Raw genomic sequence first — 61863 nt, forward strand, 5'->3', positions numbered from 1 at the left:
GTGGTTTTTAACTAATGTATTTGCGCTTTCATCTTTGCTAATATATTTATTTTTTTAATGTTTTTCAATCAGATTTTAAGTTGTTTATAGTAAATAGGATGATACTATTAATTTAAATACACTTCATTCATTTAATCTCTTAATTTTCGCGATAAATACAAAATCCTAATGTAATCAATTGAAAACTAAGAAATTATCTTTATTTTTTTCAATTATCTCTTCAATTACAAATTATCTTTATTCTTTGACATTAATCTCGTTAACACAAAGTGATAAACGTGTTCAACAATAAAGAAAATGGATCTGTGACACAAATACTCCCAGAATCTTTTAAATGGAATTCCACAATAAACAATGAGATATAATTGAATAAGGCTGAAAAATAGCTAACTTGTGTATACGTAGTATTTTTTTACGAAAAACTTAGAGTGCCTTTCCTTAAAGCGTGCCTTTTTGTATTTTATAAATTAAAAAGTAGATTTGTTACAGAATAACGGAATTTCCTTCGTTGTTTCCAAACATTTATATCAAAATGTCATAGTAAAGTTACTTTAATTTGTTTCTAAAACGTATAAACTTATTAGTTTAATTGAATTAGACTTTACCATCTCGATTTTACATTTCAAAGAAGTTCTTTTTTCTTTTAATGTGTTTTAAATTTATTTTAATCTATAACCAATCTATCCAAACTAGAAATTTAGAAAAAAAATATTCATTTACAGATTTCTTGTGAGATGGAGCTAGCGGCTTTAAATTTTCCAAGGTTTTCAAAACAGGTACACACATTATATATTTTTCAATTTTTAGTAAACTTTTTATAAGCTAGCCAAATACAAATTTTCACATAATGAATTAATAAAATTGAGTACAATAAATATATTATTTGATTTCAGATAAGCATTTCCGAGTATAATGTGCAAACAAATCATGAAAGAAATTCAAACAATTAACTCTTTGGAAACTATTAAGGGTGAATAACATTGGCGATAATGTGTTCTTCTGTTTGTGCTCTATCAAACATTTTGAATCGTAAAATAAATGGCATTTTTCAATAAGTTTCAGGAAGTTAAGCGTAACTTTCTCTGCAAAGTTCAGTGCGACGAGGTTATAAAAGAAATCTAACGTCGACCGAGACTATCAAACTAATTAGAGCTGTGGTTTTTTCACATACCAATGAGGTGAGTCAATTTGTAATTCCCGCGATGGCTGGCCAGTATTCTGCAGCCAGTTCGCCATGATCACACTGCTGCAAAATATCATCAACAGTAGAAGATAGAATTCAGTTCTCATTCAGATTTCCATGCTTTTTTCTCTCTACATGTAACGCGAATGCATGTTAGTTTCATCAAAACGTCCTCCTCGAAGGCTAATTTCTACCTATACTTACTTGGTCCAAAGTCGTGGTGGCTCAGGGAATAGAGCGTTGTTTCTTAATGAGGTGAACCGGGTTTGAATCCCAGAGATGGCTGGTCAATACGAATTCCACACCCGACTCGCACTAACCACAGTGCTGATGAGAAATATCCTTAGTGGTGGACTGATCATTTCTTGGAGTCTCCTTGCCGTCTGGCTAACCGTGGGAGGTCCTTTCCATGTAATGCAAGCGTTGGTTAGTTTCCTCAAAAAGTTCTTGACGAAAGCAAATTTTTCCCAAAACTTGATTCAGGAGTTCCCTTGTCTTCTGGATTTGGTTTAAAATTGCAAGGTTATTGAGTTGAATATTAGTAGTCGTAAGACCTCAATTGAGTCTGCTGTTCAACGACGGTTATAAAATAAAATAAAATACTTGATCCAGGAGTTTCTTTACTTTCAGGATTTGATAAAAATTACAAGGCTGCGGATTTATATATTGATAGTCCTATGCACAGAACCAGGCTGCCTGTTCAAAGCGGGATATAATATAAAGTATAAAACTCTTCTCAATGTCTTTACCTGGAACAGAATTTAATTTCTTGAATGATGAAGTATTAGGCAAATCTTTTTCCAAACACTTTAGAATGCTCCTATACTGTGTTTAGGGAAATTGTTCCTCAGTTGTTTAAGAAATATTTAATTAATTACTCAACAACGGTGAAAATCCTGGGATCCTCTCCTCTTTTTTCAGTAGCTGAAACCATATGATACACTTTTCAGTAAACAGTTTGTCTTTATCTAAGTTTTCTCTAAATGAGATCGAGCGTTCTCATAAATATTCTCGTGAGCATAACCTTTCATACAACAAAGGGGAGTTTTCGAAGAATAATGGCGAGCGTATATGTCAGATATTTACTTTCAATTCGCAACGCATGCGCGAAAATTTCTCCTCAAATCACAAAAATACTATGAGATAGGAAATGAAGTAACATTTTACGTTAGATAAGTGCAATGCAAGATCAATTTTATACGAGATAGGAAAAACCAAAAAATGAAAAAAACTATGACTGATGTTGCCAATTTTTGTGAAAACGAGAAAGAGATAATATTTAGAACTTAAAGCAATTTCTGTAAAATGTTTTTCTCCGACTATTTTTCAGTTAAAGAACTTGAACGATTAGGCATTTAAAGAGCTTTCTTCTTTTGCTTGCTTTTGTTTTAACTTTTTTTAAATATTTTTTTATGAGCAAACTTATAAAATTTTTTTAATCTTAATTTCCAACAAAAAGAATAATGAAACTAAGTTATAATAGAAATTTCTTATCAAAAAATAAAAAAGTTAAAAAAAATACAATTCTTATTGCTGTTTTTTTATACTTGCCACATGCAGAATAGATATTTAAATGATAATGGGCAAAAAACAGAATTAAATGACATAACTGATGAGAATAAGAAAACATAAAACTTGATTAATCAACCAAAATCCTCGTAAAGTTTAATTAATTACAGCAGTAAATGTTAGAAATACTTGTCCTCTTAATTAATACAGAGAAAACGCGTAACTTCGCCATACACTTTGCACACACTTTAAAGTTGATTGCACTTTGAATGAATTATTTTTTAATTAATGAATAATATTCTTCCTTTAATGAAGAATGTTAAAAAGAGAAAATGTCTGCCTTTGTTTTAAATGTCTTTAGAACTTTAAATAAAGAAATATAATGGAACAAGAAACAATAGAGCGAGTTTTTTTTTCAATTTGCAAAGAATATTTTTTTTTAATTTGTTGATAAAGACAATAAAAAAATACATTTTTGCAACACTTGACCACGCATTATGTATAATATTTTTTTTGGGCTGAATAAAAAAATTATAAAAAAGAGCTTTCATTGAATTGTTGAACATTTAATAACAAATATTCTAATATTAAAGGTCAATTTTTTAAAAATAAATTTTAAATATGTTTAATAAATATAAAAAAAAAAATTCCATTAATGTTTTCCAAACATTACATGCAGTAGAGTGCAAGTGTTTTGATACAAGTGCCTTGATGTTATAACTTTTTCTGTGATCAAAATGTTTTAATGTCAATTAGTAATTTGTAGCTTTAGTTACCAGAAATGAAGAGTAACTATAATAATTGTGGGGGGGTGTAGAAATCGACAGTGTCAACATTCCATAGAATCGAGTTAACCTGTCTTATATACTAGGAAATTGGAACTGCATTTTTGTAGTAGTAGATACACTACAGTACCTCACCAGAATTTAATCTGTGATAAAATGCGATGAACGGAAAGCACTAGTTGATTCATTGCTATTTGTGAGAAGCCGGGAAAGCTGTATTAAAATCCCCGTACTTTTTGAGTGCTGATTGTGAGAGGTGTATTAAGTTCACGATCGTGGTCGCTCCTATGTTGCCTTTAGCAGTTGAGTGAATACGTTGTGCGTGATCGAGATTGAGTAGCAACAGCGTGAGGATGTCAATGTCGCAGTCACATGTAGCAAGTCAACTGTTCAATGTGGACCATTCATCAAATTAGGCGAGTTCAAATCGTAATGGGAGTTTCTGTCAAGGTAGGTGTGTCCACATCACGTCCGGAGGTCACCAATGTGGGGAGCGAGTAATCGTCAATGTCAACCTTCATCTATAAAAAGGTACCCCACCAGAGAATCGAGTTAACTTGTCTTATATACTAGGAAATTGGAACTGCATTTTTGTAGTAGTAGATACACTACAGTACTACCTCACCAGAATTTAATCTGTGATGAAATGCGATGAACGGAAAGCACTAGTTGATTCATTGCTATTTGGGAGAAGCCGGGAAAGCTGCATTAAAATCACCGTACTTTTTGAGTGCTGATTGTGAGAGGTGTATTAAGTTCACGATCGTGGTCGCTCCTATGTTGCCTTTAGTAGTTGAGTGAATACGTTGTGCGTGATCGAGATTGAGTAGCAACAGCGTGAGGATGTCAATGTCGCAGTCACAAGTAGCAAGTCAACTGTTCAATGTGGACCATTCATCAAATTAGGCGAGTTTAAATCGTAATGGGAGTTTCTGTCAAGGTAGGTGTGTCCACATCACGTCCTGAGGTCACCAATGTGGGGAGCGAGTAATCGTCAATGTCAACCTTCATCTATAAAAAGGTACCCCACCATAGAAACGAGTTAACATGTCTTATATAATAGGAAATTGGAACTGTATTTTTGTAGTGGTAGATACACTACAATAATAGACTTTAAATTGTTTCTCAATTTAACAAACACTAAGCAAGAATTCGAAAAATTAAAAGTTTTGAAACCATTCCTTATTTTAAAAAAAAATCATATTAAGTTAAGAAAATATAGCACATTTTAATACTTCGTTGCGTATCCTTTTAACAAACACACAAATAACAGAAAAAAATGCGTTTGACTACTTGCTTTTTGATTATTAAAAAACAATTGAGAAAAGGTTTTCATTCTCTGCCAAGTCATCAAGTTTAGAATTTCAAAATCAACTGTTGCCCACATAGTAAAGAAATAAAACGATGGAAAACTGTTTGTAAGTAATTAGATCATCTCTGAATTAGATCAGAAGTACTGTTTATGAGAGTTACTGTTTCTAGAGAGCATTATAGGATATGATGTTTCTAAGTATTGTGCTGTCATCTAGTAAAGATTTCAGAAATTTTTGAAGCCTCTACCTTAAAACAATACCAAGGAACAATTCAATCTGAAATCGCATCGTAGAATCTCATTAACGCGATTTGACTTAATGTAAAATATCGCTTTACATGAAACACATGTCCCGCAGTGAACTGATCGTTAAGACACGGTTCCCAGCAGATCACCGAAGTCAAGCATCACTGGCTACGGTCAGTGTGCGGGNTTTATCATGATATCTAATATAAAGAACATTTATTTGGTTAAATTTAATTTTCAGTTTTGTATATTTTATTAAATATATGGTAGTAAGAACTATAATTTTGTAACGTAAAATTTTCGGTAAAACGCTAGCATGTGAACTGAAAACATATCAAATACAATAGTTTAACTGACCGTCGCCAATAGCCCATTGTGCAGCTCTAGTGCGACGTAAATGAACTACACACACACACATGAAACACATGTATGGTTCTGTGAATCAATAATTAATTAATATTGTATTTTAAACTTTTAAGATGAAAGTTTCAAGCTAATTACCGATAAACACGAAAGGAAATTGTAGGTGTACGCTCAGATAGTAAGCATGTGAATAAAATGATTGAAATATCAATCACAGACTATTTCAACTAAAAATTAAATTTGTAAATTGTTGATATTTACATTATATTTTTCATTCGTTATTTTCAATAAAATTTAGAAAACATTTTACAGCTTGTTTCAATTTGTTTGGTACACAATATTATTGTTAACTTACATAAATGTAGTACGTAATTGTTTTAATGAGCTACTAACAATAATTGTTAGTAGGCTAGTTGGTAAATTGTTTTCATGACGTATCGGATAAAATAGATAAGGATAAGACCGGATAATAGGTATGATAGTCCCGCCAATTTCCCGTTTTTGGAGAATTCACTGAGGTTTGAGTATTAGGAAAAGTGAACCTTTTCACTGAAATGGATAAATAGTTATGAAATAAGACAGTTAAAAGTATCTTTTTAATTTAATAACAAACAAATATAACATAAAGCAATAAACTCTGAAGAAGCCAGTTTGAAGTACTGATTATTTAATTTAACTTTTAAATTTTAAAAAAAATTGCTGAAGTAAGATATTATAAGAACCTTGCAAAAATACAAACTAAAACTTTAAATGCAATATTTCATGAGTTAAAAATACTGACAAGCGTAATATTTAATAATGAATGATAAAGTGTAAACTAGAACTCTAAACACAATATCTAATTTGATTAGTAAACTGATCTTATTTTAGAAAAAAACTAAAACAAACAACTCTTTAAACTATTCTATGAAACCTAATTATGCAGGAAAACATTTTTAACGTCCTCTTGCATATAAATGATGTAATTAACTGTAACTGTCTGATTTTTTTCCTTGTCTAACCGTACGTGTCTGAGAAAATGCAGCTTGAGTAATCATTTTAAAATGATATTGTTTGAACGCTTTTAGATGTTTTCTCTAATATTTTTAATTTAGGAAAGAGAGATTGAAATTCTGTTCATAAAGACTTTCAGAGTCCTATTTAAACATTTCGTTTTAATTTGTTTTTGAATATTCTATGTGGTGGCAAGTATTCTTGTTTTCTTTATGACATTTTAAAACATTCTAGTATAAATTTTAGTTAGATAATAAACTTTAAATATTTGTTCTTTCCAGTTAAAAAGAAAAAGATATTTTAAGAAAGTTTATCAAACTATATGATTGTTTTAGTTTATAATAATTTTTTAGGAAATATACGTAGTAAAATTAATTTTATGTTGTGCTTTTTTTTTGATAATCTTCAAATGAAAGTAAAAACTTAAATCATTAATAGTTTTAAAAATTAAACAAGAGAGTATATGCGACCCCATACTAATTGCGCTCTTCGGCATAAGTTAATATGTATCTTTCATGAATTTTTATGAATCATTAAAACAAAAATATAGCTCTAAATTATTATGTTGTTGCTGTCTTATTCCACTTGTCAATACTGAAAAGCAGCCTATTTTAAGACGGAGGGGTATGCTTCTTGTTTCCTGGAGGAGCCATTTATGATCAGGAATGCGACTTCTACCACACACACAGCCTATTTTAGAGAGAAGACACATTCACACACCATCCATCCACAGATAGTAATTTTGACCTGAACCACGGTACGATAAATCTCCAATCCAAAATCCATCTCCAAATCAATACCTCTAGAGGTATTGATTTGTTATGAGCACTTGGAGGACTTTTGACCCGACAGATTTAGCGTGCAGCAGTCACCATTGCTGTCAGTCTTCAGCCGGCTGAGATCAAACTCGCAATCTCTGGGACATAGGACAACGCCCTACCAGCAAGGCTCTTCCGGCCAAATTATTGTGTAAACTGTGTAAATCAACAACCAATCAATGACACAAAAATATAGGGCAGTTTGTTTTACTTTTGCGCTGGTCATAGCTCAGTTTGTTCTTGTCCTTCGCTGCTAACGCTTGAAACGAAATTAAATTTGTCTTGAGATCCTATACTTAAATATAGGCGTTTTTTATTTTATTTCCAATGGCTAAACGAAAGATTATGTCGAGCAGTAGAACAGAGAACAATCGAACAGTAAAACAATGGGTCATGAAAAATAGAACGAAGAGCAGAGGACAATAATCATTGCTATGATTCAAAAGCATATATATAATCAAAACAAACACGTAATTTCAAGTAGCTTCTTATTGGATGATGTCACTCTTACGTGATAACTTAGTTTATCAGGATAATAATAATATATAAATAGATAATGATGCATGAATAATGATAAATCCTAATGAATTATGATAAATGCTAAAAAGTCTAAATAAAATTTAAGAGTTTTTAGGATTTAGGACTAAAGTTTCTCCTTACATTCACGGTTTGAATTTCAAGACCTTAGCTTAAAAGGCCTGGAAGTTAAATGGAAACTTTACTATTATACGCGTAATTTAATAAATATATTTTTAGCAGCGGCGCTGTATATTAAAAATCTAGTTTACATCATTGAAAAAGTATATAGTCTTTATGAATAGAGTGAGGGGATAGAAACGAATGTAGAAATAATAGAGAATAATATTATATTACTATCATAGTTTTCTCTAGCGCAATATGTCTAGTATAAGACTTTAGATTGGCTCACAAAACTCAATATAACCTTCAACAGATTGTTGGTTGCCAAGCAACAAAGAAATGGATTACATATTCAGAATTCCGTGGCCTCAAACAGTGTTTGGGAAAATAAATATTTATCTTCTGCTTATTATACAAATCCATATACTAAGAAATTGATGATACATTGGTTTACGAGATTTCAACGTTAAAGGAAGCGGTTAAGCAGGCGGCATATTCAACACATTTTATGCAAATTTGTGAGTTTTAAGTTTTATCTAAAATGTAGCTATGTGAAGTTTGCTTTAAAATTTTTGGAAGAATTTACTCTAAGTTCAAAACCTCTGTTTTCCTTTCGTTTATATTATAAACCTTTTATAAAGCAATATGCTACACTATATTGAGGATGTCTTTCGACGCTTTTTCGCCAAGGAAAATAAAAACAGCCTTACAGTTTGAGTGTCTAAAATTCAAAGTGAATCTTTAATTTTAAAATGTATATAACCGATTTGCTTTTGATCTAATAATCGAATTTTCTCGTACTTAGATTTATTCTTAATGATACAAGAAGCTGACTGTAGGTATCTTAATTAAAGCAGATTATATTATTTATAAGTTACGAAATCAGGCACAAATCAGTACTTTCCCTGAATAAACATACTTTTTTTATACCTATTCAGATTCCTTATTTTCAAACTACGGGCAGTAGCCACAATCTGCGAAATATGGTGCAAATAGTTTAATCAGCTAAGCGATCGAAAGTTTGTAGCTCTTTACGTTAATTTTATTGCGTATTTCATCATATTTAGATGACTTTATAAGCAAATCGAAAAATGTTAACGCAAAATTATAAAATTCGTTCATTTAAAAATAATTGCATAAAAAAATAATATTCAATTATTATTGATTATTTAATTTTAATGCATAATAACATTATAAAAACGTTTTTTTATATGTTTTTTAACGTTTAAACGTTATTATTTTTTTTTAATAATTCTGAAGAATGCAATTTTCATTAAAGAATACAAATATCATTTGTCCCTTTTTCAAAGTAATCTAATATATGTATATTATTCCAAACAGTTGTCCTAATTTTAGTTGTGATACTTAAAAAGTTTGTGTTGATTTATCACGACTTATTATTTAGTTTTTCATTTGAATATTGTTTTATTTAGTTTTTTTAACTACTTCAATTTAGAGTATTATTTAATTGAATAACAGTAATAGTTTTAATAAAATTTTCAGCTATTGCTGAGTTATATTATTACTATACACAACAGATCATTAAGCAATTTAAGGAAAAATTACAGTTTTTCAGTTTTAAGAGTATATTTCCGACTAAAATATGATAATAAGAAATGATACTTTTTACAATTGCATATTATTTTATTTAAAAATTATTTTCCCAACTTTTATATTAGTCCAAAAAATATTATAATATTATAAAGTCCATGTATGTAGTCCAAAAAATTCTATAAAATAAAACTTTTAACGAAGTTATATCCTAAATTATACGATCAAAGGTCTGATTATTTGAAGTTGTGATAGAATTTGGGTTATACCAAAAAAACATGAAAAATGTATGATATAAATTTCTGCGAGAAAAGAGTTATTTTCTTCAAAAAGTTATATAAAAGCCTTTAAAATAGCTCTGCATCAAATGTCTTATCTTTTTTTAGAACTCATAATTTTTTCTATTTTATAAAAGCAGATTTGTTCGCTTTCTTTTACCTTTATTCTTCCCGAAGGAGGAACACAAAGTTTTACTCCTTTTTGGTAAAAGTAAAAGCTTAAATCATGAAAGTTATTTTAAGCAAATAAGCATTAAAATATATAGATCTAATTTAGTTTTAAAGCTCCCTATAGGAAATTTGGGATCAAATTACGATAAAAAGTACCAGCACTCAGGGTGCTAGTACAATTTACCGAAAATTTCATTTTTATCGTAAAATACTGAGGAACAAAATATCTGATCTACCATATATTTCTCTGCAATATTTACTGTAAAATTACAGAATCACAGTAATTAAATAAATATTACTGCAACAATTATGGTTTAAAGTTTAGCGGCAAAAATTTTTTCTGTGTCGAACTGTATTTTCGCGACAATTGCACTACAATATCATGTGGTGCAATTGCCGACATTGCACCACAACTTAAGAAGTACGATAATAGGGTTCAGGTTAGTACCATATTAATTATGTAGAAAACTTGAGTGATTATATGGTTCAACATACTCCAAACTTTAATGCAGTATATTATTATATTTTTTTACTGACCTGCTCATTAATTTTAATATGAGTAATATTAAAAATTATATGAAATTTGAAATATAAACGAATCAACTTGTCAGTTAAGAAATCATTCGAAAATTTATAAAAGAATAAGTGTGTTAGCTTAAAATTTTCAGAAATAATAATAATTACTTGTTCTTTGCAGCATTTTTACGAGTCCGAATTGCCCACTCTGTAGGAAATTCGAAGTAATGGATAGGAAGTACTTGATGGGATGTTCGGCTGTACACGGAGACTCCGAAGTGAAAAGATATTGGAGTGCTAGGCATCTGCTAATGAGTCATTGACTTTTTTCTCTTTTCTATTTCATTTACATATATTCTTCTTGTTTAGAGTTTGTCAATTTCTGCCATTGGAAATTAAAAAAAATCTTTGCAGAAAGTAACAAAGAAACAATTTTTTTCAATCTATTATAAAATAAATATTAGGAAATATATCAAGTTTGCTAATTAAACATTTACTAACATAATTGAACAAATAAAAACTATTAACTAACTCCTGCAGACTAATTATTTCAAAATAGCTAGAAAAATCAGAATAAAGACAATGTACTTAATTACTTATTTAACATCACTTGAACTTCTTATCTTTCGTGATACTGATAATATTTTTTTTCAGTGAAAGTTAACGGTTCAAATAAAGTTTTCCTATCACGCTATTTCAAAATTAAGCACAAGAAATAAGTTTATTTTCAACCTTTTTTTAAAATAATAATTGAAACAGAACAGTAAGTTTTAATTTTTAAAACAGATTAAACAACGAAAGTAAATCCAATTTTCTTAAAAGGTAAGAGAGAGAAAAAAGCTCCTTAACATTACTTGTCTTTTAAACATATTAACTGCAATCATAAATTTAAAATTCTTGCTTCGGGAATTTTTCAGTAGATCTGTAACATCATAAAATATATATTCACGTCTTTTAATTCAGTATGTTTGTTTAAGAGAATAAATTTGAAAAACAAATGAAACAAACTCATTATTTTTAAAATAATGTTACAATTGTTAAGTTACAATGACTGTAAAGCTTAATAGAGAGATTTATCATATTCACTTAGATAATTTTTTTGTTAAATTTACAAAATAAGCAAATCATACATTTTTAAATATGGATACGAAAAAAAATTAAAAATATAAATTTTTTGGATTTTATATGTCAGCACAAATATTTTTTTTCTTCTTTTTTTTAATGGGGGGCACTTGGGGTTTGTCCCATTGGCCACAGAAATGCCAGAACTACTACTCTCTTCTCGTTACCCAGTGGAGCAGCGTCGCCCACGTCACACAACCAAAAAACCGTTTAAAGGGTGGGTGACTTACACACAAAGGAGAAAGAACATAGAACACAGAGAGAGAAAGAAACATCCATGCCGTGAGCAGGATTCGAACCCGCGGCCAATGGCTCCGCAATCAGACCCGTTAATCACTCGGCCACCTAATCGACTTAGTACAAATATAATTCCGATAAACTAACAGATTTTTTCAGTAACTATTAGACTGTGTTTTTTATAATTATATAATACCAAAATATATTTTTACTCGCATTAGAATTTCAGAAAAAAATGTAAAAAGGGTCACTGTTGTTCCATCTCTTCTAAAGGGTTAAAGATGCAAACATTGGTTGAACTCATATTTATTTATATTTTGTTTATTTAAAACTTATTTATTCATATTTATTTATATTTATTTATTTATTTGTTTATATTAAAACTTAACATATGTGGGCTAAGTAATTTGATGCAGAGTGGGATTAAAAATAAACTTTAAATTGAGCATTATTATAAATATTTTTTTACGCAATAAGTATAATACTAATTCAGATACAATTATAAAGTTTATAACAATTTAGGAGTAATTGCAAAATTTACACAGCAATAATGTAGAATTAAAATGTTGCCATGTATGCTAAAATGTTTCAAAACAAGCAATTTATTTCTGAACTAAGTTAACTTACAGAAGACAGAAGAAAAGGTGGAAAAGAAATACGTTAGATACTTATGAGGTAGTATTTGCAATATTGCAACTTACAATGCTTTCTTTAGCTCTTTTTTCTTTCTCAGTTTCATTTTAATTCTTTTTTGAATCCCTTTATAGGATTGTTTCGAAAAGAATGTGAAGAATTAAAGTTGTAAAAAAGGTATTCAAGAATTTTAATTTTGGAGAAGAATCTGCTTCAATTCAATTGAATTTTTGTCGCGAGTATCTTTTTATTTGTAAAAACAATTAATGCTTTTGTTGGTCTTGGAGATAAATTCCAACGCGTGAAACTCTTAAACAGTTTTGTTCCGTATAAAAGGACATTTTAACAATCAAAAAGAATTTCGTGAAACAATTAAACACTACAAAAAAGAGAACAAAAACAATAGAACTATCGCGTTGAAAAGCAATAAAAATGATTTGCTGAGAATTTCATTTATTTTTTTTATAAATGGGCTAATTTAAATAAAATTAGTTTAGTAATCCTTAATTTATTTGTATTACTATTTATCATGTAGTTCTAGAATTTATCTATTTTTTTTTATCTCTTATATTTGGTCTCTTATACTTTTAAGTCTTTAATACTTGGAAAATATTTTACAGCTCTATAAAATAACAAGAAAAACTTTAACACAAGTTTAAAACTAAAACAAATATCCCGTTATTTTGTTAAAAGTTTGAAATTAAAGCTTAAATAGAGGGTAGCGAGATATATTTTTAAGGATTCGTTTATACTGTGGTAAAGAATTGTATTTGATTTGTTTCTTACTTTGGATTGGCCCGAAGATTGGATTTGCGCTATGTAATAATATATTTATACTAGATAATTAAAAGTTTGTAATTAATAAAAAAAGTTGAATTTTAAATACATTTAATTTCGATGATTTTTAATTGAAAGATTTATAACAACAAACAGCATTTATTGAATAATATTGGAGGAAGCTGTTGGTTAGCTATAAAATTTTCTTTACTTCAGTATGGCCCGTTTTAAAGTTATATTTTTTACGTTTACCACAATTTAGGTTTTAACTCCCAATTTGGAAAACTGGAAATTTAGTTACGAAAATATTTTCGCAAGATATTAGTAAAAGCGTGACTTCCTTTCTGCCTTCTCGCTTTATATATTGTTGTATTATTCCATTCGTGTTTTGTTTGGCATTTTTCAGGATATTTTAATTTATTTCATAAAACTTTTTTTCGGATTGGTTTTTCCCTTCCCTTTAGTGTTTTGATATATTTGCTTTGTCTATATTAAGAAAGCACTTTTTGTGCGGATATAATCGTGTGAGCTGATAACAAGAATTGATCTTTTCTTTATTATTTTCGTTTACTTTTTAATTTTATGGTTTTCCTTTTTCATTTCGTTCCTTATTTTTTGTACGTTTTTATGACACATATATAAACCCATTGAAGTATATACAGTATCTTACACTTTTGTCTTACTCACTATATAGGGCTAATATATATATCCTATATATTACTATATAGCGCCAATATCAGCTGTTTGAAAAATTATTCAGACAAGATTCTTAAACATTGGTCCAATGAGGACCCAAGTTATTTTGCTGCTATGGTACAAAATTAAAATGAATTAAATTTATGAGAAATTGAAATATTTCTACCTCTACAGATTTAGTGATTTTTTTTAAAATATAGGATATATAGAAGTAATTACTACAGAAGTTGATAAATAAGCCCTGCTGGCTAAGTGGTAGTTCTTCGCATTTCCGTGCCTCCGGCCTGGGGTTCTATCCTCGGATTGCGCATGGAGGACTTCGTCTTTTGTCCCTTCAGTGGATCGATAAAATAAGTAAAAAGCATGTTTGCGAACTAAATACTAGGGGTTCCGTGTTCCGTGACCACCCAACCAGAACATCCACCCCTGCACTCCAGGGCCAAAAGTCAAGTAAACTGGTATGGGCATAGTAGACTTTGACCCACCATGAGTTGTCATGTCTCCAGATGCAAAATTTGTACCATCTAAGAAAGGTAATTTAAATTTAACATATGCAGTTGTTACTTACAACAGGAAGTGCTGTTGTCCCCAATGATACAAACAAGATTAAGTCAGGTCTATGAAATTTTGCAGCTTAAAGATATCCAAAACCAACAATGATAAAGTGATAAGGTTTTACCTGAAGAGCCCCAAGCAAGCAAGGGAAATTTTCTTCTGCTGAACATAAAATTGACTGTAAGTTTCAACACACTAAGTATCCTTAGAATAATATTACATTTAAAGTTCTGACTAAATAAGAGGGTAAAATGGGTTTGATCCTGTCTGCTGTAATCAAGTGCTGTGAAGTCCTGTTTTTTTTACTGACATCAAGAATGTGCTGTTAGGATAAGCCACTTGGTAAATCTTGAGTTTATTTTAGAAAAAAAAGCATGAATGTAACATGTGTGAAAAAGTATGTGAGAGGTACAGAAAGCTTTGTGGCTTCAACTGCAGGTAAACCCTCAGAGCCACCGGTACTGTCTTAGTACTGTCTCAATCCGATTGTCTGCACCTCATTACCAAAAGTATAAACGTGAGAATCCTGAAACTGGATCAGATGGGACAAAGAGAGGTGCTTCAGTTTTTTGAGAATATTCATTCCAATATAATCTCTCACGCTGTGTCAAGTAATCAAGTGTTGGGTAGCTCTTCACCTATCTGAGAAGATTCAGATAATAGATCAACAGTTTTAGACCTCAGTTAACAAATAACCGATCTCAGTTTTTGTGAAACGAACAATAAGTTCGCTTCAAAAAACTGAGAAGTCAGGATTCCTTTTCTAAATCTATATTTCTTGTCATTGTGATATTTTCCTGACGCTTTTCCTGAACAGCGTCTATAACAGGATGACTTATTAATGGATGGGGAAAATAGGCAACTTCTATACCTGGAGCACCAACGGTAGAAGACTGATTCAGCTTATGTTACCTATAGGCTTTATTTGTACATCATGCAATGGCAGTAGCTTTAAGGGTGGATCTACTGACGTAATTCCCACAGTTGCCCAGGGGAACTCCCTTTCCATGATGAGGCATCCTGCAGCACTTGAGGTGGTACTGTTGCTGTGGTGACATCTCAGGTTTTCTAGGAATATAATCGAGAACTATTTTCCGGTGCGCAGCGTTTTTTAAAGGTGCTTATTTTCGTTTTTTAAAAGCCCTTAAAGGTGCATTTTTCATTGAGTGTTTTTAGGAAGTGATTAATTTTCTCCTTTCGAAAATGAGATTTTTTCTTTACAATGTCGATTTTTGTCGCGTATTATTCAAAAGAGTGCTTTTCACATTGTTCTATTCAACGTTTTCACACTTCATTCAACCACGACCCATTTACCGTCGGTCCATAGCGTATGAAAGAGCCAATCATTTTACATGTTTGATGAAATACTTGCCAGTTCGCACGTGCGGCTGCTGAGCTGAGTTCGGTGAGATTCTAGCCCTCTCATGTGCTGCATTTGCTAGCAATTTCAGGCTCTGATATCGAACCGAAAAAACTCTCGACCATTTTATAATGGCTAATATAATCAAGAAAAGAGTTTTTTGTTAGAAACTAGTTATTTTATCATGATCATGCAAAGTCTTTGAAAATTAATTTGCATTTTGTTAATGCATATTGTGCGTAAAAATATTTTTTGAGTGCTTAAAAGGTGCATATGTTTTGTTGAAACATTTGACCACTCAGCCTGTTTTCATTTTTTTTGTTCCTAAGAAAATGTTTCAGCAAATTTAATTGAAAAAAAAAACTCCATATTAATTATGTTTGACAACAAAACTTTAGTAGATAAGTGCCAAAATGCATTTCTCTTTAAGATTTTGTAGTAATTTTTTAAGAAAATTTGTTTTTTTTATACCGAACAAAAATCCAAAAATTGTATGCTTATTATATTCTGAATCAGTCCAAAAACTTAGCAACAGGATCAGTTATCACAAATAAATTTCAGTGTGGACTTTGCCTCACGTTAAAATTTTTATGTCCTTATAAAGGCGATAGAATTTTGAGGTATTCCAATAAAAATTTGTTTCCTAATAAAACATTACAATTATTTTATTATGAAATACTTTTATAATTAATTATATATATTTTAATTTAGACAAGGTACATGAAAAATAAGTTTTAATCAAATGCATATCAAGACTCAAAATCCAGTTGCCCTAGGTACATTAAGAGCGACACCTAGATATCACTTAGACTAAGTTGCCTTACTATAAAATAATTTTTTTCCTATTGGGTATGACTATAAATCATTCACAAAAAATTAAATTTATAGAAAAATGCATAAGTGTGTTATTTCCCCCAAAAAATGAATTTTGTATTGTTATGATAAAAAGTTCAAATTGATCTAAGTTACAAAGTTCTTCGCAAAGAAGCATATAATCCAACTTAGTTTACTACAAATGTCAAACATAAAACAAATCATTGCTTTATTTTCACCTGAAAATTCAAGGATTGGTGAGAACACGTTATAAAAGCACTGACTGGAGAAAGGCTCAGGAAATAGTTTTCATTTCCTGAAATCGCATCATATTAGACAGCTGTCATAGCCGAGCCCAATTTGGAAATTTATCAAAATATTATCTACTGAAACATGCATTGATTCAAGGTATTCATGATATATATATATATNATATATATATATATATATATATATATATATAACATAAACAGCTTCTATTAATCTTTTTATGTTGTCCTAATTAATTATTATTCTAATCGAAATACTTTCTCACACTTTTAAAAGCCACATCCTGTTCTTAAATCTATTTTTGGCTCAACTATGCATTTAATTAAAAGCAGGACTTTTTTCCCTTTAATCTTCCGTTGAAATCACTTGACCTATTTCATAAACCAATAGTAATTTTAATAGTAAGATTTCCCTCTTTCTCTAAACAGAGACATTTACGGATTTTACTTTGCAAGATTTTCCCTAACATATAACCAAAGAGTGTAACTTTTCGTGTTCACTTTTACACACTTTTTCATGACTGCTCTATCTATTAATTAATAAATAAATATTGTACCCTCCTTCCCGGCCTAAGACCTGTTGAGTTTTTTTTTGTTGCAGTAGCTGATTAATATATATAGTTTTTTGTATATGACAGAATTCACGTACCAAAAACTATGTATATTAATAGACACATGTCCAAATTTGTTTCAGAAACGTATAAATTTGTTTACTGAATTCCCCGCGAAATTAAATTCGGAATTAGTTTCATAAAAAATTAAAATCGGACAAAGGTACACATTTACTCAAAACAGCCCAAATTAAATTCGGAATTAGTTTCATAAAAAATTAAAATTAGACAAAGGTACACATTTACTCAAAACAGCCTAAATTAAATTCATCCCTTAAAATAAACGATAAAATTATTTTCACATGCGAATTTAGAAATTCATAAAACAAACATATAAAGGTGCTGACTGCTGAAAAGCATGGAAAGTACTTTTCATTTCATTAAAACTCCTCACACCAGACAGCCATCATACTCAAGCACTACTCTGAAAATCCCCATGTGGCGATCATCAAAAGATGTGTTTGCAAACAAACAACTTTACTGCACCAAATATACTCTCAAAACCCCATGGAATATTTCTCTGTGCAAACTTGAGAAGTACTATATATATATATACTCTCGACCTCTCTGCATATATTTAAAGCGCCTACCCGTGGGAAATTAAACAGTGTTAAATTAATTGATTTTACTCTATGATAAATAGGTAAATAAGTGAAATTAATATTACGGTTCAAGTGAAAATTTAATGCATGATTATAAATAACACTCGCGTAGGGTATCATTTGATATTTTGTCGTTTCAGAATTGCTTATTTACATTAAAGTTTAATTAGTTAAGTTTTCAAAGCAGTTTTTGTGGTTCGTAAAGATTAACATGTTTTGAAAACTCTTGAATGGGATTATAAAATTAGGGAAGTTATTGAGCTTACAAATTAAAATCATTAAGTTTTGGTAACAATTATCTAATTTTTTATTATGTCCGAAAGCAGCAACTTACAAAAAAGTATTTCTAGATTTGAATTGTACTAAATAAAAATGACCTGGTGTGCGTGTAAATTACTTGAACTGAATGTTGACTTTTTATTTTTAAATGTAACGTGAGCGGCTCGCTTTTAGAAAGAAAATTTTGATTTGGCTTTAGTGATGAAATATTGATTTTATTAGGTATTAGATCGAAAAGATAGAAATTCATTTTAATGAAGACTGCTCATTCTCAGAAAGAAAATTTGATTTGGCTTAAAAGATAAAATATAGAGGTTAAAAGATATTAGGTAGCAAAATTATTAAATATTTTCAAATAAAGACGTTTCATTCTCAGAAAGAAAATTTTATTTAGCTTGAGTGATGAAATATAGATTTTATAGGGTATTATTAATATATGACTTACATTATATATATATATCAGTTCAAAATATAGAGAAAATATGGAAAAAATTACTGAACAATGAAAGACAAAAGAAAAATAATAATAATAAAAATAATAAAAATCTGAAGAAAAGAAATCCGAAAAAAAGGGGGGGGGCGGATCAATTATAGTCCGTAAAATAAAAGATATAATCTTTTCATCAGCTCACACGTTTATATCCGCAAAAAGAAGTGCTTTCTAATACTGTATCAATATAGCCAAAGCAAAATATATCAATACAATAGTGTGAGGAGCACTAAAAAAATTGAACCCATTAAGTAAAAATTTGCCGTGAGAGCAGAAAATAAAATGTAAAGAGAAGACAGAATAAAACATAAAACGAAATCTATAAAGCAAGTAGCTAATTCAAATAAACTAACATGAACGGGAAAAGTTTCAAGAATTATTTAAAATATTTTCGTAACAAGATTGCCAGATTACAAAAGATGAAAACAGAAGCGCGGATTTAGGTAAAAGCACAAATACAGGGGTTTTGTTTTATAGTGCGTTCGTACTAAAGTGCGTTTGATTCGTTAGTTCCCAAGGATGGGCATGAAAATGGATGTGCGCAAGGTAATGTTGTACTGGAAAATTTAAAGAAGTTGACATTTAATAAATTTTGAAAATTAACTTTAATTTGTGAAAAAAATATTAATATAAAAGAGATAGAAACATAAATTTTTTGCACATAATTTTTGCCACTGATGTGCCCAAAATGGATTTGCACAAGGTAAAAATTATATAAATTAACAAAGAAGTTTTTTAGTAAATTTATTTACAATAATATACAATTAACTCAATGATCTTATATAGAATTTAATTACTTTAGTTGGGCATCCATTGTTTTTTTAATCAAATTTTTAAAGACCTTGTCTATTTGTGTCTTGGATAAATAAACATTACTACACATTCGTTTAATTCTATTCATTTGATTAAAATTGGTATTTAAACAGATGTTCTTAGAAACACAAGAATTTCAAGAAATAAGTTTATTTATATTAAAATTAAAATAATTTCTTTTATCGTATAAATCAGCGAAGCAGATATTTTCTTTTTTTTACAATAACCAAATCCAAAAAATTGAAATTAATATTATCATTATGATTACGAAGTAATATTTATTCCTCGGGATAAATATCATTTAATAGACTAGTATAATTTTGAAAATTATAGATAATTAAATCATCAATAAATCTAAAAACAAATTTAATATTAAGAGTATAATTTTTTTTCATAATAGTGCAAAAATAATTTAGCTAATAGCGATGAAAAATTAGATCCTGTGGTATTCCATTAATTTGAAGAAAAGTATCTTTTCCATTGTAAAGATAATTATTAAAAAGGCAAGAATTAATTAGAATTTCCCAATAATCGAAATCGTAATTAAGTATATTTTTAAAATGATAGTAATAATTCTAAAGGATATCTTTTAGTTTAGAAAGGGAAATGCTATTGAAAAGATCCTGAAAATCAAAAGTTGCAATAGAATTAATTTTAATATGTTTTAATAAATAGTAAAATCTGTTGATTGTTTGTGATAATCCATGAAAAAACTTCTGTAATAATATTGTTAATAATTTTATTTAAGTAGTTAGAGAAATTGGTGCCAGGTTTAATTAGGTAAGTATTAGTCCCACATGTGATTGTTCTAAATTTTATAAGAATTTTATGAAATTTAGGAATGATAATTAAGTAAGGAAATTGTATATTGCTAATTTTAATTTTTAACCTTTTATATAAAACTAAATTTTTTTTAATGACAATATTACTATTTAAATTACTAATTTTAAAATTTTTACTATTTTTTGAATAAATTAATTACGTCAATTTAGTAATTTGAGGTAAAATTATAGCTGTTTAGTGCAATGAACTAGTTATTTAAATCAATTTTTTTTAGGGTTACAATCACTTCTAAATTTTTACGTCCAAAATTACTCGACAAGCAATCTTTGTTATGAATGAGAACATTTTATTAATAGTTCCCTAAAATGAATAATTGGTTGCTATTCTCACTTGTTACTTGCGAGACAATATTACTTCAATTGGTTTCCAACTGAAGAGCTGGGGCAAGATAATAATAAACCACATTTTAAATTTTTTCACGGAAAAACACTACGTCTTTCAGTAAAATATATCAATTAGTGAAATATTTAAATTTTGAATACTGATGTAAAATTTGTCTTAATGGATCTCAGGCACTACACTAAAATAGCATGGAAAAACTTTAAACTTTTATTAACAACATTTCAAGAAGAATCTTAAGTATCAATCAAGTGGTGCCATAAAATTTGTAAAGCAGAAATAATGACAAAAAAAAAAAACAATTGAACTGGAAATTCAAAATTTTTTTAAAATTAAAATAGATTGGTCATGTTCTACGTAAATGTGAGAAATTTAAATTAAAACAAATTTTTGATCGTAGCCCTGAGGGCAATAGAAAAAGAGGAAGACCTAAAAATACTTAGCACAGGATGATTGTAAGTGAATTAAGAAGAGTAAGAAAAACATGGAGAGAGGCAAACTATCTGGCTATAAGTAGAGTGAGATGGGAAGCTATGATAGAAGGCCTATGCTACTATTCGGAGTAAAGTGGAATATGTATGTAGTAAAATATTTCTGTGGTTGAGCTGCCATCTAGTGGAGATTTTTAAAACTCGTAAAGTATCCATTTGAAAATAATACTGCAGATCAGTTCGATGCAAAAACGCACCCATGGGGGAACTATTTTGCAAATATATTGCCCCAGATAGCGTATGTTTTCTTTTTCAATTTAAAAAAAAAATGCGAAATATTAAATGATGTGGGAGATATATCCAGATCTTAGTTTAAAAAAAACAGGTATAGAAAAATAATTAAAAATTAAGAAAATAAAAAAAATATTTAATGAGATATCCCTCACTAAAATTTGACTATTTCTTTAAATGAAAATCAACGTTCGGAAATAAACTTTCCAGTTATACTCTCTATTTGATCAATGGTTTTCTTAGAACTGCAAATAGTACTGAGAAACTCAACAAATAGTTTCTGTCTTATAGGATGTATTCATGTAATTAATGTACATTGAAAGACGACGGAAATTTTTTTTTTCTCTTTTCTCGGTAAGAATATCAAAGTTTTATACAAACAAAGCTACAAAAACATTTCTTGGAAAACCATTTCATTTCAAATCATTAAACTGCAAAAAAATCTGTAAAAAATCAAATTAATTTTGTTTAATAATGAATAACATTTAATGTAATTACCAGTTAATCAAATAGAAGATTTTTTGTCATTAAGTGCTCTTTGCCATTAATTCTTTACTTTTTTTAAATTTCAATACATTGAAAAATAATTCATTTTAAAAAAGGGCAGACTTGTTTTTTTGTGTATATTTCTATTTCTAAAAAATAAAATATTGCTTACCTGAGTACTTCAGACCGACCTGAGTAATATTTTTAGTTTTCCTTAAACAAAAGTAAAATTCAGATTATTTGAACAAGTTTTAAAATTAAATTTTTAAAGGATTTTATAGTAATGTCTCCGTGTTTCAAGCTTTAGGAGTTACTTGGATCTGAAAAAAAAATATTTAAAAGTCTTACTTCCTCTTTTTAATTTTAAAAACTTTTAAAACTAGAAAAATGCTGAAAGCTCTAGACATTACGGAATTCAAGCATTTAAGAATTCAAAAAACAAAATTAAAATGTATATAAACTAAGCGACTGCTTTATTTTTATTCAGATGTTCTTTATTTAGGATTAACTGACATAAAACTTTTATTAATCCCAAATATTAAATCAACGTTCTATATGTGTATAGGTTTATTATATGTGTATATACTATATGTGTATTTCTATTATATGTGTATAGGTCTATACACTACAAAGTAAATTAGCAATAGACAAACTATACCATAAAATTCAATCTTACTTTATAATTTTAGAGTCTTTGTCAAAATGAGGTCATTAGGGGAAGTAAATTAACATTTTACCTAGGAGAAAACAAGAAAAAGCTCTATCGAAAAATGAAAGAATAAGTATCAAGAGAAACTGAACTAAAAACAACAAAATCCGTTTTAATGCCGGAGAAAACTGTGCGGAGTTTTTAGGCGATTATTGGATATACTAATAAGTATCATCAGTACGCCAACCTGGTTTCAATGCGTCTTTTACTGTCTTTTTTAAAAGTGATTCGTGAGTCGTGGTGGCTCAGGAGATGGAGCATTCACCTCCCGATGAGGTGTCCCAGGCTCGAATCCCAGAGGTGGCTGGTTAATATGAATTCTTCTTCCAAATCGTACTTGTCACAGTGCTGACGTGAAATATCCTCAGTGGTTGACGGATCATGGGTTAGAATCGCCTTGCTATCGGGCTAGCGGCGAAAGGTTTTCTTCTCCATGTAACGCAAATGAGGATTAGTTCCATCAAACAAGTCTTCCATGAAAGTTAGTTTGTCCCAATGCTTGATAAAGGAATCTTCTCGGTTGGGTTCAAAATTACAAGGCTACGGGGTTGAACATTGAGAATTGTATACTCAGAACTGAGTGTGCTGTTCAACGACGGTTATAAAATAAAATAGTGATTCACAAGATTGAATTAATTCTATTGATATTTCTTTGATTAAATATTAATTAGCGAATTCAAATGTGCCTATTTTAAGCATTTCTCAGTTTACCCTGTTATTATGTTACATTGTAAAAAAAAGATTTCTTTAACTTGAGCAAAAATGTATCAAAATAGTTACGAAACAAGTATAAATTTGAAAACCCCGTGTACTCATTGCTGAGTACAGTGTTATGCTCAAGCAGTACATACTCATTTTTGAGACAATACTCTCTTTCGTTTAAAAAGCATTTTAAATGATGTCAATTTTAAGACTATACATTTTGGTCAAAAATTAGCATATGCTGTTTTGCTACACGCATAATGAATTCTCGGGGTTTTCAAATTAGACTATTGGTTTTGAAGCTATTATGACACGTATTTTCTAAATTTTAATAAACCCTTTTTCACAGAGTAAAACCTTTAATTGGAACATGAATAATTTATAACTTAATGGTGTAAGGGAAGAGAAACAACTCCTGGTCAGATGTATTATTGATTTTGATTCCCCTGCTTTGATTTTTTGCTTGTTTGAAATTTTGAAACGTATAAACGATTAATTATAGATAAATAATGACCAGTTGCATCATTGAAGTTGCTGTTGAACCTCTTTACCCGTGAGCTTTCGTTATATATTATGAGGGCTTTAGGTTATGTGTCAGCTCATAGCTTTCATAAGATTGTTATATAATTATAATAGTGCACTAAGGAAAAAATATTGTCGAAAGTACCAGAATATGGTAAAAGTTACCGTGTTTATGGCTCTATTGGAACACCAGAAAGTTCGGTAATTTTTGCAGACCCACTTTTGTAAAATTAGCAACAAAGTATGGTTTTCAGGTCTGATTGTGCTCCGGAAAAAATCCGGATTTCCGGATTTTTTGTTAATTGTGATCCGGAAGTTTCCGGAAATCGAAGGTTCAGGCGTTTCAAAAAATCATTGATCACAAAAGTTTCCTGAGATCAAATTTTCAATAGTGGAACTTAAAAACACAGTTTATTTTATTTGCTTGTAAGGAAGAGCCAGATAAGCTTATATTCAATATTAATATTCATTTTTATCAGTAAATAGTTATTATAATCGTAAACTCAAGAAAGAAAGACATATTTGTAAATTTCAATTACTTCTCCAGGTCATAATTGGTACATGTAAATGGTATAGGTATGCGTAAAATTTTAAATAGTAAACTAAGAAATATTGAGAAAAAGGAAAAAACCTTGTTTAAATTTCCTTCTAATTTTTTGATTTAAACTTTTTTTTACTCAAGAAACTTTCCGGAATTTTGATTTGGGGTCACAATCTCCCATGGGTTTTATAATCTATGATAAAATTTGGTAATTTTATCATGATACCTTAAATCATGGCATAAAAAAAATTTATTTGGTTAAATTTGTTATTCAATTTTGTATGTTTTATTAAATATGTGCTAAAGAAAACAATAATATTAAAAATATGAATTTCTGGTAAATCGTTGCAAAATGTTACCTTTAGTATATTGAAGAGTATTAGATGAAAACTTGACATAAACTCGATGAAGGGTTGAAATATCTTAAATTTTAGTTTTGTAAACCAGAACTGTAGTTTATTTTTACGGTAAAATGTCATTACTTTAGAGTACTGTAGTTTTGAAAGAATTTCTTTTATACCGCGTAATTGTACTGTCAAGTAATTATAATGACTCAAGCAAAGAATTTAATAATGTTTGAATATTTTAGTTGCGAAAAAAGTAAGAAAAGAAATGCAAATTTTGCAAATAGTTCATTTCCTTACCTTTTTTAGATGCACTATTGATAAGAGAATCTGCTGAAATAAAAAAAATAAGACCGAAAATTTAAGTTACTATAAATCTATAACTACGAAGAATTATTGATGTTCTGTTGAGAAAGAGATTCAAACCAATACATGTTACAGTTAAAAACTTTTTACACTAAGTTCTAGTAGAAATATTTTGTCTTAGCAGTCAGTAATCTACAGTAGTAACATTTCTTAATTTTACCCTACTGTTTCATTCACCTTCTCTGCACATAAATACTATTCACCTAAATACGAATCGAGAATTGAGAACTAAACTAGGAAGCCTGTGTTTTCGTTTTTTGTTACTTTATAATAATGCTTTATACTAAGGGAAAAGGACATGGTCAAAACTACCAGAATATTATAATATTTACCGTGTTTCTGGATCTGTGGAAACACTAAAAAGAATGGTTATTTTCTACAAAGCGCTATAGTAATGACTTTCAGCTAAAATTAACAATAAAATGTGGCTTTTATTACCATGGCGTTTTGTAGTAAATGCGAAAATACTTAATTTTACGTAACTTTAAGAAAAAGTCGGTAGTTTTAACAGTAGTAGCATAGTTTGAGATAATGCAAAAATGTTGTATTTTATTTGGTAAATACTTGTTAACTTTGTCTATCGTTGTTTAATTTTGTTTTATTCCTTCATAAGTTAAAAATTAACATCTACTAATCTTTAAAATTATAAAAAAAATGTGCAATTGCAAACGCAAAAATGCCTGGACAAGGAATTCGATCCTTGACTCCGCTTAGACCTTCCGAGTACATGAGATATATGCATCGCAAAATCTGCAGAATTGAAAGTCCTGTGGTTAGTCGCCGAGCAGTATCATGATTACAGGGATCTGGAGAAAATTTCCTTCTTCTTCAGATATATGTCTAAATTGAGGAAGCGGTCTCACAAAAATTTTGATGGCATGTCTTCGGGATTTTTCCCAGACTATCGCAAATAGCCCATTGAGCAGCTTTAGAGGGACGTAAATAAAGTACCTACCTGTCTGGACAACACTGTTATAAAGCAGTATAATTTGTCTACGGTAAGAACTCCCCCTCCGCCACAAAGTCTGAGGCCGTCTGCTGTTTTAGAAACAATAATAGTGCATTTCAGGGAGGGTATGTTTTATAGCTTAACTGTAACATATCAGGGTTATCACAATGTTCTTAATTGGAAGCATGGTGGTAGAGGGTTCAAATTCAACCTCAACTCTGGATACATCTATTTATTTACATTTATTTAGTTATTAATATTTGTTTATTTAATAATATTTCTTTATTTATTAATATTTCTTTATTTATTGTTACTCACACATACACAGGTATGTTTGCTCAGTACAAAGCACGGATTATATGCCCTTAAGTCGAAATACAGATAGCACAAGATAAAGTAAGACATCGCAAGCATATATATCCAGGCACACGGAGGGATTCGAACCCGATACTTCCACTTTACTATAAATGCACATTTGGTATTTCTTTAGTTTGTTGTTGTTGTAGTTGTAGTTCATTTAGATCGCCCTAGAGCTGCTCAATGGGCTATTGGCGACGGCCTGGGAATCATCCCTCTAGATGATCCGAAGACATGCCATCACAATTTTGATCCTCTGCAGAGGGGATGGCACCCNATAGGCTTATAAGTCATTGTCAAGTAGAAAATACAGATAGAACAATTCAGAGAAAGACATCACAAAGAATACATCCAGGGTTACGGCGGGATTCGAACCCGCTACCTCCACGCTTAACAGCGTTTGGACCGGCGATACCGCTCGGCCAGGGAGGCCCCATCTGCTGGGAACCGTGTCTTAACGATCAGTGCACTGCGGGACTTCTTTAGATTGAGCAATCTGTTTCTTAAAATAAGTCGTACTTTTCAATGAATACACAAACCTACATATGTATGTGAAACAATATAAAAATTCTTGCAATCATAATGTTTTTTTTGTAATTATTTTTTTTTATCGCAGTCTCATCTTTTCACTTAGCGCCTCTTAAAATGCAGCTAGCGGGTTCAAATTAAAGTATAACCCTGTATCTGCAACAGTATGTTAATAAATTTGATTTAGATAAATAACTAGGTTCTTGTGCTGAATGTGAAGAATGCCTTGTTTCTTATCAAATTGAAAAACAAATACCACCGAAATAAGAAGAACAGCACAATGATATTAACCCGCTACCTGTCTACGCTCCAGAGCTTCGAGCGAAATGACACACCACGCGACAATGGAGACCCCAATAATATATGATTGCTTTACTTGCATCTTACCCTGAAGTATTGCTGTTTCGCTGAACGCACTGAAGCGCAGATGTAGTGGGTTCGAATCTTTCGAATCAATAATCTTGCTGCCTTTCGCAATTTGTGTTACTGCGCCGTAGCGGCTTACAGTAACACAACAGCGTATTCGTGCCACATTGATGAGGTAGAAGTGCGAAAAATAATTTGCTTTCAGGTTATAGAATCAGTAAAAATAAGTTCAGTTCATATTGCTCCGAATAATTCATAGGAAGTAGTTTTAAGAAGATACTGTGAATAATAAAAACAGAAACTATTTTTGGAGTTATCATACATTATCATCACGTATTGAGTGAAGATAAGACAAGCAATTATCTTTATTGAGTCATTTTTTATAAGCTGTCAAAAACGTTTCGTGTCAATTAGATTCCAACAAAACAGCAGGTTAATTTTATTAATGGTTTTTGATCATTTATTATCAACTAGGGTACGATTTTTATAGATTTTGCAACGTGAGATACGTATGAAAACCTTTTCTTACGAAAGAATAGTCATAATTATCTTGAAACAGAAATATTTATAGTACTTTTTTGTAATTATTTTGTCCAATATATGTAAATTTGAAAACTTAATTGATGGCAATATTGCTATCGATAAATTAAGTTTTAAAGTTAGGCGGACAATGCAATGTAGTGGTTCTGTCTTGGAATATGACAAGATTTTTTTCCACAAATTTCTCAAGTTCAATAAGGATTTCAAAGATAAATATCGTTTAATAAAAAATTATATGTTGATAAATCGGGAAAAAAAGTTATGTATGGTACGTAACTTATTTGTTACATCAAAAATAAAATGCAATTTCTTGAGGTCTGCTTCTTTCCGGAAATTGAAGCCTAAAAAATGTCGATCTACTAGTGAAGTTTCCTTTCCCCCTCTTTTTTTTGCTGGGAACAATAAGGAACGACTTGCATGCATATAAATAAAATGCAAATAATATATTTTGTTGCAAACAAATGTTACGGTACGAAATACGAAATTGTCATTTTCTACTTGCTTTTGAAAAACATCGCTCAAATAGTTTTCAAAAATAAATTTTCTTTTTGTTGCTTGAAATATTTTTAATTTGAAATATATTTCTTATATAAGTCAGCATCGTGTTTCATAAAAAAAATTGCATTAGCAACCATCTCTATATTTATTTGTAGTTGACAAAAAGCTTGTAAGACGTTTTTTAAACAATTTTCATCTACAAAAATTAGGTAATCTGTTTGTGCACACTAAAAAAAGAACTCTTTATTTGGAGCAAAATATACTTCGATCATTTTTCTCTTATGCTATTGAATATACTTTTAAAAATAATCTAAATGAACTGCAAAAAATAAATATCTTCGATAGTTATTTTTTTCCAAATAATTAGAATCCGCAAAATACGAATAAGTTTTAAAAAAGGAATTCTCAGTGTAATTAGAAATTTGAACCCCCTGTGTAAACTCATAAAGTTATGAGATTTTTAAGTTTACACAACGAAAATACATTTTTTATACAGTATTTAAAATGAAAAACTAAACGTTCGCAAACATTGACCTTTTACATATTTTCCATTTTTTTGTGTAGCATTTTTTTAGTACGAATTATTCAAATAAAATCATGAGAATGGAATTTTTATGAGTTTCAAAATTTTTCTACTAATTTCATCTAATCTGTAAACTGCTGCATAAATGAGAACCACTTTAAAATATTACTAATTAAATATTAATGAAGATAAGTAAATAACGTTCTATTGATTTTTTAAATAAATATATTTTATAATATTTTTTGTTATTTGTCATCATTGTAGGTTTATGGTTACGGGATGATAATAGAATTAAATTGTTTTTGAACTTTTCATTTTGTAATTGTTGTATCATAGTATTAAAAAGTTTTAAACTTTTAAAAAAGTTTCAAACTTTTCGGTAAGAAAATTCATCTTTTTGTCACATTTCAACAAAAAAGTTTTCTTTGTTACAAAATTTGGAGGCTGCGTAGAATTAGCAGAGCTTCTTTGTAATAGTGAAGAAACTAACTATATTTTGTCTTACATCATTATTTATTGCATTAGGAATTGTGAAATGTGAGTGAGTTCTTAAAAAAAGTTTTGCGAAAGTATTGGAGGATGATTTTTTAAAGTGGAAAGAAATATATATAGATTTAACTTGATCCTAAAAATTACGTCCAAATGAATTTTTCTTTTTTATTCGGGTCCAGTTATTTTCGGCAGAGGCACCACATAACCAATTCAAAATGGGTCCAAATAATATAAGCCTGAAACAAAAGACCGTAAAATAGTTTTCTGTGGAGAAAAAAACTAACCATAAAAATGTTTAAGATTTGCATTTGGCAAAGATTTTCGAAAATTGGCAAATATTTTTGATATTTGGCTAATTTACTGGCTAATAATTTGAAATCATTATCGCAGGCTCTGATTATTATATATATATTAGTTTTATGAATTTTCTTTTTATTATATTTCCTTTATTGCTTTTCCATCAAACTCCAAGAACTATTTCCTTTTGAGAACTTTAAACTGATGTAATTTTCGTTTTTAAACATATTTCTCGGTTTTGAATACATTTATCAACGCAAATACTATCTAAGAAACATATTTTCTTTTATAATAAAATGATATGTGGAAAGATATAACTGTACTGCTGTTAAGTTCAAGTTGAAAACTTTCAAAAATTAGGGTACAATAATGTGTATTAAAATTTAGAATATTTTCTCATTAAATAAAGTAAACTCAGTGGCGCAACAACCCATGGAGGGTCAAGATCTTCAATGCAATTCCCGTTTGTCTTGACCCTGAGTACTGAGGTACCGGAGCAGTTGAATCTGTTGGATGGTTAGCCGCGAACACGAAAGATCCAATGTTTAGTCACCAAACATGATTGGTACTCATTTTATTTCAAAATTTTTACGTACCCTATATTTAGTTAATGGTGTATATTTATAAATATATCGTTATTTCACGGGAAGGTTTAATTTATCTGTAGTAACTTCACAATTGAAGACAGACCTACATGTCACGTTTACTAACCGAAATATATTAGTAGAGATCAGTAAATTTTACATATTAAGGGTCTTTTTAAAACAAAAAAGCGATTTTACTTTCTCTATGTTAACCTACGGGGAATTATATAAGACGAATTTCCTTATTATTTTAGTAAGGGATATATTCTGCTTCTCTTTATTAATTTAATTGTGCTTTTGAACTTAGCTGTCGAAGTTTGCCAGCAAAGCTACCGAATTTAGAATCTTAGATTTTTAGCTGTTAAAATTGAAACTTAAATACACTTCGAAAATTTTTAAAAATGCGAAGCTCATACGGAAAACACTAAAGTATCATAGAAAACTCAACAGGAAATATGATATGCAGTGGCCGAAATTGAAGAAACTTAACAATAAATTTATTTATTTATTAAGTATTTACAACACTTTTCTGATATTTATATCAAAATATACAACAACATCGTACAATATCAAGGTTCAACATACAACCGAAACAATTATTAAGTACAATGAAAAAAACCGATATCTCACAAATATACTTTCAATTTCAGGATCTACATCAATACTCCTGGTAACAGTTTACATGTCCTCGAATGGCTACTTTATCACGATCTTCGATTTCCAATAACCGTGAAGATTACAAGAGTAACGCTCAGGAAAGTGGACAACACTCGATAACTGTCGGACCTATAGGCAAGAACTTCTCTGACAACGTGAGGCGAGGGACATTCTATGACGTGTCTTTGATAGGTTTGTTTCCTTCGCTCGCAGTCATCTTTCTGTGGTCCGATGCATGAGGCAAAGGCCAGTGCGTGCGGCACGTATGTTTGTTCAAAAACGCCTCGAAACAGATGTGACATAGGTCCTTCAGCATAAACTGGCACGTCCTCCCCACCATGTGTGTCCCATCTTCTTGGAACGGCACTTTGTTGTATATAGTTTTTGTCTTCTGCGTTAAAGAAAGACATAATAAGTGATTGTATTAAGGTTATAAAAGTTAGATTTTTTTCAAAAAAAATGTACAGCATAAGCAAAAATATTTAGCTGAATTTTTTTTTGTTTTGTTTTGAAAAGTAACCTTTTTCAGTTTTGAAAAATTTAATGCATTTTGCTGTTTTCCTGTCATTGTCAGAAAAAGTGTTGTATAGTACGGGTATTGAACTTTTTAGACTTGATTGTGTACTTTTTAGACTTCTAAACATATTACTTTTAGGCCTTCAGTACTATAAAAAATTTAGACAGGCTATATTATAAACGAGGCACTTTTGATCATAAAATGAAAGTTATATTTTATGATAAAATTGAATTTGATTAAAACTACCTTAAAACATTACAAACATTAAACTTAAAACATTAATTACTCTACAATTATTTACTTTACAATTATTTACTTTACAATTATTTACTTTACGATTATTTACTTTGAAATTATTTACTTTAAAATTATTTACTTTAAAATTATTTACTTTAAAATTATTTAGTTTACAATTATTTACTTTAATTTAAACTCATACGCATATTGGTGTTACATAGGAACATCTCAAGTTCAAGTAGTAGTTCATTAATGCTTAACGGTGAGAATAAAATTTTTTAAATTTATTTGGAACATTATTTTTCTATTTTTTATTTTATTTTCACTGTTAATTTAATGTTGCAGCTTTTCTTAATGCAAATCTATCTCTTTATCATAATGTATCTTCTGTAAAATTACAACTTTGTTTTACTTTTTCTGCCATTTGTCTTACTATGTGACAACAAAGTGTGCATAGGTTTTAATAAAATATTACTGTTTGAGATTTTAAAACGTTGATCATAATTAGTTTCAGTTTTGAATAAGTATTCCCTGTCTTAAACTTATCTACTGATGTCGGAAATCATGCGTTTAATTGTATCTTCAAAAATTAAAAAGTCAAAGTAAATTTAATTCAACTTCCTCAAAAAGATAAACATATTAATAAAAACTTACTTATGTTTTCTTAAATTTAAAAATGCTTTTTAAACATTTACAAACTGCATATTAGAAAATTCAAGATATCTAGATTCCGTACAAATATACTACTTCCATAATTATGTCGAAAAATGTAATGATTTCTAGTAGACTTAGCTTTAAATTGTTTGGGATTAAACCGAATTCAAATAGTTCCACGTACGAATAGAAAGATTCAAATAGTTATGAACGAATAAAAAAAAATATTTTTAAATTATTTTTTCGAATTTTATATTCATATCGTCCATAAATTATGAAACTCACGGATGCAAAAAAACAATTTTAACGAAATAATTTTAATACTTTAAATTGAATAAAAAAGTAAAATGCAAATGGATATCAAACGTGCTTTGCAAAAAAGATATTTTAGTTTTCCCAAAGTGCAATAAAAGTTTAGAATGGGAATTTGGAATTTATTTATTTTTTCTTTACATTAGTATTTTTTCCTTTGATAAATTTTGCTTTTTACCTTTTAAATTTATTCTGGATGCATTTATTATATTCGAATGTAATTCGCTTTTTTAACTTCAACGTGAGGCAGTAAAAAATATTAATTAGTCATAGTACCTGCTTTCAATATTAATGTAAAAACGATTTCATTCCATTGAAATATGCATTCTTTTTTAAATGTTGCAAATATTTTTCGTATAAATGTGTTATGTACTGCCGTTTAATGTAATGTGTTTAATGTGTTATGTACTGCCGTTATGTAAACGTGTTATGAACGTGATTCAATGGCCTACTTCACAAAATTTTTTACAAGATCAAGTTCTACTTTACAAGATCAAGTTCAAGCGTTCACAATAGTAATGAACTGGGGGATAGAGATGATAATAGTCTTAAAAATTCAGGGCGTCTCACATTTTGGGAAAACAAATCGGATGAGAAATATTGATGGTCCTAATGATGCAGGGTGTCTCACATAGTAGGAAAGCAATTCGAATGAGAAATAGTAAGAGTCTTAATATAATGCAGGGTGTCTTAAATTGTAAGAAAACAAATCGGATGAGAAATATTAAATCTTAATAATGCAGGGTGTCTCACATTGTTAGAAAACAAATCGGTTGAGAAATAGTAATAGTCTTGAAAATGCAGAGTATCTCACATTGTAGGAAACCAAATCGGATGGAAAATACTAATAGTCATATTAATGCAGGATGTCTCACGTTGTAGAAAAACAAATCGGAAGAGAAATATTAATAGTCTTAATAATGCATGGTGTCTCACATTGTAAGTAAAGAAATCGGTTGAGAAATATTAATAGTCTTAATAATGCAAGATGTCTCACATTGTAAGTAAAGAAATCGGTTGAGAAATATTAATAGTCTTAATAATGCAGGGTGTCTCACATTGTAAGCAAACAAATCGGTTGAGAAATAGTAATAGTCTTGAAAATGCAGGGTGTCTCACATTGTAGGAAAGCAAATTGGATGGAAAATATTAATAGTCATATTAATGCAGGGTGTCTCACGTTGTAGTAAAACAAATCGGAAGAGAAATATAAATCGTCTTAATAATGCAAGGTGTCTCACATTGTAAAAAAATAAATCGGATGAGAAATATTAATAGTCTCTATAATGCAGGGTGTCACACATTGTAGGAAAATAAATCGGTTGAGAAATATTAATAGTCTTAATAATGCAGGGCGTCTCACATTGTAGGAAAATAAATCGGATGAGAAATATACATAGCCTTAATAATAGAGGAAATCTCAAAATTTACAAAAGAAGACATTTTAATAGAGAATAGAGATTGGTATTAAAATTTATGAATATTTTTCATTGATTCTTAACAAAAAAGTGTATCGGGTTATATATGGAATCAGATAAAGGGTCTTTATGGTTTTTCTGGCAAAACTCTTCACTATTTTGTAAAGATTATCTGCTAAAGTTTGTTGCCATAGTGCTTAATTTCTTCACTTAAGGTTTTTGTGAATGTGAGTTTGTTGACGTAAAACTTATAGATTTAAATATAGAAACTCCTATGGCATTATATTGCAGGGTCTGAGCGACCAATTCTGATCACCAAAATAAAATATTACATGACCAAGAAATAATTAAAAAATATTGAACAAGGAAAATGCCCTTATATATTTGTAACCTTTCATTTTTAATTCCCACGTGTATAATTACCAGCTTAGCCGTTCTCGTTTATTATGTTGGTAACATATTGCAAAAATGCCATAAAATTTCAAATCTTTTGAGTATTTTGGGACATTATTCAATTCAATAATTTATAAATTGTGCACAACAATTAGTTAAGTTTAAAACCCACAAAACCGATTTATTTCAGTGTACGTAATTTCTAAACTTTTCGTTGAAGCGTTTTCCTGAATAAATAGCTATAATATGAAGGAAGAAAACAGTTGAAAATATGATATCTTTAGTAATTTCACAATGTAACACGAGTAATTTTACATTACACTTATGTTTTCAAAGAACTGCTTAGGATTAAAAATATTTGCGCTATGTGCCAATTCCTTAATTAAAGTAGTCGATCTAAATTATTTATTGCAATGTAGAATATGATCCTTAAATTAAATTTCTGGAACTGATACAGTTATTTTTCTCGTAACTTTGAAGTTCAGAAAGCATTTTAAGGAATTCGCATGTTCTGATTAACATGTTTGTATCAACTGTATGAGCAGCAAATGCCATCGAATAAATTCACCCCATAATAGCTTATTAGTATTGTTTATAGCTTAGTTATACTTAGTTAGTTATAGCTTAGTATTTAGTTCTTATCCAGCAAAAAGCGTAAATTTTGAAATAATTTCAAAATATTGGTTAGGAAATTGTTATTATAAAGTATTATTAGGCTATTTATTACTAAGTTGTTATTAAGTATTATTAAGCATTAAAAACTACAAAATCTTACCAGTGTTAATAGAAGTAAGATTTTCACGGCCTCCTTGAGAATTCTGATTGTAACCTGGTCCATTTGCATAAATAAGGGTTGTATATGGTAAGCCATCGACGTCAGAAGGTTTATCATCAAGACCTATAATGCATTCCATGGTCAGTCAGAAAAATAATATATGAATTTATTGTTAACATCTATCTCTTGAAAGTGATAGATGTTTTGAGATATTCTTATTACTATAAAATGGAAGCTACCAGTTCTATATAACATTGCACGGAACTGTTTAGTGGGAAAGCATGCTAAGTGGAGTCAATTTTGAGATTTCGACTGAAATCTGATAGACAATGTATAGAAGTATCAAGAATCTGACAACAAAGAATAGTTACTCTTAATCTAGATTTAAAAATAAAGACTCCGTGGTACTTCTGATATAATTTAAAACGGATTTGCAACTAAAAAAAAGAAAGAAAACATTTTCCAAACGTAACCAACATTCATGGTATTCAAATAATTTATTTGGTACTTATTTCAATTGTATCGTAACTGTTTTCAAAATTATCTTTCTTGCTATCACACATTTCATTCAGCAAAAATACAAAACTGATAAGTAAATTCAACCGAATAAATAGTTTTTATACCGTGCTCTAATGTATAATGATAAAATTACCAAATTTTATCAAATCTACTACCAAACAGCATGATAATAAAATCGTATTTTAGCGCTAATTTTCAAAAAGTAATTACCAAAGTGCCTCGGCAAAACTGTCCGTAATTTTTGGTGTTCCCATAGAGCCAGAAAAACAGTAAATTTCACCATATTCTAGAAGTTTTGACCATATTTTTTTCTCAACTTTCATTAAACCACATTTTGAATGATTTTTGATTGTTTTTTTATTTTATTGTTACACTAGGATCTTGATTATCATACTTTCATTTTGTTATTTAAATGAGGAAATAACTATAAGATCATATTATACGGAATCATTCATAATCACAATTCTTAATACATAATTTTTAATTCGTCTTACAAATGAAGTCATGAAAGTATGCAGATTAGAGCCCGCTTAAAAATTTTAAACGGAAGAAACAGAAGCTCTGTCTCATTCTGCCGAATCACTAGTGAAGAAGATGGGATGAATAACGTTAAATTTAGTTCGATTCTCTGATGAAACTTTGGACTGTGTCTCTAATGACACTGGGGAACAATTCTTATTCGTTTTCTGTTGCATGCGATTTTTTTAACAAATCTTAAAAAACTTCAAATTGCTGATTTCAAATGTGTAATTGGTTTCTTTTTCCTAGCTTCGTTTTTTTAAAATGATATTTTAAATCCTTTTTTTGTCGAAATTTACAAGATTGAGAACGTCGTACAAACGTACAAGAGATCACATACATATTGCGACCAATTTCTAGAGGAGTTAGGGCTTATCATCAGGATTAAAATTGAATCGGAAATCATACTCGAAAACGTCATACGCCGCTAGAGGTGCTTCTTTGTTATAAACTGCTTCTTCCTGTGCTTCTGAATAGGTCATGACAAAAAGGAGTCCTTTGCTGCGGGGAACGACATTTCCGGGTTTTGGGTTCCAATACAGTTTTAATTCTGATGAAGTGTCCTAATTCTTCAAGAAGTTATTCGTACCATTTATGCGTTCCCCTGTTTTACAGAACAATTTTAAAATTGTACATTTCGACAAAAAATAAACTAAAATGGCATTTCAATAAACATCTGTTGCTTTAGGAGCAAAACTAATTTTATATTTAAAGTCCCCTCGTACCAGAACCTCATTAGGCAAGATCAAGTATTTGTATAAATGTAACAAACTACCTAATGTAATCGCCTTTCAACTCCTCTCTTTTCATTCCGCAATCAAACAGGTTTTATGTTTTTTTATCAGTACTGATATGTTAGTGTCCCGATTTCTAATGTATTACAGCGTTATTAGTTTACGAGTGCTAATAAAAATACTTTTTCTATGCGCAATTAAATAACTGTGCTTACCAAAAATAGGGTTTCCTCGTTTAGGGTAACCTCCGAATACAAAAACGTGAGAGTGATCTGATGTGACCACCATCAATGTTTCATCCTTTCGTGTCATTTCCAACGCTGCAATGATTGCGTCTTCAAATGCCAGTGTGTCCACTAAAGCCCGGTGTGCATTGTTGAAATGATGACTGTGATCAATTCGACCTCCTGCAGAACATAATATTTCATGTTAAAATAACTGGCAGAAAATAAAAAATATGTAATAATAACACAAAATTGAATTTATAATGATTTAGCCTCTTTTGGCGACCAGCTTGGTTAGCTTTCAAAATTATCTTGTACAACACATAAACTTTAATGGCAATGAAGCTGAATATACAGAACTGTATTTAAACATTTCAATTCTGCAACTCCTTCTTTGATTCTAACATTTTTGTTCGAAACTATTGACTTACTGCTCGAAAAAGGTAAGTATAATACGCAGTAGTAAAACATGATGAGGCACTCTAGAACCGTTTATATTTTCAATTTCTACAGTCATTTCAGAAAGAAACAAAAATAAATCTAAAAAATTGCTTCCTAATTTAGTTTTTATTTCTATAAAATACAAAATTATTCTAAGTAAATGCTTAACTTATAACTAACTATTCAACAGAGTTTATCATTTCAGATAACCTAACAAAATGAATAACTAAAGATTGCCAATAAATCGGGAACTATCCAGAAAATCTGGAATTTACACGATTGGTAGATAAGTACTTTAGGTACCTTATTTACGTCACACTAGAGTTGCACAATGGGCTATTGGCGACGGTCTGGGAAACACCCCTGACGATGATCCAAGGACATGCCATCAGAATTTTGATCCTCTACAGAGAGGATGAATCCCCTGCTTTGGTAGCCCAACGACGTGCGTGCTAAGTCGAGCACTTTACGGTAGAACCGCGCGCCTTTGGTTCTTACGCAGGCTTATTTAAGTGGTCACTCACCCTCTTATTGACCACAGGCAGAGATACCTGACTTCAGTGTTCTACTGGGAACCGTGTCTTTACTATCAGTCTACTGCGGGACTTACACGATTTGAATCTAATGCATATTATTGATTTTTAAAAAAAGTAATCATCACAAATTTCAAACCATGTTGCAATGGTAATTTATTTTATTAATAAATATGTTTTTATTGATATGTATGTACATGCATTAAATTAATGTTTATCAATAAGAATTAAAAAATTGTTTGTCCCGACGGGACAGATTTTTATTATTTCTCTGAGTAGATTGAAATAGGCAGATTTTTATTATTTCTCTAAGTAGAATAAAATATGTAGAATTATGCTCTTCTGTTTCTAAAATCCGTATAATAAAAAAAAATTTTTTTTTTTTACTCACGAAAATAACAATTCATTTTTAATTTCCCATGTGGGATACAGAAATAATATTTTATAATTTTCGTGAAATGCAAGGATACCAATTAAAAAATTAACAGATCAAAAAAATGTAAATAAAAAATAATTAGCCTAACAAAGATGATTTTCAAAACATACAACTGATTTTTCTTAATAGAAAATAATAAATCAAAACTTGCTCAAAAATTCGTCTAACTTTCTAGCAAACAGCAGCTACTTTTAAATTGACGTGTTACCACTGCGATAAAGATAAAATTTTATTTCTTATTCAACTATTTTAAATTTAATAAATACCAAACACATTCATATAAACAAGTTTTCAAAATTGACAATCCAATTCGCTGTTTTCGTGGAATTGCCCCGCAGCCATTGCGTAAGTTTGGAATTTAATGGGACCGAAAAACTCTTAGATATAATAAACTAGAACTTCTTCTTACAAATAAAAATCTTCGCCTTCCTTTAATATGAAATATTTACACTCATTTTTCAATGACTAGTTTATTTCCTTACAAACAAATCAAATTAAATTTTATCTTAAATGAAGCACAATTTTATTAAAAAAAGGCTTCAGTTTGATCGTTTATATTTCTAGACTCGTAGACATTGAGCAATTTTTTTTCCAAATAAAACGTAATAAATCAAAGTTTATGCAAAGCCAGTATGTTTTGCATGCTAAATTTGATATTTTGTTGAAAAAATGAATGAATAGTTATTGATATTATTTAAGTTTTGTGTACACAGATTGAAGAAAATTTGATTATGCTTGGATCGCATTCGATGATGTGATGTAACATCCATCCGAAGTTTTTGTTGAAAAACTCTAAAAATTTTATGAATTATTACTTTATTCCAGGCTAATACCGAATCGAGCATTTTTCCACACTTCAAAATGTGTAATTTGCTTAAACCAATCAGCTGATTGGTCACAGGATTATTTTTTGATGTATGAAACTGAATTATTATATACTAGCAGTTGCCTGAAGCTCCGCCCGCGTACGTTTTTATTTTCTCTGCGTGTAAGGTTTTATTTTGTAACAAAAAAGAATTTTTCCGCAAATAAATTGTAGCCTAGCCTGTCTCAACTCTTTAGCTTAGCTAGCTAGACCTCCAATTTTATCTGCGCACAAAATAACGGAGATTTGTTGCTAGTTTTTACGTTAAAACGTAATAAACAGACCGACAATACACTATTACGTCTTTGTATAGAAACTTATTTCCGCAATTATAATATTGGTAGCGGAATACGGGTTTTATAGTGCACTATTTTATTCCATTTACATGTTAATTAAATTAAATTAGTAATTAAATTAGTTTGAATTTACTTAATTTGAATTTAATTAATTTGAATTTAATTAAATTGAATTTAATTAAATTAATTTGAATTTAATTAATAAATGAATAAAATTAACATGTGTTTTTTTCCAAAGTTTTCCACGCTACACTTCACTACAGTTAGAAATTTAAATCTTTCACAGTGAGTAGCACTATACCAGCTGTCAAAAATACATTTGAAGTTGATGAATTTACAAAAAATCAGTATTAGGTAAGCAGGGGGTCTACCCAAAACCGAAAAACATGGCAAGGGAACTACAAGACAAAAATGTTCAGATACCANTGCCCGGTATACCCTACACTGATGTTTTTTTAAGGTTAAGTGCCACTGTCCGGTATACATATGCCCGGTACTCCAAACACTGATGTTTCTTCTAATCTATCGTCAGTAAGTATTAAAATATAGAATAAATATAAATATATCAAATAAATATAATAATATTAGCGAATAAATTAATATAAAATTGGATATAACAAATATTTCGGACATTCACCAAAGCGACTATGCGATTATTGACATTCACCGGTGAGAGTCAGAAATAAGTGTATTAATCAAATATTTCGGACATACACCAAGCGACTACGCGAATGTTGACATTCACCGGTGAATGTCGATATTCTCCAGATTTCGGTGTTTCACCGAAGCATATATATTACCGTAAATGTAAGTGTTCGGAGTACCGGTTAAATGCATACCGGGGTACTTGACCTTAAAAAAACATTTATGGAGGGTATACCGGACAAATGTATACCGGCAGTGGCACTGAACCTTAAAAAACATTGAAGTAGGGCATACCGGGTAAAAGTATACCAGGCAGTGGCACTTACCCTTAAATGAACATTGATCAACAGCAGTGATTCCCTAAATGGTCTATATAGACCCCCAAGAGTCGACGACCACCTGCAAGGGATCTATGAAATGAAAATGGGGGTCAACGATAGTGGATCTCATATAAGCAGGTCGTGACTACACTGAGAACATGCACTGATAGTACCAATTTACTTACATTATACTACCTTATAAAGGCATATCTATCTACATTCTACATAATTTATAAAAGTAACTATGAAGTAAAAATTTTAATAAAATGTAAGTTATTAGGATTATTTTTTGATATATGAAACTGAATTATTATAAACTAGCAGTTGCCTGAAGCTCCGCCCGCGTACGTTTTTATTTTCTCTGCGCGTAAGGCTTTATTCTGTAACAAAAAAAAAATTTTGTACGCTGTAAATTGTAGCCTAGCCTGTGTCAACTCTTTAGCTAGCTAGACCTCCAATTTTATCTGCTCACAAAATCACGGAGATTTGTTGCTTAGTTTTTACGTTAAAACGTAATAAACAAACCGACAATACACTATTACGACTTTGTATACAAACTTATTTCCGCAATTATAATATTAGTAGCGGAGTACGGGTTTTAAAGTGCACTATTTTATTCCATTTACATGTTAATTAAATTAAATTAGTAATTATATTAATTTGAATTTAAATAATGAATGAATAAAATTAACATGTGTTTTTTTCCAAAGTTTTCCACGCTACACTTCACTACAGTTAGAAATTTAAATCTTTCACAGTGAGTAGCACTATACCAGCTGTCAAAAATACAATTGAAGTTGATGAATTTACAAAAAATCAATATTAGGTAAGCAGGGGGTCTACCCAAAACCGAAAAACATGGCAAGAGAACTACAAGACAAAAATGTTCAGATACCACTGATCTAGAGCATACCGAGCAGTGTCACTTAATTAGACCTACTATATATTTCGGACATTTACCAAAACGACTATGTGATAGTCAACATTGTAAAGTGGAAGTCAACAACCACCAATTTCGATCATTCACAGTAACATATATTTAAACTATTTAACTAAATGCTTTGCGTGAAATGATGGAAAGGCATGTTTTAAGCGTAAAACAAATGATTTTAGACCATTATTAGATGTTAAGAACGAATAATTGTGCAATTTAAAGATAGTGTCAACATGCCAGCCAAAATGGCGACTTGCTTAAAAGAAGTGTACTAGTTAAATATGAGTTCTTCTTGTTGGATTTAATTCCCAGACTAGTTAAATCCTAGTGAATACGAAGCAAGTTTCAATATTCGTTACTGATTGATAAAAAATATTAATTGCTGTCGTTTATTTGTCGGGTAATTTAAATTTTGTTGTCGGATTGCTTTAAAAAACAACTCAGATTAACTATTATAAAATGCATGCATGGTTTCAGTTGTATAATGATGATTTTTATTTTTTCATATAATTGACATCTGTCAATTGTGTGAAATAATTTTGTAATATTTAACTTCTATATACTTCAGCTTGTTCAAATTAACATTCATATTCGGCCTGTGATGTGTGTATGTTTGATTAACAGTCTAATTTTGTTTTAAGAAACATTGAACATAACTTATGCATCCTAAATTTATGATTCTTGCTTTAGATTGCATCGTAAAAGCTACTTTACTGATTCTAATGTGTATCATATCTTACTGCAATTATAAATTTCGGTGTTACTGTGTTACAAACACCAAATAATGTAAAAGAGCAATTTAGGTATTTTACTACACATGGAACTACCCTTAGTTTTCGTGTAGTGGAACACTAAATGAAACATCAATTTGGTGTAAAGTAGTTGCCCCCATTTTAGGTGTTCAAATACACGAAATTTCTCTATATAGAGTGTATATTTACTACCAAACTAATTAAATTTTAAATGCGGATGGGAAGTTGTTTTCCCATCTCTGAGTTCTGCTGTAATTTTCTGATAATTTCAAAAATTGCAAAAACTAATTTCTTTGCTTACATAATGTGGGTGACAGTAAATTTTATTGTGTGCGGTCAAGAACAGAAGCTAACACACTAAGCGCTATTTTCTCCTGTACATCATACCTTCGTTCTTTTGATCATTTTTATAGAGTTAATTTGAATAAATTATTGTATCCTATAGAGGGTTAAAACTGAAGTAAAGGGACATACTTGAAAGTTACTGGAGTTATTAGAAGGAGTGAAATTTATCTGAAATTGAAATAAATTTATGAAATATTACCTTCTACCATAAGAAAATAACCTCTAGAATTTCTCCTTAATATTTCAATGGCTTTTGTTGTCATCTGAGCAAGTGAAGGTTCGCTGTCTTTATCACGATCCGATTCGTACGCCATATGTCCAGATGTGAATAGTCCTGAATTAGAAAAGTATAATTGAAAATACGCAGGTATTGCTTACATATATTACTGCTGTGAGCAAATGTAATAAATTTTTTTCATACAAAATTTTTTAATAGCATTTTTCGAAGCTTAACACAAGGAAAAAAACCACTATTATAGAGACCTTTCTCAATTGTCGAGGGTTTGGAGACGGGGAATCCTCAATATTTAATTTTGACAAATGAATCGATGTTGGATATTTATTTTAACTGGCAGTAACTATCGATGCATGCAAGGTGTTACCTAATCAGAGCTTAAGACATAAAGCTTGTGGAACTTCAAATCAAATAGTATTTAAAACTCTATTTGTCAGGAACTATTCGACCAATTTTGCTCACATTTTGCCATGTAAATTTGCATTATTTAAAATGATTCAAACGAATACCTTGCAATTCAAAATTTTTACAACCATTATTAAATGAAATTTTAAAAAAAAATATATAAATCTTTAGTTTAGTTCATTTTTGCATGGAATTATCTTTGGATAAACGAATTTTATAATTGTTTAGAAATATTCTTCAATTCGCTTCAAAAGCTCTCGAGATATGGTGAAATACTCAAAAAGTAAAATTAACACTAAGAGGACCAAACTTTGGAAATCTCTCCTGACTAACGATTGTTTTCATATTTTCGAGATTGAGGCTACCCCCTATATTTTGGGGTTCAGAAATCCGAATCCGTCGAAAAAAGGTATGTTTGTTCAGAGAAAGTACGTTTTTCTGTCTGATTTCGTAACTTAAAGTATCGTCTGCAATTATTGATTAGCATATTTAAAGTCACCCCTTTGAGCTATTAAGATTGAGTCCTAGAACGTAAACATCCCATTATTTGATCAAAAGTTATTAAGGGTAGTTCATTTCTTAGCACTGTAAACGTGACAGATGTAAATCATTAAGGATCTGAAAATTTCCTTCCATTAAACGATTCAATAAATTATTTAACGGGTAAATTATCACATTTTTTTGAATTATTGACTTCATCAATCTTAAGAACGTACCCATTACCTTGATTACACTTTTATAATATAATAAAATTATTTCGATGACGTATTACTTGTTATAGCTTGAGAATTTCAATTAGTTTCTCCCAATTTACATGCATGTGGTATTTTAACAAAAAAGTATCGTATAGATCCCTTTTAAAACATAAAAGAGCTCGAATTTATTTTCTAACCCGAAGAGGTGTGTTCTTTCCATACGGAATCAACCAAAGCCATATCTAATTCCGGATAAAATTTTCTCCGATTCTTTCATAGAATTTATTTTGGTTTATATTTTTTTCTCCCCCAAAAGAGAATCCCTACCCAAATTCGATACTGACCAAGCAAGTAATCTACTTTGTGTGGATCCACCTTTTCCAGTTCTTTCTTTCTGGCCACGTATTTGTATGATAGTCCTCTGGCCTTCTTTTCTTTTATCCACTCTTCAATCAAGTTTCGACCATCTTCTCTGCGTCCCTCTCCTTCCTTCTTACTCATCGAATCACTCTGCTTCAGACGAGGTAACAAGTACCTCCGACCACCCCCTAAAATGACCTGTTAGAAGATAAACTTCGTTTTAGGTATGGATAAAGAGTACAGAAAGAGAAATAAAGCATTGTGGATTTATGAACACAGTGGGGCCATATTTTAAAATGCATCTACTAATTTCTAATATTCCTATTTTGATGTTTTTACTGTAATACATTACATCAGTGTCGATTTGCAGATTAAAAAGTTACACTTTAAACCAAAGTTGAACCATTTTGTGAAAATTTTTTGGTTTTAACTGTGATAACTAATGATCCCTATGTTGTGTTTAGAGAAAATTTTGACAAAATTTGTGGAATTTTTCCTATGGTAAGGTAAAAAACTCGCAAGAAAAAGATTCTCTAAATACAGTGTAGTGTTTCTTTTTCAGTAAAATTTTGCTAATTGCTAAATATGACATTTTTTTTAAAAATTTCTACATTGTTGTGTAGAAATTTATACTTTATAACGAAAACTATATATGAATGTTTTACTTATTCGAGCCTTAAATAAGCTTTCATTATTGTGCGCAGCTAATAACGTTTTTGAACAAATGAAAATGAAAAATATATTTAAAATGCTCCTGTAGCTTTTGTTATCCGAATAAAAAGAAACCTATTTTTGATTTCTACGAAAGATCTATCAAATTCAGTTCAAATTGTTGTAAAATTGCAGATTTTTTTTAATGGTTATGTACACAAATTTATCTATTGATCATATAAGATATGTTTTTTAATATAAGACCAGTTGTAAACTAGAGAGTTACTCAAGATTCTCAACCTTTAACAATTACAACTCATTGGGATTCATATTGGAAAGAAATTTTCTTGACAAAGTGTGCAAGTTTTAAAACGTTATATATAGCAGGAGTTCGCAAAAATACTGTGTCAAACTTCCAGGGTAGTTAGGGCATATCATCAGAATTTAAACTACAAAAGAACCCATGCCCCAAAATCCCATCTTATGCCACTAGGGGTGCTTTCCTATTGCAAATTGCTTTTTCGCGTGCTTCTAAGCAGGTAATAATAGGGAAGCGCCTCTAGCTGCTTATAACGACATTTCTTTGCAATTTAAATCCTGATAATGTGCCCTAACTCCTCTAGTATTTTGTCGCAACAATTTACGCTACCCTCTGTTTTATATAAAGTTTTTAGACTTGCAGATTTTGACAAAAATAGACTAAAAATGTCATTTAAAAAAGTGTAGCTCTAGGAGAAAAACTAATGTCAGGTTTAAAATTCCCACCCTTAATATTAAGTACAATTTGTAATTATCAAGTACAATTTGTATAAATGCAACAAAAAATTTGCTCCCTTATGTTATTTATGATAGTCACTTATTGTACTTGGTGTAGGTTTCATTACAGTTTCATGAGTCACGTAAATTTACGGATAAAATTACTTCCATTTTAAATTTAAAACAAATAAGGTCATCTTCTTTGAAAAAAATATCAATTGTTATCAATATGCATCATTTCAGTAATATGTTGAATCAGCTTACATTGATGTTCCGGCCAGGATCGTCTTCAATTAGTTGCCTCGCGATATCTTTGCAGTCTGTTTTTGATGTATCATTTGCCAGTTTCTCATCCCCTTCCCAATAGCGGTTCACTAAGTGAGCGTACATTGCTGCAGGTGTAGCGTGCGTGACTCTGGCTGTTGTCACCAGTCCGGTCGATTTTCCTATAAAAACAAAGAGTGAAATACTAAATAAAATCAAATAAAAACTGCATATTTATTAACTTACCGTTATGTGTATTACAAGAATATTATATTCATAAAAATATTATTTACATAATATTATACTTAGTGTATTATAAGAAGTATTGGCGTTTATAGTTCGCAAGTCATATTTGCATTCCAATGTAGTTCGAAGTAGTTCACGTCGTTTTGCTTTGTCATAGTTTTGAATACTTCAGTGAAATTCTCTTGGCATTATTGTCTTTTTTATGGTCCAGAAATATTTCAGTCTCCCATAAACCTAATGCAGCCTATTTACTACGTGATTAAATTGCTTTAAACGCCATCAAGCATAGAGATACAAAGTTAATGTTTCTGTTTCGGAAATGAGACGAGTTACTAAAGAAAGTTAACTAGTAAGTAGGTATACTTCATAAGCTCACCGGACAAAAAATTAGTCACCTTAGTGCGCAAGCACCGATAAATCGTTAGGTTTTGTTAGATGACGCAGTGGTCAAGTGACGTGCTCAACTGCGAGCACATTGCTTCAACGTGATCACAGGCAAGTACTATCAGTGAGATATTTTTGTTTGAAGCGGAAATCGTGTGTAAATATGGATAAGTGTAAGGATGTGATACAGTGGCAGAAAGAGGCAATTGTGTTAGGCCGTGATCATGGTCATACAGTGAATGAAGTTGCTGGATTTGTTGGTTTTTCGATGCGGACTATTCAAAGTGTCTACAAGCAGTGGTGACGAAAGACGACGTCAGAATTGTGGTCGGAAAAAGATCCTGCATGAAAGGGGCCGGGGATGTGTTTCACGACTTGTCAATCAAAATAGCTTCCAAAGCCGACAGGAATTGCTTCAATTAGTAAATGAGGGTCCATCCCAACCTATTAGTGAGAGAACATTGATACGGGAGCTGCATGCGGTGAACAATTGGAGTCGAACATATCGTAAGAGGCCATTGCTCACACATGAACATAAAGCTGCGCGACTTCAGTGGGCTAGAAATCACCGAACGTGGACAGTTGCTAGCTGACGGAATGTAATATGGTCTGACGAATCACGTTTTTGCTTTTTTTTCAAAAGACGCACTTTGCCGATTGTAGCGAAGAGCAGATGAAGCATTTCATCCTGACTGTGTGCAAGGTCAGGTTCAAGACGAAGGAGGGTCTGTCATGTTTTGAGAGCATTTTTCTTATTATGGATTGAGCCACCTCACTGAGGTGGTCCATAACATAAACTAACATGTTTATTTGAACATTCTGGATGATTAGAAGTTGCCTTTCCGTCTACAGTTTCATGAAAAGTGTGTTGTCGATACGTCTATTTTTCAAGATGACAATAACAAAGTTCATCGGGCTGGGAGAATATATGACTGGTTTTATGAACACTCAGACACTCAATTACATCTCAACTGGCCTGCAAAATCACCTGACTTCAACCCAATTGAAAATTTGTGGAACATATTGGATCAACGGGTAAAACACCGAATTTATCATTCTCGAAATTTAGTTGATTTGCGCCGTCAAATCCTCAGCGAATAGCTTAAACTGGATTCGACGTAAAAGCAAAATCTTGTGGACTCACTTTCTAACCGAATCCAGGCGGTTATCGAATCCAGAGCAGGTGTTACATGTTATTAAATAATGTTTTTCATGATTTCTCTAAGGGTGACTATTTTTTGGTCCGGTGTGCTTAAATTGTATATGCAAATAAACATTGGACATTAATTTGGAGAACAGGACTGAAGAGATGCAATAAATATTACTATATATCAAATTATATAACATCATCATATGCAGAAAACTGCGTTATTATTACCGTCGTAGTAGCCACTATTTTCTGCGCCTGAAGATGTCGTATTCTTTTTCACTGAGCTTGAAGAAATTGCTATTTTTTTAGTCCAAAAGACGGTGTTTTATTCTTATTTCATTTCACTGATCATGTAGGCATTACTATTGTTTAGTCTAGCAGACGGTATCTTATTATTTTTCACTGATCTACTACTTTCTAGTCAAGAATGCAGACTGGTTTTCCTTTTGACTTCATATAATATTTCTTAAGATCTATTAAATGCAGAGTTTAAGCTCAAAAACCAGAATCTTTGAAAAGAAGCTAAATACATAAAAAAGAGAGTTTCAGAGAACAACTCTTGTCAATTTGCATCAGCTTTACGATGCAAATTCTTTCAAATAAACAAGCTTTTTGAAATGCTACCTCAAGCAGTGCTTATATGTTTATTATTCTGTACGTTAATAATAGCAAAATAAATTTTTGGACAAAATTGAGAACTTTCTAACCCATTTTGATCTAACCCATTTTGGTTTTTATTTTCTCTGTAAAAGATAAGGATAGAACAATTGGTTTTATAATTGTGTCAATATTTATGACAACATATCTTAATGTACCATAAGCTTAAGTGAGTTACTGACATAATTTATATTTTCTTCGATATTAAGCAAATGAAGAAACTAATATTTTCCTTGATGTTTTTTCTTACCAGCTGTTTGAGCCCATTCTGCCAAGGAAGCTACTTTTGCTCTTGCGTTAGTGTCACATCTGTTGAAAACACCACTATCATCCAATCCAACTGTCTCAAAACGTCCCTTCACTCCACAAAGCAATGCTGTTGCGCATGCGCCTGAATCACCAACTTGACTGTCTGTGTTGTATGTCTGTAAATTGAAAGTATCGTCATTTAAAAAGAAATGCTTTTGAAGAAAAAATAATCAAATTAAGATATTAGTTTATTCATAACAAAGTTAAAAAAAATTATCTTTTTACATTAGGGTAGTTTAAACTTAGAATCCAAAGAAATACGGGATTATTGATGTAAGTTCTCTTTATACTTGTGTTACTTAAAACTATTTTTTAAATTTAGAATGTTCTAATTGTTATTTTAAAACTGTGATAAGTTTTTGTGTCACAGAAGTAAGTGTCACATATTTATTATCCCACAAACCACAAATATCACAAAATGGTATTCAGGTACAGTAGGTATGAGCTATTTCCTGATTATATTGTGATCTGCCTCTGTGCAATTTTGGAGTTAGGGTTTCCATCTTGAAAATGGGGATTATGAGGCTATACTTTCCGTTAAAATGTTTAGTTAGTTCTGTAGGTAAAACAATACAATTGATACGTTTTACAACAATACAATTATACGTTAAACAATATATATGCTTTACAATTTATGCATATTAATATACAGAATGAAATGCGTAAAACTTACATATTTCGGAATGCTTGGTTTTAGATTGCATAAATATAAAAAGGAAAATATTTTTTTAAATTAATTTGTTATTGCACTTACGTCAGAGTTTAAGAAGTCTGAATATAACACGTATATTTTAAACGCTTCATGTGCAATTTATTTATTCCCGCTAGTAGAAATACAAACTAGAAATAAAAACAAGCAAAGTTGTGGTAAAATGTTACCTTTAGCTAAAACTAAACTAAACGAAAATGTTACCTTTAACTCGGGAAAATACTCTGGAAAATTTCGACTTGTGCTATACAGGGTAATTTTATTTTATTTTATAACCGTCGTTGAACAGTCTACCCAATTTTCGGGGTTTATGGCTGCTAATGTTCAACTCCGTAACTTTGTAATTTTGAACCCAATCCGGACGACAAGGGAATTACTGGATTAAGTATTGGAAGAAATTTTGACTTTCTGGAGGTTTTTTTGATGGAACTAACACGTATTTGTGTTACATGGAGAGGTAAACCACGTAACCTCCCACTGTTCACCTGACGGCAAAGGATCCTCTACCCATGATCCGTCTACCATTGAGGATATTTTGCGTCAGCACTGTTGACAATGGTGGAAGTCTATCCCCAACACGAGGCTTCCGAAGTATTAAGAAACGTTTATAGGAAACGTTTCATATTAAAGAAATCTGAATATTACAGAAACAGGCTTCCTAAATATTCAGTACTTCAACAATGTACTTCATTAATGTACAGTACAGTAAGTACAATGTACTTCATTAATTTTTAACCTACAAGGCTGTTACAGCATCTTTATTTTAAAGACAAAGCATTTGAAAATATTTCGAAAGTTTTTTTACATTCGTGTCTGAAAAAATATGCTAAGATTTGTGTCGCACGACACAACACTTTATGAATCAGATAAAAATAAGCAAAAATCCAGCAATTTACCTTGGCAAGTGCAACATACTGGAACTTATCAAAAGCCAACTCGTATTCCTCTCCTTTGAGGCCTTTCAGCTGCCCTCTCAAAATCCTGGCCGTCGTAACCGTTGTGAGGCCCATTCCATCACCAATGAATAAAATGATATTTTTAGCGATGGCTGAATTGTCCTGATCCTTCATGTTTTTCAGGATTTGAGCTTTTGCTTGTCTGTACCAGTGAAGACGGTCTATAAAGGAAATAAAAATTGTGCATGATTGAAGATAAGGAAAGAACTATAATTTATGTAAAATGTTGTGTCTGTTTTTATGAAAAACTTATGATTGTTTAGTTTGATAAATATCTTGAGAACGCAGCTTATGCTTTTGTAAAATATTACATGCTTATGCGCATCGTATTTTTTGTTAAATAATTTATTTATTATATATCAGTTTGAAGATGGCAACGAGAAGAGTTTTTGTGGTTGCCATGGTAAGTTTAGAATGTAAATATTGTTTTTGAGAGAGTAAGAGATTTGTTTTTTGGAACTGCGATGCTGTAATTTTATTGTTTAGTTAATAACTCTTCCTTTTATATTAAACGTAATAGTAGAGTTTTAATTATTTGATTCAAAGTCCTTTGAGTTTTATTTGAGGTCAGTAAGTATTTTGTATTTTTTGACACTTCTGTTTAAAAGTCGAAGAGCGAATTATAAATTCACTTATGAAGAAGGACCAGAGCAAGTACACTGTAAAATATTCCGGATCTAATTACAGTATAAAATACCGGCACTCTTGGCATCCGTAAATATCACTTTTACCGTAAAACATCATACCTTAATTTTTACAGTTATATTTATTTAACTTGAGTGATTCTGTAATTTTACGATAATTATTACTGTGAAAATTACGGTATATCAGATATTTTGTTCCGTAACATGCTCTTTAAAAATTTATTTTACGGTGAAAAGAACCAACCCTCTGAGTGCCGTTACTTTTTACCGTAATTTAATCTGGATATTTTTAACATGTAGAGTACAAAATTAACAAAAAAATATAATATCTTTTGTTTGAGTCGCTGTGGCTCAGGGGATAGAGAGTTTTCCTTCCAATGAGGTGAACCGGGTCGAATCAAATAATTTAATACTTGGTTAAGACGACTTCGGCACTCGACTCATACAACATAAAAGCTTAAATATATACAACATGCAGTGCAACGAAAAATATCCTCAGTGGTAGACGGATCAAGGATTAGAGTTTCCTTGCAGTCGTAGGTGGTTTACGGGGTCTTCCTTACCATGTAACGCAAATGTGGGTTAGTCCTATCGAAAAAGTCCTAAACGAAGGGAAATTTCTCCCAATACTTGATGCAGGAGTTCCCTTGTCTTCTGGATTGGGTACAAAATTTCAAGGCTACGGAGTTAAACATTAATAGTCGTAAACCCCCCAAAAATTGGGTCGATGTGCTGCTCAACGACGTTTGTAAAATAAAATATCTTTTGTTTTAATGATCAATACGATCATTAAAACATTATGTATCAAGGTGCATTCGAAATGGTTCAAGAATCTATATGCTAATTAATAAACCAAAGGATATATAAGTTAGGAAATCAGAAAAAAACACGTACTTCCTCTGAATAAACATGAACTTTATTTTCGATGGATTCGAATTAATCCTCAAAATATTGTTATCCGTAATCTGGAAAGATGGTCGCAATAATTTAGGCAGGAGAGCCATCGAGAATTAGAAATTCTTAGTGGTATTTTTAGTTCTTCGCCGACCTGGTGGCCGAGTGGTTAGCGTGCCTGACTGCGGAGCCACTCGACTGGTCTCGGGTTCGAATCTTGCTCCGGGCATGGGTGTTTCTTTCTGTCTGTGTTCTATGCCTCTTCTCCTTTGTGTGTGATTGTATGAATGTGACCCGCCCTTTAAACGGGTTTGTGGTTTTGTGACGTGGGCGACGCTGCTCCACTGCCGTGGTTTCCGCCACAGGTGCCGTAAGAAAAGAGAGTAGCAGTTCTGGCATTTCTGTGGCCAATGGGACAACCCCCAAGTTCCCGCCATTAAAAATAAATTTTAAAAAAAATTTCAGTTCTCCGTAGTTTATCATATTTTCGCGATGATTTAAGTGAAAAAAATCCTTATTAATTATAAAACTCGTTTTACCAAAGATTTTAATTATAATATAATTTTTTGAAATTTTTTATTATTCATAAAAAATGTCAATAAAATGCATAACAAATTCTTAGAAGTTTTCTACGAAAAAAATGGCATGTTTGATTTCGTAACTTGAAATATAATTTTCAGAAGTAAACTCGAATACTTTAAATCAATATAACCATTCAAAACTGTCGCATCTTAGCAAAATGACGAGCACTGTATCAAAAGTAGTTTCAATGTTTCGATTTTTATTCTGCCCTCAGAAGATTCCAAATAGTATTCTGTAAGTGCGTTTCCTTGAAAAACTCCTGTTTGATGTAATGATATAATCCTATTCCTCTGATCTGAATCAAAATTGAAAAACTTGCAAGAAAATGTTACATAGCAAACTGTTTGAAAAGAAAATTGGTTTTTTCAGGAAAAGACCTTTTTATTTATTTAACAAAATAGAATCAATTTAGTTTTGAAAATTTTATACCAAATTTCAAATCTTATTGGACTAAGTAATCGTAAGCTAAACTATTTAGTGTATAGTGTAAGTGCATTCGAAGAAAAAATAGTTGGCGAAGACTTTAGAAATAGTACATTAAAATTTTTGGTTTCGTTAATTTTCTTGATTTATAGTACTGAAATATGCCTTTCGTTTGACGCCATGATTAAAAGAGAAAATTAACATTGATAATTTACCTCGTTAACATATTATAATTGCATTAACACATACAATTAACATTTTCTATATGAACCTTCCGCATTTATAGAATATCAGCTTTTTCTTTTATGGCGCGCCGGATTTGCTCATAAAATTGCAGTTTAAATTTTCTAAAACTTTTGAATTTTAAATTATGAAAATATTTAATTTATATGATGATGAAATACCATTGCTATATACATATATGGATGTGCGATAATTTTTTTAAAATGACTGTGTTGAAATATTACAATCTATTAACAAAGTTAAAAATATTTTAAATTTATATAATAGAATAATTACGATCTATCTATTAAATATTAAAATATCAACTAATGAATTATTGATGAATATTAAATAGATGAAATTATGAACTATTGAAATGTCGCATTTTAATAAGGCTGTTTCGTTATGAATAATTGAAAGCAGATTTTTGTATTATGCATTATCGATATTTTGGCTCGAATTTTAAACGAAACATAATTAGTCTCAGTAAATTATTCAGCAACAACTTGATTAATTAGTTTCAAGTGTATTGTTAATTTTTCAATTTAAAAGATTTAAAATAATTGAATTTATTCATACAGGATAAATATCGTAACAATGTAAAATCTGAAGAATGGAAAATGTGGCAATTATTAATCTCGCTTCTTACCGTAACAATAATAATTAAATTATTTTAGTTTGTAATTTAGACTAAAAATTTTTTACTTACATTCTTCAATGCTTAATATGCAGGTAAAACTAACTCAGAACAAAATAGATGCCCTTAAGTTTCAAATCTCATTCAAAAATTAAGCGTTTAAAAATTACCAATTAATAATACTCCAAATTTTTTCAAACTCGTAAATGCATTGACATTTAAAATCGATAGAATATGTGTAAGATAAAATTTGAATTATAACAGTAAAAATGTATCTCTTCCATAATTCCGAACCGTTTGATCTAGGATTCAGAAATTGTGACAACGGATCAAAAGAGACAAATTTATCTCCAATGTCCAAAATATCATAATGATAAGTTTAATTTGTCCATTTAGAAAAAAAGTGTTATAATATTTTCATTGGATCAGCGTTACGAATTTCAACAATTTAAGCTGCAGACCCATTTTATTTGCAATTTTTTGAAAGATAACATCAGTGATATTTGAAAATATACAGCTCTATTTAATCAAAAACGAGTTTCGCTAGAAGAATAATTAACTGATAGTTTAAAGTTTTGTTAAGCTATATTCCTAATTTATATAAATTTTGATTTACGTCCAGTATATAAATACGCATATTACGAAGAACACTATTATGCATTTTTAAAGAATACTAAGAATTTTTTCTACTTTATTTTTGCATTGACTCAGCATTTTGTCTAGCAATGTCACTCAATGACATCGATTACGAGGAGCAATTTTTAGCCCCCAATCCGAAAAATCGTTGAATATTCCGTTCATGAGAAATGCTCGAAAAATAATTTTCCCTCATAAATTTAGAACTAGCCACTGTTATAAATAAAATTGTAAATGATTCTTCTTACGATTTTATCATACATTTTTTAATGTTTAATTATTTTCTACAAGTTCAATTATTAATGTGAATGACATGCGGATAAGTGCGACGTCAAAAGTTATCTAAAACCACGTGTTTATTTATAGTTGTGTTTTTAAAACGTGCTTTTTTGGGGGGAAAAAGGTAAATTTTTTTCAAAGACTTAATAAATCCAAAAACGAAAAAGTATTAAATAAGACCTCTCTATAAAAAAAAATCACAAGCAGTCGTAAAAAATTGTTGTTTTGCTGCTTAAAAACAAAATATGTTTTAGAAACTTGAAATTACTAAGATGCGTACAAAAATGTGTAAGGTTTACAATGGGATAAAAAAATAGCATTCAGTAACTTATTCGAGAAATGTAAATTGTTATACTTGTTGGAAAAAATATTGTAGGGGTCTCTGCACAAACCGCAGGAATGCAACAACAGAGTTGAAATTTAGCTCACTGAAAGGACTTATAAACTTAATACATAGATTTTTTTTTCTTCGAAATTTCGATTTGTTCGAAAGTTATAGTAATTTTTAGAGCTATTTTGAAACTTTTTTTTTTGCGTTTTGCTTTACGTTACATTTTGTTTTGTTACTCAAAATCTATAAGACTATAAATCACAAATGAGAGTAGAAAAATGAATAAAGAGTTCGATGGAATAAAAAAGAATTACGATTCGATTATTTGTTCGACATAGCTGTTGAACTTGTAGTTAAAAAAAAGCGTTGGTCAATCTACTGTTCACCGAAATTTCAACTTAAGAGTTAAAATTGACGCTCTGATGGGGTTCCATTTTGTTCAATAATTTTAACATAAGTTTTTTTTTAAATTCTTTATTGTTCGAAAGTTATTGCAAATTTAAGGGCTTTTTCTTGATTTTTTCAGATCTTTTTTACTTTATATTTTGATTATTTCCTACACGAGATCTTTATTTTATAAAGCTCGAATAGATGTCAATCAAAAGTAACAAGAGAGTGATATGAAGATAGAGATTTCCTGTTGCTAGATCTTAGTCTTAACATTCATCGTCAAGTTTTTAAAAATAAAAAAAATATTAATAAATAACGATAAAACCATTCCCTATTTAAATTGTTATAAGTCTCTTCAACAAGTAAAATTAATTCTCATTAATTTCTTCTTCTTAAATATCACAATCTGTATTCCCTAAGTTAAATTTTTGACAGCATAGATAATTAGTTTTCAAATCTAGGTAAACGACTATTACATTATGATTAACACATTAATAAAATGTTGTGACGTAAAGCTAAAGTAAATGTATATTTTGTAAACAAAATGCTTCGTGTTTTGTGGAAAATATTGACGTTTAAGAAGAAAGGGAAACAATGAGAATAAACCCATTTTCACTGATTTTTCATCTGTTTTCGTTAAAAAATTTCCTAGGAAATTTTTACAACACATTTTTTGACTTTATATAAAATGGATATAATACATGAAAATTTACCGAGACGATATTACTCGATTTTCATAAGCTATACGCAATTTGCAACTTTGACGTGAAGACCCACAGAAAAATCTTTATTTTTAAATATTTTAATGCTAGTTTTGAAAATTATTTTATTAAAAATTTTGAAAATTATTTTATTAAAAATTTTGAAAATTATTCAGTGGTATTAGTTTGCACTCAAGAAACTCTTGAATAATGTTCCATTATTTTAAAACGACACAATTTAAATTTGTTTTCGCATTGTAATTCTATGAGAATTGATTATTGTTATAAAAGCTATTACGTCGTGCAGATTAATTATTCCAACTTACATGCAAAGTTGATCAGAATAAATAAATAAACCAGCAAATTAAAAAAAAAAATAGAAACAGTTTAAAAAGTATTAAATTATGGAAATTTTTTTTAAAAAGAAATTTGGCAATTGGTAAAATTTATCCTTTCTAACAGTAAACTAGTAGTTTTTGTCAAAACTTTTAACGAGTTTTCATCCTAAAAAAAAGTTTGTAATGTAAAATATTTTTTATTAATATTTCTTTAATTAAAATGGTTTTGTGAAAATATTTCATTTTAATGGATTTTCTTGAATAATTTTAATGAGCATTTAAACATAGTCATTACTATTGAATTTGACAAAAAGTGGGAAAAAGTTTCTTTCGACAAATATATATTTGATTTTAAAAGTAATTTTAATGAGTTTCAAAACTGTTAAACATTTTTTTAAAAGAAAGAAAGCACTAGTTCAATGAAATCTACATTACAAAAAAAATTCCTTGAATACAATTTTGTTTTCAGTTCAGTTTTAAACCCTTTTATTGCATCACTTAACGTTATATTCTTTGCGGTAACAAATTGAATGAAACAATTTAGCTAAAAATCATAAATTAATTAGTGAAACAAAGTCAATATTATAAACTTTGTCGAAGCTTCTTAACATTTTATTTTTTTTTATTTTTTCTCTGCAATTTTTAAAGTTTAATTTAGCTAAATGATACAATATGTCTATCAGACGAAATGTACAAGTTCACAATAATTAAGAATAAAAAAATGCATTCGCAAAGAATAATACTTAATAATCGAATAATGAGTAATTTCGACTGAAAACTTAAAAAAGAATAATTTGTATAGAGGCCAAAAAAAGGAGAACTACTCTGAATAACTTTTGATCTAATGATCGGATTTTCACTTTCTAGGATTCAATCTTAATAATTCGAGGGTTGACCCCAAATATGCTGGTAAATAAGTGCAGGCGACATTTTGAGATGCGAAGTCAAACACGAAAACGTACCTTCTCTGAATAAACATACCTTTTTTTCGACGAATTTGGATTTTTAACCCCCATAAATCTAGGGGGTAGCAGAAATCTAGGAAATATAATCCCAATAATTTGGTCAGGAGAGTGCTTCAGAGTTAAGACCCCTTAACTTTAATTTTACTTTCTGCGTATTTCACCATATCTCGAGAACATTTTAAGTGAATTAAACATTGTTCGAAAAAACAATTATAAAACTCCTTTATCCAAAGATAATTCCATGCAAAAAATAATTTTCAGTAAATATTTATTCCTTTTATTGTATTATTTAAAAATGGTCGAAAAATATTAAATTGTAAGGTATACAATTTTTTGCTTCTTTTTAAAGAATATAATTGTACAGGCAAACTACAAATTTCGAGCAAAATTTTGAAATCGGTTAAATAGTTCCTGAGAAATTGAATTTCAAAAAAGTTTTTCTATCAAAAGTTCATTGATTGAATTTCAGAATTTCGATCATTATATCAAAAGTTATTCAGGATGGACCGCCCTTGTTTGCGCACTGTACTTTATTTAGGAAGCACGTATTTTGCTATATCTCAAGAATATTTAAGAAATTAGAAACATTTTCGCTTAAATAAAATTAATTTATCTAGAAATATTTCAGCGTAAAAATAATTTTTATATACTATTTTGTTATTTACTTAATAATAGTTAAGAAAATTTAACTGTATAGTATACACATTTTTATATAATTTTACAGTATATAATTTTATACAGTATATATTTGATTTCATTCAAAATACAAATTTTGAATGAAATCAATCTAAAAGTTCTCGGGAAATCAAATTTTAAAGTTCTGCCTTTTTAAAAAATTGGATAAATCAGTTATTTTTCGACTGAATACGTTCTAAATTTGTATTTCGACATTCGTAACCGGGTCACATTTCGTCATTTACAATAGGGAGGTATTTCGTCATTTATAACAGGGTCACATTTTATAACTTATAATAGGAACACATTTCGTCAAATGTATAGGATCATGCATAAATACCCAACGAAAAAAATGCATATTTATTTAGAGACAGTATGTAGAGACAGTAAAAAAGACTTTTCAAAGTTATACGGTAAAATTTTGAAACTATCAGCATTTTGTTAAAAAGAGTAATCTGAAGCCCGCGTACATATGTTTCGGGCACATTCGTAATGTTCAAAATCCATGTGCATAGATTTCATCTGTATAAAAAATCGAACTATCTGAAAATTAATAAATCTCGCTACGGTTTCACATAGACAACTAAATTTTAAAAAAAAATATACACACATTTAAGAAAATTTTTTTAAAAAAAACGAATATTTTCAGCGCATGCAATTAGTAACAGCTAAAAATTTGAGTCGCTCTCTCTTTACGACAGAAAACATCGCGGGTCTAGTAGTTTCATTGCTTAATAATTCTGCCGAAAAATTTTCTTGATATTTCTATATATTTCACGCACATTCGTCATGTTCGAAACCCATGTGAATATATTTCAACAGTATAAAAATTCGAAATACCTGAAAATTAATAAATCTCACTATGGTTTCATATAGACAACTAAATTTTAAAAAAGAAATATACACACATTTAAAAAACTTAAAAAAAAAACAAATATTTTCCACGCATGCAATTAGTAACAGCTAAAAATTTGAGTTGCTCGCTCTTTACGGCAGGTAACAAAGCGGGTCTATTAGGTTCATTGTTTAATAATTCTGCCGAGAAAGTTTCTTGATTATTTTTTATATATATTTCACGCACATTCGTCATGTTCGAAAATCATGCGTATATATTTCATCAGCATAAAAATTCGAAATACCTGAAAATTAATAAATCTCACTATGGTTTCATATAGACAACTAAATCAAAAGCTATACACCCATTTAAAAAAAAAATGTTCTCAGCGCATGAAATTAGTAACAACTGAAAAATATGAGTCATTATCTCTTTACGATAGGAAACATTGCGGGTTTATTAGGTTTATTGTTTAATAATTCGGACGAGAAAGTTTCTTGATAATTTTTTTTGTTATCGAATTCAAATTGTAGCATTAAATTCAAATAAAAAATTAATGTACCATAAATAATTATCATTTAATGTCTTTTTTTATAACACGATCACTTTGCACTGATTTTTATTATTTTATAACTAAATTGTCTTTTCCAAAATAAAATTAAACATTTTCCCTAATACTACTACAATTTATAGCAAATAAAAAGTTAATACAAAAAAAAGCTTACGTTATTTTAACTGTTAATTTTCGATCATCAGCGATGATTCTCTAAATGAGGAAAAAACATTTTTTTATCAAAAAAAAACTAAAAGCTTCAAATGTTTCTTAAATAGAAAGTCTCTGGATCATTTCTTTTGTTATGGAATTAAAGTTGTAACATTAAATTCAAATTAGAAATTAATGTAACAAAGATAATTATCATTTAACGTCTTTTTTTATAATTCAAACACTTAACTCTGATTTTTATTTATTTATAACTAAATTCTCTTTTTCAAAGTAAAATTCAAAAATTTTTTTAATACTATTACAATTTAAAACGAATAAAAAGTTAATGCAAAAAAAGCTGATTAACGTTATTTCAAATGTTAATTTACGATCATCAGTGACGATTCTCTAAATGATGAAAAAAACATTTTTTTTTATTACAAAAGCTAAAACCTTCAAAAGTTTCTTAGTTAGAGAGGCTAATTATTTTATGTACATTTTGATTATTATTTTTTTTCAAAATCAATATTGCAAAGTTTAATAATTTAAAATACATGTCTAAAATTTTCAACATATTTTAATGCACAATATTTTACGCACACAATACCATAAATTTAAAACCTGGGAAAAATTATTTGTATAAATTTACCTTGAGCAAAACAAGGGCAAATGGCAAAAACATAGCAAAGAAGGGCAAAGATAAAAACGCTCCAAGTGCTTTTACTGAAGAACTTCATCAATAAGTCCATCTTTTCCTTGTATTCCAGCCGGAGTGATCTCCACAACACATCCGCTCCAGAATTCTCGCCAAAGTAGTCTCATTCCTATCTTTTCGGTCCCGACGAATCCTCTTTTCAGGAAAATAGGTATTAATCAACAACGCCATCTGTAGGGATCTTCGGGATATTTATCAGATGTAACAGAATTAATGTTACTCTCAGGATACCCGATAAAACTTGAAACTTGAGCTTTTCAGGAGAAGATGGCTTTTATTAATTGAATAGAACAAGACGCCAGCTTCCTTACTATACTTGATTACTTGAATTCATTTAATACCTTGCTATGCTTGAATTTATTTAATACTGTATTGGAAATATGGTGTCTTATTAATTTGCGGTTATTATTAGGGAATAAGTAAGAAAATTTTATATATTTTTAATCGTTATAAGAATTTTGTTCAATAACAAAACTGTTTGTTAAATTTTAAACAATAACATTAAGTCTCTATTTTTTATTAACTTTATTTTATAAAACCTTTTATCTAGAAGATAGCTTTTAATTGAATGGAATAAAGTATCAGGTTCCTTACTTGATACTCATTAGTACTGTATTGGAAATATGGTATTTAATTATGTTATGGTTATTATTGGTATTCTGTTAAATAATTTAATGTCATATTCCTGATTTTGCTTAAAATATTTTTGTTTAAACGAAAGATTGTTTTAAAGCAATCTATTATGTTTTCTGAATTTAATTTAGAATTTTTTTTAAAAAAATGTAAGATTTTTAGTAGATACTTTTATTATTTGAATGAAAAAATATTTTTTGGCGGTACTTTATAGTTTGAAATATTTCTGTAGAGTATTGAAAAATATGGTGTTTATTATTAATGTTTTATTTTTAATTTAGTATGAAAAGTGTTATGAACTTTTTTCATTACAAAGATTAGTTTCAAAAACAGAAGTTTTTAAAAGACAGTTCTTAATAATTTAATTTTAAGTTGTTATTAGCTTCTTTCTGTAACCCGAAACTTGAATTTCACAGGAGAATTTTATTAATTGAATCCAGCAAAGCAGTAGTTTTCTTACTATATTGATTACGGATATTAATTTTACATTGAAAAATATGGTGTTTTTTTAAAAATTAAACAATCATATATTTGTATTCCTTTTAAAGACTTAACAACAAAATAAAAACAAAAGTTTGGAGGAGTGAATTTTAAACCATGGCATTAAGACATTAAAAATTGATATATA

At 29.8% G+C, this 61863-nt stretch overlaps 1 protein-coding gene and 1 long non-coding RNA gene across 2 annotated transcripts; both read right to left on the reverse strand.

The window, feature by feature from the left end:
• Positions 1 to 10532: 10532 nt before the first annotated feature.
• LOC139425119 (uncharacterized) lies at positions 10533 to 22247 on the reverse strand. The gene is made up of 2 exons (XR_011636346.1): positions 22184 to 22247; positions 10533 to 10746 (listed from the first exon to the last, which is right to left on the reverse strand). It is a non-coding gene; the product is annotated as an uncharacterized lncRNA (long non-coding RNA).
• Positions 22248 to 30817: 8570 nt separating this feature from the next.
• LOC107441911 (alkaline phosphatase) lies at positions 30818 to 60727 on the reverse strand. The gene is made up of 9 exons (XM_043047202.2): positions 60537 to 60727; positions 50573 to 50793; positions 48909 to 49083; positions 46222 to 46403; positions 44535 to 44748; positions 43055 to 43189; positions 37280 to 37471; positions 35293 to 35415; positions 30818 to 31377 (listed from the first exon to the last, which is right to left on the reverse strand). Exons 1-9 carry the CDS (start codon positions 60634 to 60636, stop codon positions 31034 to 31036), a joined length of 1686 nt encoding a protein of 561 aa, XP_042903136.1. The 5' UTR covers positions 60637 to 60727; the 3' UTR covers positions 30818 to 31033.
• Between the last annotated feature and the right edge of the window lie 1136 nt (positions 60728 to 61863).

Source organism: Parasteatoda tepidariorum, chromosome 3 (genome assembly GCF_043381705.1).
Source record: "Parasteatoda tepidariorum isolate YZ-2023 chromosome 3, CAS_Ptep_4.0, whole genome shotgun sequence".
Classification (NCBI taxonomy): Eukaryota; Metazoa; Arthropoda; class Arachnida; order Araneae; family Theridiidae; genus Parasteatoda; species Parasteatoda tepidariorum.

What these genes read in the sequence shown, in the direction of transcription:
- LOC107441911 (XM_043047202.2), bottom strand. Translation starts at nt 60,636, where the DNA reads ATGGACTTATTGATGAAGTTCTTCAGTAAAAGCACTTGGAGCGTTTTT. An exon ending in AGTATGTTGCACTTGCCAAG is followed by an intron (nt 49,084 to 50,572) that starts GTAAATTGCTGG and finishes TTCAATTTACAG; the next exon opens with ACATACAACACAGACAGTCA. An exon ending in ATCCTGGCCGGAACATCAAT is followed by an intron (nt 44,749 to 46,221) that starts GTAAGCTGATTC and finishes ATCTTCTAACAG; the next exon opens with GTCATTTTAGGGGGTGGTCG.